Here is a 72089-nt window from a genome sequence, read left to right on the forward strand (position 1 = left end):
CATTGGCCCTTCTACAGCTCGACATGATCAAAATTCGTGGTCTCTGCCTGTTTGTAACCTGTCATCTGGTCGTACGGCTGTTCTCCCTGGGTGCGTAGTGCACGTCCACTGTAACCATAGGGCTTTGAAAGCCCACTACTCAAGCTTCCTTCTCATCAAGGCTTGTGCCAAATGATCACATCCACGAGCTACATGAATTCCCATGTTGGATGGTTGGAGCAACAACAAATCAGCACCGAATTCTCATATTTGAGTAGCAAAAAATTTGATTATGTCAAAAGACACAAGTGCTAAGAGCACTAGATTAGTGTCAATAGACATCGTGTTTGTATCTTCTTCCGTGAGTCTTCCAAATCTTCAAAATCCTTCAAGATATTCTAAAACTGAACCTTCCCCTCCTTGATTTGATGTTGGGAATTTCAATACTCAATAAGATTAGAGTGTTAGTAGGTCCCTTGAGCCAAGAGGAGTGAAGAAATGAAGAGAAGTAAGCTTTATGTTTGAAGGTTATGGCTTCTCTTTAGGGCTTCATGGCATGTGACAATTGAATATTTCTCATATGAGAAGAGAGTAGGGAGATCAAAATATCCTTTCAATCCTTCATCAATTAAGGTTAGGGAACAAAGTATTCCATGATGGAGTGATGTTTTGCTTGTACCTGAGAAGAATCAACATGTTTTGGTATAATGAATTGTATTATGATTTTGGTATGCATGGTGTGATTAGTTGTAAATGTTTTATTATACATGAAGTTTATGAGAACTTTAGAAGAGTTTATGGTACAATGAATTGTATTGAGATATTTTGTTTTTTGGATATGGAATTGACAAAAAAAAGTGCGGTTACAGATATTGCATTCCCACAATATATTAGAAATATTTAATTACTATATTAGATTTGTGCCATGATTTCGTCATTGCTTGCCTTATTAAGTGTTGGATTTCTTTATTTTGCATTGGCTTTATGGAGCAAGATTTCTATATGTTCACCAATATAATTCCTTTAGAATATTAACTTTCTATACTCCATTACATCTTGTATGGTTGAGTAATATAAATGAGCTTGATGTTGAAATGCATGGATTTGAGCATGGCTATGGTGGCTTGAACACATAGAGTGAACTCATGAAGACATAGAGTTGAAGGTAGAATGTCACACAAGTGAATTAGGTTCCAAGATTGAGACTTGGACTCATACACACAGTCTGGCACAAAGCAAGGCTCCCCCCACTAAAATTAGTGGGGTCCACCTCGCATTGTGCTGATGCTCTTAGATTGACATTTTGGGTGGAGAACTTGGTAAAATTAATGGTGCCATTGCATTTCATTATTCAAACCCCTTATCTACATTAAAAAAATGCTTAAAATGGACACAAGGAGGCCAACATATGAAGAAATAGAAGTGTCACCTAAGAGGACCCACACAATTTGAGGGGGTCCCCCTTGCATTGTACTGATTCTCCCAACTCGACTTTTTGGGTGGAGAATTTGGCAAAGTTAATGGTGCCATTACGTTTGTAATGATTGAAAGTCCTTGTCTAGGGTTGAAAATTGCTTAAAATAGATGCTGGGAGGCTAAGATATGAAGAAATGAAAAAGTCACCTAGTGTCTATTTTAAGCATTTTTCAACCCTGGATGAAGATTCTTAGTCATTCTAAATGCATGGAACCATTGGTTTTGCCAAATTCTCCATTGAAAATGTCAACTCAGGAGGATTGCAAGGAGGTTCGCCCACTAATTTTGGTGGGGGATCCCCTCACATTTTGTGGGTCCTCTTGAGTGATACTTCTATTTGTTCATATCTTGGTCTCCTTATTAAGAGCAGATTTTAAAGGCTATTTTTGGCTATTTTTGAAGCGGAAAAGAGCTCGGAAGGCCTTCAAAGACCAAATTTTCATGCAAAATGAAACAATTGTGGATTGATGAGCTAGAGTTTTCCTAGATGGAGTTCCATGCCAAGAACCCAACACAAGTCTCAATTTGTCGATCGGAGTCCGTTTGACCCCCATTGAATCCCTGAAAGGTTTCATGTTATGAAGCAGCTAAATGATCCGAGAGCCAAAAAGTGTGTCACAATGGCCAGGTTGATAAATTTTGATGTCACAAAGCCAGCCGTCTAGACAGATCTGAATTCTGAGCATGGTTGCCCCCCTCAAAATCGAAAAAACCACTTTTCTTGCAATGTAAAGAGTCTAAGGTGAACCGTTTTTTCTCAAAAGCTTTAGTTAAGCTTTAAACAAGCTTAAAACCAAAAGGAATAACTTTTCATGAATCGTTGCCTCCATTTTTGATCAATTTTCAGTCAACAATTTCATCAGAGAAACCCTCTTGGCTATGAGATCCACTATTTTTTCGCTCTTCATCGCTACGAAAATGACCAGATTTGATGCATTAAACAAAGAGATATGATTTCAGTGTTTCTCTCTCCTCTTGTGGAATGTTTCTTATGGATCATTGCAAAAGAGAGGGGGATGCTAGTGTCAATACGTCATCATGGTTTAAATGTTGAGAAGCCTTCCAGTTCTCTGGGACCACCCTGCCATAGGACGAACCCGTCAAGGGTTCCGCCCACCCACTTCCTTTGATAGCTTTAGTTTTCTACTTACCTAAGGACACATTACACATGCAAGCAACTTCCTTAATTAACTCGTTAGTCACATGTTCCTTTACATAATTTTATGCACTGATATGAAAATAGTTCAAACAATTTCTTGAATGTGAATTTTATATTAAAGTTTCAATTGAGATACAAATCCCATCCATAGGATGATTCACACAATCTGTAAGGATGTGTCTTATTATTCTCCAAGTTTCCACCCTTGCATTAGTAACATGGCCTCCAGAATCCATCTCGAGTCACATAGACCATTTTAGTAGGACCTGGAGGCAGGGGATTTATAACCAGAGCCCCCCCTGACATCCAAGCGTCCTCCTATGATCGAACTAATCCATGGAGAGAACTCTCATAGCAGGTTCGGTTCACATTCCCATCATGGTTATTTAGAACCCCTTGGATAGGGTTGGTGGCCCACTAGGGTGGCTTGGCATGCCCCTTAAGGAATTTAACCCGATTCTTTATACAAGATTCTTATAAGAGCTTTAGTCAAACAATCCTTTCACAAACAATGATTCTAAAGTTACAAGTACAAACAACAATGTGGGCGAGTGCTTAAAACACTTACTAAGGTGGAGTTCCTTTTTGAACGCATAGCATTCAGCCTTTGGATTTTACTTGCCTTGGTGTCAACTGCAATGCCCACTATGGGGGTAGGGAATACCCTTGTTTATCCCTCATTCTTATGCAATAAGAACGACAATTTACGCAATTGGTCTTACATCCAATTAGCAGCATCCATTAGTTTCTGGATGGTAAATTTTTCCTAGGTCCTATAGCTCGTGGGTTGTGTTTTTGGAAGATCTTAGATAATCCAATCTAACATCTTTGAGGACCATTTGAGGGTGGTTCCACCCTCTTGATAATTCATTATGAATTTCAGTTCCCCTCCAGCCTCCACTATAATGCTTTCCGATCTATCTTGTGGTTGAATTCTTGGTTTGTTGTTGTCAAAAGGATGACGTAACAAATTTTCCTCTTACAAGCTAGCTTTAGTACAAGTTATGATGAAGACCACATCCTATGTGCGTTACAATCAAAATTAAATCTATGATATCAAGAGAATTAGGATGCAAGATTTAACACCCTTGAGAGAAAATTCTTTCTATGTAATGTGCAATCCTTCATGCTTAATATGGAGATGCAAGCTTCCTTTTCTAAACACACCTTGAGATGCCATTCCTACAATAAATCAATTCTAGAATTTTTCTAAGGATGTATCTTACAACCACAAGGTATTGGCACATACACCTAAGAGTGCGACTTTATGAGTTCAAAGACGAAGATTTTTATCTCTTCCTATGAGTTACTTAGCACATATATCTACCCTTCATGTGCGAATTTATGCAAGCGTTGTTAGTTGCGTGGTTTTATGAGTGTGAATGACCTATGGATTACATGTAGCTCTTTTGCAGAAGTGACTCTAATTTCATGCACCCATTTACTCAATTCCATGCAATAAAACATGATCATGTCAATACAAGGAAGTGTGATCTTTCATAAGTCAAATATTTTTTTTCCCCTTTACCTACTATTTGTTATATAGGAAAGATTATTGATAGCACCTGGTTATTCAGGGACATATTATCTACACCTGAGTTGTTATTTTTTGTACTGCGTGTTTGTGGGATTTCCATCGGCACGAACCAAATCTTTATTTCGGGGCTATCCCAGGATACCTTCCTGCTAAGGATGAAGACTCGAACAACCACTGATCAAGGTAAATTGAATCCACTCCTTGCGCATGTGTCCTTGGTAGATGGCTTGCTCCTTACGAAAGATAGTGCGTGGGAACCCCTCTGAAGGGGGGGAAGCTTGGAAACTTCTAGAAGTTTCTTCTCTCTCTCTCTCTCTCTCTCTCTCTCTCTCTCTCTCTACCCAGTTTGGTAGGGGGCAGAAGGGTATCGCCTTCATCCCAGGGGGGAGTCTTTATAGGGAGGAGGAGGAGTGGTATGGGGGTGACGGTGCCCCTCTCCTCACCCTCCACTCGGGTGGTTCAAAATGGCCGCCGCCATGTAGGCCATTGCTGCAAATTGGGGGAGGGAGGGAGGTGGCACATGTGTGCCCCTCCTCCTCATTGTCTTCATTGTCATCGTCATCGTCTTCATCGCCAACTTCTGCTTCCCCTCCCTCCCGCTAGTTGGCGATGTCGACAGGGGGAGAATAATTTTTTTTTGAAATAATTTTCATGAAAAATTATATTGGGGGGTCCTATGGGACATGTAAAAACGGGGGGGTTTATTATATCCTTCCCCCCTTAAGGGATCGAGATGTCCTCATCTTGAAAGGAATTGGGGGTATTGTTGGTTGAGAGTACTCTCATCAATCCATGTGGCATCTTCTTCTGGATAGTCCTTCCACTGGGTGAGGTACTCCCTGAGAGTTCTACTCCTCAATCGCTTCTCCTGAATATCTAGGATTCTATATGGCCAAAGCTCAAGGACTCCTTGGCTCGACATTACAACTTGTTGACCATTGAGTACATGGCTAGGATTAGATACATATTTCTTTAGGAGGCTAACATGAAATACATTGTGAACCTTTACATTCTCGGGGAGTTGGAGTTTGTAGGCATTGGGCCCTAGGCACTTGAGGATCTTGTAGGCCAACAATACCTTGGACTTAGCTTTTTAAAATCTCCCAATGATAAGGAGCTCTTCTGGGGTCGTACAGGAATAAAAACCATATCTCCTTCTTTGAAGAGCCACTCTTTCCTATTTAGGTCTGCATAGGCTTTCTGCCTATCCTTGGTAGCTCTAATGTCTTGTTTGATGGCATTGACATGCTCATCCATTTCCTCTAGCATTTTCTTGGAAGCCTCTATCCTTAAGGTAGGATCTGAAAAATTCAATGGAGTATGATAGTCATGCCCATACAATGCTTGAAAAGGTGTCATTGGAATGCTTTGCTAGTAAGAAGCATTATAGGCGAATTCTACCAATGGTAGATATTGGATCCATTTCTTGGGTTCACGACATCAATATGCTCTAAGAATATCTTCAATGACTTGGTTGACTCTCTCCGTTTGGCCATCGGTTTGCGGGTGATAGGCTGTATTGAAATAGAGTTGAGTCCCAATGGCCCCAAATATCCCTATCTAGAAGTGAGATGTTAAGAGGGAGTCACAGTCACTAATGATCCTTTTGGGCAACCCATGGAGTTTGAATATCTCCTTAATGAATAATCTGGCAATATCTGAAGCTTTATAGTTTATCTTGACTGGAATGAGATGTGCAACCTTGGTGAGCATATCTACTATAACCATAATTGAATTGTATCCTCCTTGAATTGAAGGTAACCCAATAACAAAGTCCATGCTAATAAATTCCCACTTCATTTGAGGAATGTCAAGAGGTTGCAACTTCCCAAGCATCTTGACATGCTTTGCCTTAATGCACTGGCAAGAAAAACATTCTATGATATATTTGAGTACATCTCCCTTAAGTCTTTCCCAATGATAGCTCTTTTTGATCATGTTGAGGGTCTTAACATATTCGAGATGGCCTGAAAAGGGGGAGTCATGTGCTTCCCAGAGTATTCTCAATTTGAGTTTTTTGCTTGAGGGAATGCATAATCTTGTCCCTAAAATAAACAAGTCCCCCATTGACAGAGAATTCTTGATACTTAACCTTAAGTTTGGGGTTTTGGACCTTTTCCAAAATCTCATTTATCATCTTCAAATATTCTGGGTCATGGCTAGCTTCCTCATTAGCTAATTCAAGGATAGGTAGGCATTGACACCATAGTTGCTAATGATTCTGCCATTAAAGGTTCCTCCATAATAAGAGAATCGAGGAACGCCTCTTGCAACTTAAGGCATCAGCCACCACATTCTCCTTACTAGGTCTATACCTGATCTCAAAGTCATATTCTTGCAGAACCTCAATCCAATGACGATGCCTCATGTTGAGGTCAGCCTGGGTGAAGATCCATTTGAGGCTCTTGTGGTCCGTGACCAAAGAGAACTTGTTATCAAGCAAATAGTGTCGCCAAAGTTAGAGAGCATGAATAATTGCTAGCAACTCCAGGCCATGAGTAGCATAATTCTTTTCATGGGTTTTTAGCTTCCTCGAAGAATATGCTATAGGATGACCTTCTTGCATTAGTACATAGCCTAGTGCAAGTGAGCTAGCATCCGTGACAACCTCAAATTACTTGCTCAAGTCAAGGAGTTTCAGAATTGGTGCTGTCACTAAGCTGCACTTGAGTTGATCAAAACTTGATTGTTCAGTGGGCGCCCACACTATGGCAACCTGATTTTTTAGTAGATTTGTGAGGGGTGCTGCAAGTAAGGTATAGTCCTTAATGAAGACCATGTACCATCCTATTAGGCCAAGAAAACAATGCACTTCTTTGATAGTGGTTGGTGGGGGCCACTCTTGGACATCCTTAACCTTTGTAGGGTCTATAGAGACTCCCTCTTCTGACATAATAAACCCAAGATATTCGATCTGTCTCTTGAGGAAGGCACACTTTTTCTTCTTAGCATAGAGCTTGTGTGTCCTCATGGTCTCAAGGACGATGCAAACTTGGGGCTCATGATCCTCCTCTTCCTTGGAATAAACCAAGGTGTCATCAAAGAAGACAAGTACAAAATCATCAAGATATGGTCTAAAAATGTATTGCATTAGCCTATTAAATGTGGCAGGGGAATTAGTCAATCCAAAGGATATTATTGTAAATTCAAAATGACCATATCTAGTATTGAATGCCATCTTAGGAATATCCTCATCCTTGATGCGCATCTGGTAGTATCCTGATCTCAAATTAATTTTGGAGAAGATTTTTGCACCCTGCAATCGATCAAGTAACTCGTCTATCCTTGGGATAGGATATTTATTCTTGATGGTTACTTGATTTAGGCCTCTATAATCGATGCAAAGGCCAAGTGTGCCATCCTTGGAGCCCCCCAAGGAGAATTACTGGGATGTATGTACCCTTGGTCCAATAGCTGTTTGAGTTGTTATTTTAACTCAATAGCTTTAGGAATGGACATCTTGTGGGGTCTTTTTGCAACTAGTGCAACACCTGGCATCAGCTTAATCTCATGGTCAACTTCTTTAGGCAGTGGTAATTCTGTCAATTCTTTCAGGAATACATCCATATATTCTTTTAACCATGATGGTTCTTCGTTGGAGTCCTCTACTTGTTCCGGCTTATTTAGCTTGATCAGATAGACGGATAATCCTTTCCTTATCCCTTGAGCTATTCGTGTTGCCTTGGCTAGTTGGATCTTTATTTTACCAACTTCTCCCTGAGTTGTAACTAACTCACCTTTAGGATTCTAAAAGGAAACTTGGCCCTTTCCACAATGGATGTGAGCATCGTTGGGGACTAGCCAATCCATCCTGAGTAGGCACTCATGCACCCCTAGATTCATTACTCTGAACTTAACAGATGTGGGCTCTTCTCTAAGTAGAAATTCCACCTTAGCAATTTGTCTAGTGCAAGTAATTTCTCACCTGTTTGCTAATTCAACAAGAAAAGTAGGTGCAACTATAGTGGCTATTCCTAACCTTCTTGCACAAGCAGGTGAAATGAAAGAATGAGTATTGCCACAATCAATCAGGGTTTTGAATTTCTTACCTTGGTAATCTGATGGAGCTTGGATCACCAAAAATTGGCGATTCGGCTCCTTTTTATGGAGAGTGGCATGAACTGATGCCCTCTCAATCTCAGCTTCCATGGATGGGTCTTCTTCTTCATTGATTTTCTTAATGGAGACATTGGAAGTTTTTACCCTTTCCATTGTTGTGCGACCGCAACCATGGGTAGCCCTGGCTTGCCCACTGAATTTTCCCTAATGATGATCTTCGCCAAGTTTGAGACACTCTCTTTTGAAGTGCCTAGGTTCCTTGCAGTAAAAACATCACAGATTCTGGTCATTTCTTTGAGTGGGGATAAAGTCACTAACTGCATTTGCCTTTGGCTTCTTCCATTGGCCTTGACACTATCCTTGTGCCCTTTTGAATTGAGCTTTCGATGTCCCTAGACTTTGGTCTTTGTAAGACTAGGGTCTGTTATTCCTAGATTTTGGATGGACTTCTTGGGTAATGGGTCTCGCTCTTATCAATGCATCTTGTAAATATGAAGGACACATTGATTCCAATCAAGTGTTCATTGGTAGATTCAACCCATCACAAAACTTAGAGACTTGTTGGGAAATACTAATTGTCGGGGCATATTTTAACAAGGAGACAAATTTTGAGTAGTATGCCTCTGGAGACAGACCCAACTGTTTCAACTTAAAGAACTTGTTTATCTTCTGAGTTCTATATGCAGGTGGCATGCACCTTCCTTGCATTGCTTTTTTTAGCTTATCCCAAGTTACTGTGTTTTTTGTGAGGACTGCTTGGTCTTTACACCACTGCTTCCACCAGAGCCTGGCTTCGCCGCTGAGTTTGAGCTTGGCAATCACTGAAGTAATCCTCCATGAATTCAATCTATACTTCAACATCTGCTTCAACCATCTTCCCTTTCCTATCAAATTCTGGGGGTTTGATTTGTTTGAGAAGAAACTTCTTCTCTTGTGCCTCTGTCGTCGGGCTTAGTGCGGGAATAGGGTTTTGATTCTGTGTTTGGGGTTATATCTGGTTCAATTTAAACTTTCACGTTAAGATTGCATTTACACATCTCTTCACAACTTATCTCAATGCACATATTATTTTTCATCAATACTATGTAACAAGTCAGATAATCATAAAATTCTCATTTATCCATAAAGAGGCATAAGCCTCAAGTACAATTATTTGGGGGGATAGATAGAGATAGGCTGGGATGAATTTTTTCCTTTCAAGAGATACATTAGTGCCAGGTTAATAATTCCTTATTGGATTCAGCTACAGGGATAGAATAGTAATATGGGTTTGGGGAATGGATTCTTAGTGAGTGGTAAGTCATGGAAAGTTTAGGAAATTCTTGTTTTTGATAGCCATGACATTTGTTTTATCCCATTACTTTAATTCTATATGCTGGCAAGACTTTGACCATCTTCTCATAGATGTAGCGAGTTTGTTCTACCTGCCAACGTCCGATGTGTAGGATCGAGTTCACACGTTCCTCATGGAAGATGAATAACTTGATAATATTCAAGTCCTCCAACCATTTTAGCCTCTTCAGATTGTTTTGAAGATAGGCAAGCTGGTTGGCATCTATGTAGTAGTAACCTACACTCCAAGTCCAACGCCTTTCCCCATATAGTGGTGAAGGGTTGTAGAGGCGATCCAAGATCCCCATCATGTCAGTTCTTCTGCAATAACTTAAAGAATTCATAGCAGTCCCGAACATGATATGAAGTATGAGGAAGTTGCTCCATGCCTCGTAGGTTTGGAAGTAACAACAATCCAGAAGTGAGTAAAAGAAAAATGTTTTCTAGTGAAAACATCACTTTACTCTTCCTGATTTATTCTTATCTTGAATAAGTTATTTGTTAGTTCGCTCTGATACCAACTATAATGTGTTTGGAACTTGACACATTTTAGTAGTCTGATCTAAAGACGCTACCTAGCACTTCCACAAAATGTCATAGGATTTGTCGGTTAGCGACTCTCGAGTCTTGATGCCAGGAGGCATATTCCACGGTGGATTCCGTAAACTTTGATGACCGGGGCTCATACACAAGGTGGATTCTTTGTGCGAGAAGTTGATGGGGACGCCTGTCCTTTTCGGGCGTTTCATTAATTTAGTGTGTACATGGGTGATTCCATAGCGGGTGATTCCGCAAAATGCATATTAAATTAATAAACGTTTATGAGTTTTGAGTACGCACTCGTAATAAATTAAGGTTAGGATTTATTTCTAACCAGTTGATTTATTTATGTAGCTGAAGACTGCTAGGTATTCACTTTTGTCGGTTTAATTGTATTATTTTACTAACGATTGTGAATGCTTCAGTTGATGTGTAGAGATAGCAGCAGTGGGGGTGGAAAGCATTGGGGTCTAGCGAGTATTCGATCTATGGATTATATTTTGATAGGCGCCACGCCTATATTTTGCCATGTCTATTGAGGCATCGATTATTTATTATTATTTTGTATGCGCCCATGGGCACGGTTATGTTATTTCTATTTGGACATTGTATTGGGCGTGCCAGACTCTATGGGCACCGTCCATTAGCTTTATTTCTATTTTTGTAAAAGCAAACTCAAAAGCTAAAAGCTTGATATATTTTTGTAAATAGGGCTATTATTGAGCATGAAGAAGAAATATACATAAAATACATGCTTTGTGAAGCGCTCACACAAGGCATGGGGGGAGATTACACCCAATTGGTCTCTTGCTCTTTTCGTTAATGCTTTTTACCTTGTAACTTGTGCAAAAAGTAGAGTTCATTGTTCTTGGGGACCTTCCGGCATTCACTACGTGAGCATACAACGTCCGATCTGCGCACCAGTGGTATCAGAGCGAAATTGAGATCAAGAGCTTCCAATCGCTACCCATCTCGTGCGAAGGCGGAGCTCTTGGAACGATCGGGCTCTATGGTCAATCTCGTCGCGAACCGTCGATACATGCAGACTTTTGGCGATCAAGAACCCCTGTTTCTGTCATTAGATTGCGAAGGACCAGGCTATACAGGCAGAGGACCACTTCCAACTTCCCTTCATCAAGTCGTGGATAACCAGAGAGAAAAGTCATCAAATCTACATTTTTAAGCTTTAACCTTTAAAGCTTAGAGACTTAGAAGAAGCTTTAAGCTTCAATTTCTCATCGCGAGGTCTCAGAGGACCTCCGTTTTTTTCGCAACGGCTGGAAAACGGCCCCCCCCCACGAAATTCACCGTTTACTGGTCAATCAAGCTTAGTCTTCTAAGCAAGTCAACTCTGCAAGTCACAATTACTCCAGGACACACCACAGAAGTCAAGTTCTGCAAGTAATTTCTGATCAAGTTCTGGAAGTCCTGTAAATCGAATAAGTCAGCAACTCTGCAAGTCACATAAGTCTGCAACTCTGCAAGTCAGACAAGTCAACTGGAGTCAGAACTGACTTGTGCTCAAAACTCCTAGAAGGACTGTTCCTACGCAGAAACTCTGAACTGCAAAGTTGTTCATTGGAAGGTACTCTACCCATACGCAGGTTTGCTAAAGCATTTTCAGCATACGAAGAAGGATAAATTGCAGAATTTTTGAAGATTGAGAAAGATATACCCAAAAACACATAAGCCTTGTAACCCCGAACTTGAGCTATGCTCATCCCGCTAACTTGATTTTGAGTGAGAAAGGTCTTTTTAGTTTTACAGGATGACGGAACCACATATGGATGATCTTAGGCTGAAGACGACCTACATGAGCCTACAATGGAGCAAAAGCTGGACTTAATCATGATGCAATTGGAAGAAGAATGAAGGGCTAGGCAAGCATTGCAAGCGCAATTGGCAAATTTACAAAGAGCGTCTACCGACAAAGAAGAACCTCAAGCTGAAGATCTGATTCGACGTACCATCGACGCAACTCTTGAAGCTCAAACCATCCGCAAGGAATCAAAGATAAGTAAAAGAAGTTTCAAATTTTGTACTTTCAATGGCATACAAGAAGGAAAAACTGTTCTAGCATTCATTAGTTAGTTTGACGACTATTTCCATGAGGAAACCTATGCAAAAAAAGATAAAATCAAGTGTGTTACTAATCATTTAGTAGACAGAGCATCTCTTTGGTGGACTCTAGTACGCAAGAGCATAGATTGTCCTGCTACTTGGGAAGATTTCAAGAAGAAGTTCATGAAGAATTTCCTTCCACCACAATTTCATGAGAAAGCTATTAAGCAATGGGATCTTCTCCAGCAACGGGATCGTGAGCCTATATCTCAGTATATACAGAGCGTTTTTGGAATGCACTCCTCCAGCTACGCATGCTTGAAGACATACCAGAGGCGACACATAAGCGCAAGTATATGTCTGGACTCCTTGGGCATTACTACGTTGAAGTTAACATGTTCAAGCCTGCTACCCTTGAAGACGCCATTTCACTAGCTCACGACACTGAAGATAAGCTACGAGGTAGAGACAGACGACCACAGCAATTCCAAGCCAATGGTAATTATGGATCTAAACAATTCAATTCCAATTTTAGAAGATTTAATCCAGGTCGTTTCTCTTCATCATCTTTCCGCAAGAATTGGGCAAAACCACCTGCATTACCATCCAATCTCAATCAAAACCCTAAGCCTATTCCACAGCCAAATCCAAATGTACCTAGACTTCCCGCCATTGCAAATAATGTAACCAAAGCCAAGCCAATAGTATGCTATAAATGCCACTAGCCTGGACATCTAGCAGCAAATTGTCATTCAAAGAAGCCACTAGCCCATATCAACTACCTTGGAGCCATGGACGAAGATGAAAATGAAGATATGCCTGATTTCACTGAAGATGAGGACGACACTACTACTACTTTTGATACTTTACCTAGTATGCCTACTCCACATTCTTTATTGACTATGAAATGTTTGGTGCATGGAAAGGAAAAGACTATTTTGCATGATGACGGTAGTACTCATGATTTTATTTCAGCAAAATTGGTAAAAGAATTGAAATTACAGACTGTACTTACGCATTATGGCATAAAAGCTGCATTCTTAGGCACTAGGTATAATGGTACACAGGAAGTGCAAGACTTAGAGATTCAAATTGGTCAATACACTGAAAGAAGAAATTTCTTAGTTGTTCCATTACAGTCGAGTGACATTAGTTTAGGTATGCCTTGGCGTCACCAGCATAACCCAGATATAGATTATTCCACACACACAATGAATATTAATTTTCAAGGAAAATCTATTACATTATATGGTATACATGCATCTAATGTTTTTCCACTGCTTTGGCATACTCAAGCTAAAAGTGCATTACGCAAAAGTAGTAAATCCTATCTTATTTGGGTGAATGAACTGCAAGTAAAGGAAAATCATATGCACCCTAGGCATAAAGAATTTCTTGCATATTTTAAGGACTGTTTTGCAGAAGACCTACCACTTGGTTTACCTCCTTCACGTCCAGAAGACCATAAGATAGATTTGATCCCTGGCACACAACCACTTTGCAAAGCACCATATAGGCATAACCAGATAGAGCAAAAAGAAATCCAGAGTCAAGTTGAGGAATTACTAAATAGAGGATTGATTCGACCTAGTAGTTCTCCATTCGGTGCGCCTGTTCTGTTAGTCAAGAAAAAGAATAATACCTATCGTATGTGCATTGACTGTCGAGCTTTAAATAAGATCACTGTAAAGAATAGGTATCCTATTCCTAGAGTTGATGACCTTATGGACAAACTGTAAGGATCTGCTATATTTAGTAAAATCGACCTTAAGTCTGGTTATCATCAGGTGAGACTAGATAAGTCTGACATATTCAAGACTGCATTTAGGACACAGTTTGGTCATTACAAATTTTTAGTCATGCCATTTGGATTGACTAATGCACATGCTACGTTTAGTAAAATGATGAACCGTATATTTCTGAAATATCAGTATTGTGTAATTGTCTTCTTTGATGATATTTTGGTGTTTAGTCAAAATGAGAAAGAACATTATGAGCATTTGTCATTGGTTTTTCAGTTATTGAAAGAAAATCAATTGTATGCAAATCCTGAAAAGAGTGAATTCTTTAAAACAAAAATTGAGTATTTAGGTCATATTGTATCATCTGATGGAATTAAAGTTGATCCTAAGAAAATTGATGCAATATTGAATTGGCCTGTACCTAAAAACGTGCATGAGTTACGCTCATTCCTTGGTCTTGCTAGTTTTTATAGGAAGTTTGTACGTAATTTTTCATTACTTGCTTTACCATTAACCAAACTTCTCAAGAAAGGAATTGTTTATCATTGGACCAAAAATCAACAGAAATCCTTTGACTTACTGAAACATGCATTAACCAATGCCCCTGTTCTATAGTTGCCTGACTTTAATAGACCATTCTTTCTAGTAGTGACCGATGCTAGTGGATCAGGAATAGGAGCTGTACTTATGCAAGACAATCATCCCATAGCCTATTCTAGTTGTAAGTTGAAACCCTCTGAGCTGAAATATTCCACATATGACAAAGAACTATTAGCAGTTGTACAAGCATTAAGACAGTGGACACACTACTTAATGGGTTTAGAATTTATGATTAAGACCGATCAGCAAAGTATTAGACATTTACTTAGCCAACCTCAAATCTCTGACCGACATATCAAATGGGCCTCCTTTATTCAAAGTTTTCATCCTATCATTCAATACCAACCCGGAAAAGAAAATGTAGTGGCTGATGCATTGAGTAGAAGACCTGCCATTCATAATATTTCTGTCATATCTTTTGATTCTTTGATTGCTATGAAAGATACATATCACTAGGATATTACTTTTCATGCTGATTGGAATAAATTAGTTCAAAATAATTTCATTCCTGTTGATTCATTGTCATATAATGATGGATTTATGTTTTATGAAAAGAGATTGTGTGTTACAATTCCATTCCGATCTTTTGTTTTGAATGAAATTCATTGTCCCCCATATCAAGGTCATAGAGGTATCATATCTACCTTACGTATGTTAACTGAAGATTTTTATTAGCCGCATATGGATGCTGATGTATCTAACTTTGTTTCTGAATGTTTGATTTGTCAAAGAGTTAAGAGACATCATGGTAAACAGTATGGATTACTTATGCCTTTGTCTATTCCATCTAAACCTTGGGAACAAATTTCTATGGATTTCATTACTGGTTTACCTAATACTAAATCTAACCATGATATGATTTGGACAGTTGTAGATAGATTTAGTAAACAAGCATATTTCATTCCATGTAAGAAAACTTTAACAGCATCACAAGCAACACAATTGTTTTTGAAAACTGTTTTTACTAACCATGGATTGCCAAAAGTTATTATTTCAGATCGTGATTCTAGATTTTGTAACAACTTTTGGATTACTCTGTTTGCTAACCTAGGCACAAAGATTGATTTCTCATCTGCATTTCATCCAGAAACTAATGGACAAACAGAAGCCACTAACAGCACAATTCTAGATCTTTTACGTGCATATACTATCTCTAAACCACAAACATGGGACACACATTTGCATTTATTACAGTTTGTATATAGCAATACACCACACACATCTACAAAGAAAGCACTGTTTGAAGTGATTTATGGATATAGATTATCTACACCTGTTGCATCTTTGTCTAATAGAATTCAAAGTGCTGATGATATTGCTAGTATGCATAACACTATTTTTGATGAGGTTAAAGATATGATTGCTAAAGCCCAGCAATCATATACTAAACAAGCCAACAAGAAAAGACAAGCAATGAATTTCAAAGTTGATGATTATGTTTGGCTGAGAATAGAAAAACGTAGACTGCAAAGTGTAGATAGACATCCAGTTGTCAAATTAGCCCCTAGATTCTATGGACCATTTAGGATCATTCATAAAATTAATGATAATGCATTCAAGTTAGAATTACCACCTCATTGGAAAATTCACAACACATTTCACATTAGTTTATTGAGACCATTCACAGGCCAATTACCTGTATACCCTGTTTATGAAAACCCACCTTTATTAGAGGAAGAGACTGAAATACTTGAACCAGAAGCTATCATAGACACTGACTTTATGACCACTAGAACTGGCCGCAGGTATTCTAGATATCTAGTTAAATTTAAGAACCATCCTGTAGAGGAAGCACAATGGATGCACGCTAGAGACTTAAATGCTTTCCCCACTCTGTTAGCTCCACATTGAGCTAATAGCAATTGAGGTCAATTGCTATCCCACCCCGGGGGTATGATGCCAGGAGGCATATTCCATGGTGGATTCCGTGAGGTTTTACGGTGGATTCCGTAAACTTTGATGACCGGGGCTCATACACAAAGTGGATTCTTTGTGCGAGAAGTTGATGGGGACGCCTGTCCTTTTCGGGCGTTTCATTAATTTAGTGTGTACATGGGTGATTCCATAGCGGGTGATTCCTCAAAATGCATATTAAATTAATAAACGTTTATGAGTTTTGAGTGCACACTCGTAATAAATTAAGGTTAGGATTTATTTCTGACCAGTTGATTTATTTATGTAGCTGAAGACTGCTAGGTATTCACTTTTGTCAGTTTAATTGTATTATTTTACTAACGATTGTGAATGCTTCAGTTGATGTGTAGAGATAGCAGCAGTGGCAGAGGAAAGCATTGGGGTCTAGCGAGTATTCGATCTATGGATTATATTTTGATAAGCGCCACACCTATATTTTGCCATGTCTATTGAGGCATCGATTATTTATTATTATTTTGTATGCGCCCATGCGCACGGTTATGTTATTTCTATTTGGACATTGTATTGGGCATGCCAGACTCTATGGGCACCGTCCATTAGCTTTATTTCTATTTTTGTAAAAGCAAACTCAAAAGCTAAAAGCTTGATATATTTTTGTAAATAGGGCTATTATTGAGCATGAAGAAGAAATATACATAAAATACATGCTTTGTGAAGCGCTCACACAAGGCATGGGGGGAGATTGCACCCAATTGGTCTCTTGCTCTTGTCGTTCATGCTTTTTACCTTGTAACTTGTGCAAAAAGTAGAGTTCATTGTTCTTGGGGACCTTCTGGCATTCACTACGCGAGCATACAGCGTCCAATCTGCGCACCAAGCCTACTCCACAACAAAATGTATAAACCAACTTTGTTAGGATCGACCTGAATCATCTTATTGGGTTTCTAATGGTCAAGTCCTTCCACAACCTTCTAGCATTAGTCTTCAGATGATCTCCTTTGCGCAGATCATGTGAACCGAGACGGACTCATATCACACTTGGTTTAAAGAGAATGGGAAACAAGAGGGATGCATCGCTCGACCTCTCTACCCGTAGGGTAAAGTCCCATTCCGGTCCCCTAAAACGATATGAGCCAATGTTCTATCCTATGTTAACTAAGGTCAATACATCATCATGGTTTGCATGTTGAGAAGCCTCCCAATTCTTTGGGACCGCCCTGTTGTAGGACAAACCCGTCGGGGGTTCCGCCCACCCAGTTCCCTTGATAGCTTTAGTTTTCTACTTACCTAAGGACACATTAGTGGTAACACATGCAAGCAGCTTGCTTAATTAACTCGTTAGTTACATGTTCCTTTATGTAATTTTATGCACTGACATGAAAATAGTTTAGACAATTTCTTGAGATACAAATTCCGTCCATAGGATGATTCCCACAATCCGTAAGGATGCGTCTTATTATCCTCCAAGTTTCCGCCCCTTGCATTAGTAACAGGGCCTTGAGAATCCATCTTGAGTCATGTAGACTATTTGAGTAGGACCCAAAGGCAGGGGATTTACAACTAGAGCCCCTTGGCATCCAAGCGTCCTCCTATGATCAAACTAATCCATGGAGAGACCTCTCATGGCGGGTTCAGTCCACATTCCCATCACGGTTATTTAGAATCCCTTGGATAGGGTTGGCGGCCTGCTGGGGATGGCTTGGCACGCCCTTCAAGGAATTTAATCGGATTCTTTATATAAGAATCTTATGAAAGATTTAGTCAAACAATCCTTTCACAAACAGTGCTCCTAAAGTTACAAGCACAAACAACAATGTGGGTGAGTGCTCAGAACACCTGCAAAGGTGGAGTTTCTTTTTGAACACTTAGAATTCAGCCTTCGGATTTTACTTGCCTTGTCAACTGCAATGGCCACTGTGGGGGTAGGAAATACCCTCGTTTCATCCCTCATTCTTACGTGATAAGAACGAAAATTTACGCAATTGGTCTTACATCCAATTAGTAGCACCCATTAGTTTTCGGATGGTAAATTTTTCCTAGGTTCTATAGCTCGTGGGTTGGGTTTTCGGCAAGATCTTAGATAATCCAATCTAAGCTCTTCAAGGATCATTTGAGGGTGGCTCCACTCTCTTGAGAATTCGTTACGAGTTCAATTCCCATGCAGCCTCCATTGTAATGCTTTCCGATCTATCTTGTGGTTGAATTCTTGGTTTGTTATCGAAAGGATGACCTAACAAATTTTCCTCTTACAAGCTGGCTTTAGTACAAGTTACGATGAAGACCACATCCTATGTACATTACAATCAAAATTATATCTATGATATCAAGAGATTTAACAACCTTGAGAGCAAATGCTTTCTATGTAATGTGCGATCCTTTATGCTTAATATGGAGATGCAAGCTTCCTTTTCTAAACATGCCTTGAGATGCCATTCCTACAATAAATCAATTCTAGAATTTTTCTAGGGATGCATCTTACAACCACAAGGTATTGGCACATACACCTAAGAGTGCGAGAGTGGGACTTTATGAGTTCAAAGACAAAGATTTTTATCTCTTCCTATGCGTTATTTAGACATATATCCTAGGGAGGTAGCTGGTTGATAAAGCCCGTCGAGGTAGGTATCGTTGACAAAGGATAGTCACTCAACTCACGGGCACTCAAAAGGATGATAAAATAGTCACTAACCCCATGACGCACATTACTCAATGAATAAGCATGAAATCCCATAACTCACGACCGGTGTAGAACTGAACAAGGGAAAACTGATTTGGAGGGAGTATGCCAGTGTGCGCAATTGATGGTGCATTCATGCGTTCCACCTATCTGGCATAGGTGCAAGGAGGAAGGCCAGGGAGCCATGTAGTGCAGTGCACAGAACAGAGTGGCGTGTCCTGTGACGATGGCAAAGACCCATCCCATGGGTACATAGGGAAACAGAAATGTACCTGATGCCAATGGTCGTAACATCCCTCAATCCTCACCTCTCAATAATTGATTGAAGAAACACCAGTCACACTCAATCCACCCTCTGTCTCACTCTCTATTGAAAGATCTAGGAGGGCAACCCGTTCCTGAAACCCATTGATGTAATCCTCACTATCACTTGTGCAGAGGTTGTATGTCTTGTGCACATTTGATGGTGCAATTGTGCATCCCGCCCTGTGTCGACATACAGTGCAAGAAGGAAGGTCAGGGAACCGTACGGTGCAGTGCATAGGAATAGATCGTGCATCGTGCATTGAGAGGCCCATCCCGTGCATGTAACACTCAAGTCACACATCTCACCTCTCTCGTGATTTGAAGGGAAATAATATAAAAATGATGTTGAGTGTTCTTGTTCGGTGAGAACTCATAATTCTGAAATATCACATTTTTATGAAGAAATAAATGAGGAAAAATTAGATTTCTCATCTAAAAAATTAGAAAAAATACATTTTACGTCTATAAGTGTATGACAAGGATGGAGCATAAGGATCAAGCCTTAGTGAAGCCTTGTTTCCATGTTATAGTGTGTTTTCATCAAATTTTACATGAAAAACTACAAAAAATAAACCCTACACCTACCCAATGAATGCAAAACCTAACCGGTAGGAGGGAAGAGGGATTATGAAAGTGAGTAGTTGTTGTTGAAAATGTTTTAAATTTTGATTTTTTTGATTATGCATAGCATACAAGCTGATCACTATTTAAATTTAAGAGAGACTAGTAGCACAAGGAAACTCGGTGCTAGTCTCTAGCAGCGCCACAATTATGAGTAGCTTGGAAATCATTAAAGGATTGGTTTTGCACCTCACATGGCTGGTTTTTTTATCATTAAATGCTTGAGAACGAGGTGTGTTGTCCACAATTGCATTATGCATTTTACATGGTAACTCTTGGATGCATTGCAATTGCTTGCCAATTACATGAACTACATCGAGTTGTGAGGAAACCTAAGCTATTGGGGGCAAGCTTGCTAAGGAAAGATCAAATCTCTTGGATCATTCAAAGTATATAGGAGTGGAGACTATTTTTATGTGCTTTATATTAGAGCAATGCATTGAGGGGCCAATCCTCTCAGTGTAAGAGAGATGCAGTGGGGCCACGGCATTCAGCTAGAGGGGTGCCTCCTTTATGTTTGGGTTACGTGGTATATTATACCAAGATGTATGGGATCTCCCTCTAAGGAGTTAGAAAGGGGAATCATTGGACTACGTTCTATTACAAACCCAATATGTACATTAGCGAGGGCAGTGTGGCCCTTAGACACTCCTGGCTGCGAGGCCATGTGGGTTTGTCTTGTGAGTGTTATAGAGGCCCAACTAGTGCCTATAGCTAGTGTCGGGCCCGTTTTAGGTTTCGACAGTGACTTGGAATAAAACAAGTCCATTGAACAATCCAAGGAAATAAAAAAATAACATTGTACTTGCTTTCTCTTCTCCACTTGTTTTGTCTGGAAGTTTCTTATGGATCAGTGTTGTGTACACTATATAGAAAACAGCTGATACAAGGCAGAGTAAGTCACCCCACGCTAGATTAGTAGCTATGCTGCTACTTGCCTCTAAATCTAATAGGCTCACAACTATTGTCCCTACCATACAAAGAAGCACACTCCATAGCTTTACCCATGTGAACTTCACTTGCATAAATTTCAGGGATATGAGGAATGTGAACAGACTGGAAGTTGAACTTAAGATTGTATTGGAGGTTATTGTTGTGTACTTGAGAGATAAAATTGAATGTGAACTGTGCAAGGAACCAAAAGGGGCATATAAACAAGCTAGCGCAGGCGATTTCTTTCCTTGTTCACATTCGCGGGGATGCATAAGGCTATGAGGCCTCTTCTGTGACAGTCAATTTTTCGTAACCAGCATCAACATGTTCTGCCATGCTGACCATATTATCAACTGAATTAGACTTCTCAACATCCCCATCTTTTGCCCTTGTTAAAACACCTTGCTCTTTTTCAATCCCATCCTCTAGAAGGTTTCGGTTTTTGATCCCACACCTTCCGGTGTATAGACTGGCATGCTGAGATCAGTGTAATGGTGTTGCCATAGCCGACCAAATAGCGGCTACAAGATTTGGCTTGCTAAAACAATAGGTAAGTATACAAGAAAGAGCATGTTACTGATGTAGGTGACTAGAAAGGGAGAGACTTTGCTATCAATGACCAATTGGAAAATGAAGCTAGCCACAATCTAGATGACATGGATCTAGAAGCTCCATCTGAGGTATGTCCTGTTGCCTATGGATCTAGAAGCTCCAACTAAGGTATGTCTTGATGGCTATGGCTGCCATGGAAGCTAGCCACAATCTAGATGACATAGATTTAGAAGTTCCAACTGAGATATGTCCTGCTGGCTATGGCTGCTATGGAAGCTAGCCACAATCTAGATGACATAGATCTAGAAGCTCCAACTAAGGTATGTCCTGCTAGCTATGGCTGCCATGGAAGGTCAAGTGGGAATAGAGGTGGAAACTAAGGTCATGAGCTAACAATGAGCTGACCAAAAGTAAAGAGGAGCTAGGAGAGTAGAGAAGGGAGGTAAGCCATGCCCAGCATGGCTCTGATACCATGTTGAAATGCATGGATCTAGAGTATAGCTATGGTGGATGGAACACAAAGACAATGTTCATAATGACATAGATTAGAGAGACCAACTGTTACTCAAGTGAATTAGGTCACAAGATGGAAGCTTGGACTCCCTTCCCTCATTCTTGTCTTGTACCAATCTTTTCACTACACAAAGGAAAGGACAACTGGATCCACAGATTCCTTCTTCCTTGCAAATAGTACTTTCTGGATCTATGCTTCCACATCTAGTTTCTATTGTTTAGAATGCTTTGGAGACTTCCACGGCTTCATGTCTTCAAACCATTTATACGGGAGTGTATACTCCATTGCAAGACAAGGTGGATTATTTGACTAGTCAACTTAGCAAAGCTCTTGTAGATTAAGCTTCTGAAAAGACTGCTTTGAGTGATATCCATGCACAAATGACTGTAGCTATAGTTTTTATGGATTCATGGTAGGCCATGATTAGAGAGTTAGAAGCTAAGGTTGCCACTTTAGAGGAAGCAAATGTGTCGTTAACCAAAGAGAAGAATGCCACCCTTGAGGAAATGATTGAATCAACTCACAAGCTTGGTATTCTCAAGAGACTGTAGAGTCGCAAAAGAATTTATTGATGAACTTAATTAGAAAATTGCCTCTCTTTTTGTTCCTCCTCTAGCCACCATGATGTCTTCTTTGTTGTCTAAGGAAGAATTAGATCATTTGCAACAAAAGGTTAAACTATGTGATAGATTTTTTGCCAAAGTCGAGTGCCTTCAGCAGTGTATGAATTGTGTCCAACAAGATTTTGTCCATTATGCTAAATTGGTGTCACCCCCATCATCCTTTTGGATTCAATATCAATAGCAACACTTTGCTTTGTATATCTCCTTGACTAATTTGTATTTAGAACCTCTAGAGGATGGGTGGCATAATATGTGGTCAGCAAATTTACTCAAAGCAATATTTGACAGATTTGTTGATGACTTGATCTTTCATGAAGATCAACTATTCTCTTTTATGTATCTCCAAGGAGATCTACATATCCGTGAATGAGGAGGATATAAAATTTATGAAGGAGATGTGATTTTGCAAGTATTCATGTATGTCCATTTAGCTAAAATGATTTTGTTTGATGACCTAAAGGCTTATCATCAACATACATTATGGTGTAAAGGCTATACTTAGCATCCACCTTTGAAGGATGATGTTTTGGAACCTTGCTAGCTTTAGTTTTGTATGAACTTCATTAACTTCATTGTAGCTAGGAGAAAGTTGCGTGTTGCATAGTCGTCATGCAAAAATTTCATTCATCAGGAGCCGTATTTAGGAAAGGTTGCATGGTTTATCAAAGCATGAGATTCTAAAGTGTAGATAACAAGGTAGTAGGCATGATTATTTGATGTAAGTCCTAGTAGGTCCTAGGAAAGTTAGTATCCAGATTATAATGTATTTTTACTTTACCAAGGAAAGATAGAGTTATTGTGAACTATGTGATGCGTAGAAGCAATGAATCACATGTTTACATGTATTGTGGTAGTTGCAACTATTTTTCTCCTTTAGATCTAGCTTATTATCTCTAGGAAAGGTTCATCCTTGTCGCAAGACAAGTATATTGAATTGTCTAAATCACCTAACCCACAAGGGATTCATATAGGCATGATTCAGTCGACATGATAAATATCCCAAGTGCTAACTAGGGTTTAGCGCATTAAGGATTCAACCTAGTTTTGCACTTGTTGCCAAGTCAAAACCCTCAAACCCAAAGATCATACCCACATTCACGAACTGTTGAGTCAATTGGACGGGCTTGCAAGAAACGATCTAGGGTTTCTACCCTAAGGATCACTCGTTCAAATGATGAAACTCGAATTGAGTTGGAACCCCTAGGACCAAACGTTGTCGGTCTAGTGTAATTAGGAATGGGTTGGGTAAAAAGACACCCTAAACCCTGCTTCTCGTCTGAAGATAATTCCGATACCAGAAAACGCCGTTCAATGGGTGAAATGATCCCATGAAATAGATGCGACACTTGTGCAATAAGTTGCAACGTTGCATAGACTTGTTGTTTGTTCACAAGAGAGTTTTTCCATTTCTTGAAATAAGGTTGGTAAGTTCTTACGCAAGTTTAACTTGCAAGAGAATGAGTAGTCATCCTGTTACATCACCTGTCTTGGGGAAAAATTGCCAAGTAAAGGGAAGTTAGGTATTTGCTTGGAAGCAAATGATCAATCAATAAATTAAAGCGACATGGTCGCCAGGATTTACTGTTAATAAAACCTAAGGTATTGGTTAAGTTGGGTTAACAGGGTATGGCCCTAACCCAAGGACAAAAGGGTGAACAAATAAACCCTTGGGGATCTTGCCAAGTCGCAATTAATCCCGGATCGAACGCTGGATGCATTCAGAAAGAAGGATTCACTCCTTGACAGTTGGCCAAATAAACGACCACTGGAATTGATTGTGCTTGTAACAGTTTAGAAAGCATTGTTTGCATTGTTTGCTCAAAGAACTAAAGGATGATATTAGTGGACACGTTACAGTTGGTATCAGAGCAGACCAACAACAGAATTGTTTTTATGAGATCTCAATAAAATGAAGTAAAGAAATTGTTGCTGTCCAAACATTTCCTCATCTTCAATACTGTCTTGCAGAACTATGAAGCGTGGAACAAGTTTTTGGTGTTCCGGGTCATGTTTATGACTGCAATGCATTCTCCGCATTATAGACAAAGAGTTGGAATGATGAACATCCTGGAGCAGATTTATAATCCATCACCTTTATATATAGAACGAAGATGGACTAGGTCTTCAGGAATCTACTACATAGCTGCCCACCGGTTCGCTTATCTACAGACCAACCTGAAGAGGATCAAGTGGTTGGAAGACTTGAAAGTCGTGAAGCTGTTCATTTTTGTGGAAGCTCACGTAAATTTGACTTTGCATATTCAAGGTCGGAGGGTTGAATTGAACTCATATGTATATGAGGAAGTAACCCATGTAATCCCAGCCGACAGGATTAAGGTGTTGGGCCGCCATGAGAAGTATGGATTCCAGCGAAAAGGATATCTTGAACTTCCAATGAATTATCGATTCCTAAAGATCCATGACCCAAAACCCTACTATTACACAGTTCCTGTAGACAAATGCAATAAAACGTTGTTCTCCCCAAACTGAATGTAATGATTGGATTATCATCACACGAGATGTTATATAAGGCTACGCCCATGTAAATATAAATAAGGACTTCATTTATCAATATCCGACTGTGCATCAGAGTTGTTAAAAAGTTAAGTAGCTTCATGATTTACGAGATAGCTGATCTAAAGATAAGCTAACGTCAATTATCATGTAATAACGTTAAGAAAACTTTTATCCAGGCACAACCCCAGGTACAGGTTCCAAATTCGCCCCCTACATCAAGTACTGCTGTGATCCAGGAGAAGAAGTTCCTCCTCAAGCAGATAAAGCCACTCGAGTTTGACGGGAGAGGCAGATTCGTCCAGTCTGATGCTGAAATTTGGATTGAATCTATGGAGGATTACTTTGAAGCAGCTGGTACTGCGCCTACCAATCAGGCCATGCTCGCCAAATTAAAACTCATCGGCGAAGCTAGACTATGGTGGAAACAATGGTGCAGGGATCAAGGGACTTCAGAGGGGTCCGTCACCTGGGAGAAGTTAAAGAAAGCCGTGCAGGGGAGATATTTGCCACCTGCATATCGTACACAAAAAATGAATGAATTCTACGAGCTAAAACAGCTAGGACTCACCCTTGACGCATACTACTCTAAATTTGTCTCACTCTTAAAGTATGCGCCACAGATGGACATGACGCAGCAGGTGTCCAAATTTTGCGCAGGCTTAAATCCACCCGTAAATACCCGTCTCGAATCTATGCGTCCGTTAGATCTTCAGGATGCACTCATTCGAGCGGCACCTATAATTCAGGAAGTGCAAGCTAGACCAAGGGGTAACAAAAATTGGTCCTATAGCGACCCGAACAGAGGAACATTCAGACCCCAAGTGAAGAGAGTCCAAGGTCACAATCAGGGACAAAGGAAGAAAGCAAGGACAAATAACGTCAACAACTTTGTTCCTACTCAAAGTAATGGCCGAAACCTCCGATGTTTCCACTGCAACGAACGCGGTCACTTCAAAAGGCAATGTCCCAAGCTCAGCGAGGGACATCGTCAAGGTGTAGGCCGCGGTCAAGGAGCCGCCACCCGTGGAAGAGGAAGAACTGCCTGCATTACCAATAGGCAAAGATGCGAAGCAGAAGAAGAGGAAGATCCGACTATGGAGGCAGAATTTGAAAGAGCGACAGTCCATGCCGCTTTACACAAGAAGGGGCCGAATCGTCAGTTCTCGGTGATTCAAACACCGTCAGACTATCAAGGTAAAGGTTTCAAAACCTTGATTGATTGTGGCAGTACACATTCCTTTATCTCACCAGCATGTGCAAAAAAAATTAGGAATAGCCACAGTAGAAGCACCTACCTTACTTGTGGAATTGGCAAACGGTCGTGAGGTAACTTGTACCAGGCAAACTGCTAAGGAAGAATTCTTTCTGGGAGGAAAGAAAACCTCAGTCAAATTCAGAGTCATGAATTTAGGTATCCATGAGTGTCTACTCGGGATAGATTGGCTTAAGCCTAATGACGCCCACATCCACTGTGGAAAGGGTCAAGTTTCCTTTCGAAACTCTGAAAGGGAGTTTGTTACAACTCAAGGTGAGGCAGGAGTGCCAAGAATCCAGTTAGCCAAAGTATTGCGGATCATAAAAGGAGTTAGAAAAGGATTACCTGTTTACCTGATCAAACTCAACAAGTTAGATCAAAAGCAAGAGTCTCATGAGGGACCCTCTTGGCTAAAGGAATACGCTGACATATTCCCTGAGGAATTGACCGAACTTCCGCCTCCAAGAGAAGTTGATCATGAAATAAGGCTAGTGCCTGGAGCTGCGCCAATTGCAAAGAGACCTTATAGAATGTCCATACCGGAAGCTATTGAGTTGAAGGAACAACTCAAGCAACTGTTAGATCAGGGTTACATTCCGCCTAGCAACTCACCATGGGGAGCTCCAGTACTATTCCAGAAAAAGAAAGATGGGACACTTCGACTATGTATTGATTACCGTGGTTTGAATCAATCAACAGTCAAGAACAAGTATCCTATTCCTAGAATAGATGAACTTCTGGATCGCCTTCAAGGTGCAAAGATCTTCTCCAAAATTGATCTCAGATCAGGTTACTATCAATAAGGATCAAGGAAGAAGATATTCCAAAAACGGCCTTCAATACAAGATATGGGCACTTTGAGTTCTTGGTTATGTCATTCGGGCTTACAAATGCACCTGCCACCTTCAATAGATTAATGCAGGATATTTTTAGACCATATCTTGATGATTTCGTGCTTGTCTTCTTCGATGACACTTTAGTCTATTCTAAACAGGAAGAAGATCATGAACCTCAACTACGGATTGTTCTTGAGACAATGAGGTCTCATAAGCTGTATGCAAAAATGAAGAAGTGTGCATTCTTCAAGCGTTAGATTGAATATCTAGGATTCATAGTATCATCAGAAGGAATATCAGTAGACCCAGCCAAAGTCAGGGATGTGCTTGAATGGCCAATACCAATATCCATTAAAGAAATACGTAGCTTTCTTGGCTTGACAGGATGGTATAGGGTCTTTATCAAAAACTATGCTTTGATTGCAGCACCTCTTACAGACTTACTAAAGAAGCAGACTTCTATTACATGGTCAACTCCCAAACAAAATAGCTTTGACCAATTGAAGCAATGTTTGGTATCGGCACCTATTCTAAAACTTCCTGACCTCAATAAGGAGTTCGAGGTAGTAACTGATGCCAGCATTCTTGCATTGGGGTGTGTACTTATGCAGGAAGGTCATCCAGTAGCATACTCTTCAAGGAAATTGAAGAGTCATGAAAAGAATTATGCCACGCATGATCTGGAATTATTAGCTGTCATCCATGCTTTAAAGCTTTGGAGACACTACTTGTTGGGTAACAAGTTTACTCTAGTAACCAATCATAAGAGTCTCAAATGGATTTTTACCCAGAACGAGCTCAACATGAGGCAACGGCGGTGGATTGAAGTATTGGAGGAGTATGATTTTGAAATCAAGTACCGACCAGGGAAAGAGAATGTAGTTGCCGATGCACTCAGTCGCAAGGCATTCCTAAATTCCCTAATCTTGCAGAATCCATCAACGGCCAGATCTTTGACTACAAAGGTATCTATGCCAAGCAACCCTATACTCGAACTAGCTAGAGAGGAAGCATGCCATGATTTGGCCTACCAAACAATGATAAAATAAATATCTACCAAGGATCAGAATCTGAAGTTACAGGCCAAGTATCAGGAATTTCCAATTGATAATGGACTTGTCTACTACAGAACAAGGCTGTGTATACCAACAAGCCAGTCACTTAAGCAGAAGATATTATGGGAAGCTCATGATTCCCCTTTCGCAGGACATCCTGGCTATGCAAAAACTCTTAATGCAGTTAGGAAGAGCTACCATTGGGAGAGGCTCAAAGGTGACGTTCTTAAATATGTCACTGAATGTTTGTCTTGCCAATGTATCAAGGCTGAACATGTCATGATGCCAGGAAAATTGCAACCACTTGACATTCCCCAAATGAAATGGGAATTCATCAGTATGGATTTTGTTGTGGGCTTACCCCAAGTCCAAGGAGGATACAATTCCATTATGGTTGTAGTTGACATGCTTACTAAGGTTGCACACCTGATTCCAGTAAAGACAAACTATAAAGCCTCCGACATTGCAAGATTGTTTATCAAGGAGATATTCAAGCTACATGGGTTACCTAGAAGAATCATTAGCGATCGAGATTCTCTCTTCACTTCACACTTCTGGAGAGCTATCTTTGAAGCTATTGGGACTCAACTCTGTTTTAGCACCGCCTACCATCCCCAAATGGATGGACAAACAGAGCGAGCGAATCAAATCATTGAGGATATGCTTAGGGCATACTGCTGTCGAGAGTCGAAGAGGTGGATTCAATACTTGCCGTTAGTAGAATTTGCCTACAATGCTTCTTACCAGCAGAGCATTCAAATGACCCCTTTCCAGGCATTGTATGGTCATGATTGTCGAAGTCCCCTAAACTTTTATGATCCAACCCTAAGAGTTGAAGCTTCAAGACAAATGTTGGAGGACATGGATGACCAAATAAGGTCAATAAGACAAGACATACAAGCAGCCAAGGATAGACAAAAGGCATATGCAGATTTGAAACATCAAGAGAGGGTCTTCGGAGAAGGAGACATGGTCTTCATTCGTGTACGCCCTAAAAGGAGTTCTCTATCTCTAGGAGAATGCAAGAAGCTAAGTCCAAGGTATTGTGGGCCGTATAAAATCCTCAAATGCCTGGGACCCAATGCTTATAAATTGCAACTTCCTGATAACCTAAAAGTTCACAATGTATTCCATATTAGTCTCTTAAAAAAATATGTACCCAACCCTAATCATGTACTTGATGACCAACAAATTGTAATGCCTAGTCAAGGAGTCCTTGAACTAAGACCGGATAAGATTTTAGATGTTAGGGAGAGACAGCTAAGATCTAGAACCTTGAAAGAATGCCTCGTCCAGTGGAAAGATTATCCCGAAGAGGATGCTACCTAGATAGATGAAAGCTCTCTCAACCATCAATATCCCCAGTTTATCTCGAGATGAGGACATCTCGATTCTTCTAAGGGGGAGAGAATGTAATATTCCCACTCGTGAATATTGACTTCCCGCACACTGCGTAAACCTCGTGCAAAGGTTATCTTTCATATTGGAATTGCCACAGTGTAATCTGTGACCTGCACGCGAGAAATTGAGACCTCCGCATTGGCAAAGCAAGCCCGAGGGTTCAAATCCACAAATCACACGTAAACACCCTCTTGGGAGGGGCAAAATGGATATTATTAAAGCAATTTTTTTAAATATTTATCCCTTTCCCCCAGCCGATGCACGGCTGGAGGAGAGGGAGTGTGGGGGGATGGGCTTGGTGGAGGTGGGGCTGCATGAGGAGGGGGGAAGCCATGCAGTGGCCACGTGGTGGAGCTCATCTCTTTCCCCCCCTTGTCCTATAAATACACCCTCTAAGGTGTGAAGGGAGGATGGGGGGACAAACGGCTGCTGCCATTGCCGTGCTGGGAAGGAAAAAAGAAGGTTGCGTGGAGAGTGAGAGGGAAGCTGCTGTCATCGACATCGTGGAGAGAGATCAAAGGACGATGCCGTGCTGAGGGAGAGGAGTGAGAGAGCAAGCTGCCATCGCCCCCATCCTGCTCGGCTTGCTCAGAAGAGGAAGTACGTCCTCCACGACATTCTCCCCGGCCTCCAAGAACTCCCCCATCGCTGGTAGCAACGCACTGACATCGCCTCTATCCTGCTCGGTTGAAGGCACCATCGCATTACTGCTGTCGGCCGTGGCTCCACATGCCCAACAAGTCAATTTCCCCCCCCCCCCCCCCCCCCCCCCATTCGACATCATCCTTCCTTTCCTAATTCCCCTCAATCATTTCCTTTGACCCCACGTGGTTTCGTGGGGAGCAAAAGCTTCCTAGAAGCTTTTGGAAGCTTCTAAAGTACAAGGCCTAAGGCCTTGTGCACACGGGTTCCACCTCGGGGGTTAAAAACCTTCCCTTAAAGCCCATTTCCACAGCTTCTAAGGGATAAGGCTTTGGCCTTGTTCCTGCGGCCTTCTCGGGTTTAAGACCGAGCTCATTAAGCTCTATTCCCATAGCTTCCTTGTAAAACTCCAAGTCTCGTAAGTCCTTGTAAAGCCTCCATTTTCGCAGCTCCATCCATAAGAGCCCCATTTCCGCAAACAAAGCTCAAATCCCATAAGCCCAAATCCCTTAAGCCCAATTCTCACAAGCCCTGGCCTTTTAAAGATCCGAAGTTCGGTGAAGGTATCTCTTGTGTACGAGGGAGAAGGGCAAGATCTTGAGGCTGCTTACCAAGGCTGAGGAGATTCACGGATCACGTAGGGGCAAAGGCTAACCGGAAGTCCATAATTGTGTAAGGGAAAAGGCAAACCGGAAGTCCGTAATCACGCCTACGATGGCCCCCAAGAAGTCGCAAGGCGCGCCTGCGGGAGGTTCTTCTCCTAGCATTCACGTGGACATCTCCTCGAGCCCACAAACCCAGGTTTTTACTATTGTGATTCCATACAAAACTAAGGCATTAAGCATGATAACTTCATGGATTAGGAAGCACCCGTGCATGTTCAAATTCACCTAGCCTAGTTAAATGCAATTGGGAAAATTGATATTTTCAATGCAATAAACGCAAATTGTCTATCCATCTTACGACCTTAATAGTATGTTGCCTTGTCGTACTTTTCAAAGTGACGAGCCTAGAACACCTGTTGCCTATCATTATAAGGTTGGAATTGTTAAAGTGCACCGTTGACTAGACATGGAAAGATTAAGCGTATGTTGCATTTTTAGGCAACATCTTCCTTGTAATGATTCATGAGGGAAAGTTAACACCCATAAGATGTTATCCGAAAAGAAATAGAAGAGCACGAAATTGATCTTATGGACTTGCAAGTGGCATGTAAAATGGAATAAGTTAACACTAGCTTTAGTTTTGTATGAACTTCATTAACTTCATTGTAGCTAGGAGAAAGTTGCGTGTTGCATAGTCGTCATGCAAAAATTTCATTCATCAGGAGCCGTATTTAGGAAAGGTTGCATGGTTTATCAAAGCATGAGATTCTAAAGTGTAGATAACAAGGTAGTAGGCATGATTATTTGATGTAAGTCCTAGTAGGTCCTAGGAAAGTTAGTATCCAGATTATAATGTATTTTTACTTTACCAAGGAAAGATAGAGTTATTGTGAACTATGTGATGCGTAGAAGCAATGAATCGCATGTTTACATGTATTGTGGTAGTTGCAACTATTTTTCTCCTTTAGATCTAGTTTATTATCTCTAGGAAAGGTTCATCCTTGTCGCAAGACAAGTATATTGAATTGTCTAAATCACCTAACCCACAAGGGATTCATATAGGCATGATTCAGTCGATATGATAAATATCCCAAGTGCTAACTAGGGTTTAGCGCGTTAAGGATTCGACCTAGTTTTGCACTTGTTGCCAAGTCAAAACCCTCAAACCCAAAGATCATACCCACATTCACGAAATGTTGAGTCAATTGGACGGGCTTGCAAGAAACGATCTAGGGTTTCTACCCTAAGGATCACTCGTTCAAATGATGAAACTCGAATTGAGTTGGAACCCCTAGGACCAAACGTTGTCGGTCTAGTGTAATTAGGAATGGGTTGGGTAAAAAGACACCCTAAACCCTGCTTCTCGTCTGAAGATAATTCCCATACCAGAAAACGCCGTTCAATGGGTGAAATGATCCCATGAAATAGATGCGACACTTGTGCAATAAGTTGCAACGTTGCATAGACTTGTTGTTTGTTCACAAGAGAGTTTTGCCATTTCTTGAAATAAGGTTGGTAAGTTCTTGCGCAAGTTTAACTTGCAAGAGAATGAGTAGTCATCCTGTTACATCACCTGTCTTGGGGAAAAATTGCCAAGTAAAGGGAAGTTAGGTATTTGCTTGGAAGCAAATGATCAATCAATAAATTAAAGCGACATGGTCGCCAGGATTTACTGTTAATAAAACCTAAGGTATTGGTTAAGTTGGGTTAACAGGGTATGGCCCTAACCCAAGGACAAAAGGGTGAACAAATAAACCCTTGGGGATCTTGCCAAGTCGCAATTAATCCCGGATCGAATGCTGGATGCATTCGGAAAGAAGGATTCACTCCTTGACAGTTGGCCAAATAAACGACCACTGGAATTGATTGTGCTTGTAACAGTTTAGAAAGCACTGTTTGCATTGTTTGCTCAAAGAACTAAAGGATGATTCTAGTGGACACGTTACAGTATACGCACATTGTTTATTAAAATAAACTAAGCAATGGGGGCATTACATTCTTCCCTCCTTAAAGAAATCGAGATGTCCTCATCTCGAGAGAATTTGGGGGTATTCTTTCATAAGGGTTACCTCATTGATCCAAGTGGCATCCTCTTGAGGATAATCCTTCCATTGGATGAGATATTCTCTAAGAGTTCTATTCCTAAGGATTCTTTCTTTTACACCCAAGATTCTATCAAGTTGAAGTTCAAGTAAACGTTGGCTCGGTATTACAACTTGCTGATCATCAAGAATATGATCAAGATTAGGTACATAGGGCTTCAAGAGACTGACATGGAATACATTATGAACTTTTCAGGTTTCAGGGAGTTGCAGCTTATAAGCATTTGGTCCAAGAGCCTTTATGACTTTGTAAGGTCCACAATATCTTGGGCTTAGCTTCTTGAATTTTCCCAAGGATAAGGAACTCCTCTTTGGGCTTACACGGATAAAAACCTTGTCCCCTTCTTGAAAGATTCGCTCTTTTCTCCCTAGGTCAGCATAGGCTTTCTGCCAATCCTTGGCAGCTTGTATGTCTTGTTTGATGGTTTTGACTTGTTCCTCCATTTCTGCAAGCATCTTTTTAGAAGCTTCAACTTTCAAGGTAGGGTCAGAGAAGTTTAGCAAGGTTAGGCATTCTTGCCCATATAGAGCTTGAAATGGGGTCATTTGGATGCTCTGATGATAGGACGCATTGTAAGAAAATTCCACCAAAGGTAGATATTGTATCCACTGTCTAGGTTCTTTGCAACAATATACCCTAAGTATGTCTTCAATGACCTGATTTACACGCTCTATCTGTCCATTAGTTTGAGGGTGATAAGCTGTACTAAAACAAAGCTATGTACCGAGAGCTTCAAATAATCCCTTCCAAAAATGTAAAGTGAATAGAGAATTACAATTACTGATAATTCTCTTTGGTAGTCCATGAAGTCTAAAGATTTCTTTAACAAATAACCTAGTAATTTCTGAGGCTTTGTAGCTAGTTTTGACCAGAATAAGGTGGGTAACCTTAGTCAGCATGTCCACAATTACCATGATCGAGTTGTATCCACCTTGAACTGAGGGTAATCCAACTACAAAGTGCATACTAATGAATTCCCATTTCATCTGAGGAATATCAAGTGGTTGTAGCTTTCCTGGCAGCTTAACTCGTTCGGCTTTTTTTTGTTGACACTATGGTTAGTTACCAGTGAGAATTTTTTCCTGAGTAGACAATGTCTCCATAACTTAAGAGCATGGATAATTGCAAGTAATTCCAAGTCATGAGTAGCATAATTTCTCTGGCGAGTCTTCAATTTTTTGGAGGAATATGCTACTGGATGTCCTTCCTGCATGAGTACACATCCCAAGGCAAGAGAGCTTGCATCGGTCACCACTTTGCATTCTTTGCTAAGATTGGGTAGTTTGAGGATCTGAGCTATGACTAAACTTAGCTTGAGCCTATCAAAGCTAGATGGTTCAACTTGTGTCCATTTAATGGCAATCTACTTCTTGAGTAGGTCGGTGAGGGGTGCAACAATCAAGGCATAATTCTTGATAAAAACCAGATGCCATCCTGTTAAACCCAAAAAGCTATAAACTTTACTTACAGTGGTTGGAGGCGGCCAGTCTTGTACATCCTTGACCTTGGCCGGGACCCACTGAAATTCCCTCTGCTGAAACTATAAACCCTAAATACTCGATTTCCTTTTTGAAGAACGCACACTTCTTCTTCTTAGCATACAACTTGTGAGTCGCCATTGTCTCAAGAACTACCCGTAGTTATGACTCGTGACTTCCTTCATCCTTGGAATATGTTAAGATATTGTCAAAGAATACAAGGACGAAATCATCAAGATAAGGTCTGAATATATCTTGCATTAATTTGTTGAAGGTAGCGGGGGTGTTGGTTAATCCAAATGACATTACGATAAATTCGTAATGACCGTACCTTGTGCTAAAAGCGGTTTTTGGGATATCTTCTTGCTTGATTTTGATTTGATAATACCCTAATTTGAGATCAATCTTGGAGAAAATCTTCGCTCCTTATAGTTGATCAAGTAGTTCGTTGATCCTTGGAATCGGATACTTATTTTTTATTATTACCTGATTTAGCCCTCGATAATCAATGCAAAGATGGAGAGTCCCATCCTTCTTTTTCTTAAATAACACCGGAGCTCCCCAGGGTGAGTTACTGGGTCTAATGTATCCCTGATCTAAGAGATGTTTGAGTTGTTCCTTTAGTTCTATGGCTTCTAGAATGGACATTCGAGATGGTCATTTTGCAACTGGTGTAACTCCTGGTACTAGCTTGATTTTGTGGTCGACTTCTCTTTGTGGTGAAAGTTCAATTAATTCTTCAAGGAATATGTCAACATATTCCTTAAGCCACGACGGTTCATGTTCGACTTCTTTATCTTGTCCAATTTTATTTAATTTGATTAGGTATACAGGTGAGCCTTTTCTTAAACCTTTAGCAATTCGAGAAGCTTTCGCTAATTGAATCTTCGGTTTTCTTGCTTCTCCTTGTGTGGTCACTTGTTTTCCTATAAGATTCAAGAATGTGACTTGGCCCTTTTCAGAATGAATATGAGTGTCATTGGGAATTAACCAGTCCATTCCTAATAGGCACTCATAGGTTTCTAGGTTCATCACTCTGAATTTCATGTTGGTTTGATTGCCACCCAGATTAAACTCCACCTTACTTGTTTTTTTATATTGAGGAAACTTCTTTTCCATTAGCTAACTCAACTATCAGCCCAGGTGCACACATTGTGTCTATGCCTAGTTTTCTAGGACACCTTAGTGATATGAATGAATGTGTGCTTCCACAATCGATCAAAATTTTAAAGGGTTTATTGTTATAGGTTGATGGTGTTTGAATCACTAAGAATTGTCGATTTGGTCTGCGTGAATTCTCGCTCTCTCCATGTCGATTTCCAAGGTGGGACCTTTGCGGTATTCTACTTCCTTGAGGGTTATGCCATAAAATCTTCCTCTAGTTGTGGCTATCCGGCTCTGGTTGTTACAAAACTTGCTTTGGCGTTCATTCTGTCCGAGTTTTGGGCATCGCCTTTGGATGTGGCCAGATTCATTACAATAATAGCACGTGAAAGTGTCTTTATTACCACTAGTAAAGTTCTCCACCACTGACATCTTAGCCTTTTTGCTATTAGTAGATTGGAATTGACCTTGGGCTCTTTTTGCATAGCCCCTAGTTATATTTCTGTTTTGAAACTTAATATTCCAAGGCTTATCATTTCTTGGTTTGGACTGGAGTTCCTGTACAATCGGTCTTGCTCTTATCAATGCATCTTGGAGGTCAAATGGACACATTGATTCAAGCCATGTGTTCAAGGGATCATCTAATCCGTGGGTGGCAAAACTTGGATACTTACTGCGCAATGTCCATAGATGGTGCATACTTGAGAAGTGTTACAAACTTTGAGTAATAGGCTTCCAGTGTCATTCCAAGTTGCTTTAGACCAAAGAATTCATTCATCTTTTGTGTGCGGTATGCTGGCGGAAGATACCTGCCTCGCACTGCATTCTTTAATATGTCCCAATTAACAGATGCTTTGGAGATTCCTTGATTTTTACACCATTTTTTCCACCAAATTCGGGCATATTCTCTTAGCTTTAACTTACCGATCATTGCTTGATTAGCTGAGGTAATTCCAATAGCAATGAAATAATCTTCCATGGGCTCAACCCATATTTATGCTTCAATCTCGATATTTTTGCCTTGGCCAGGAAAAATACTCATATCTCAGGCCACAATACCAAGTTTCTGATTTCTTTTCACTCTGATACCACTTGTAACATACCCGCCTTTGATTACGTGACGAGTAACATTTTAGTAGTCCCCCACAGTTTACCTTCCAGCCCGTCGCCACCCGTACTCTAACCAGAATGATCAGATTTTGTTCGGCTGGTTAACCCTAGGTCTAACCCACAAGGGAAGCGTCCTGCTGTTACCCATGGAGGACCGACCTGAGGTTCCTAATTGATCTAACAGTCACCTATCAACAACTAACTCACATCTGGAGGTGTCCTTCGAGAGGCTTCTTGTCCGGAAGGAGCAACTGCCATTACCCTTGGTTCATTTGGTTCATGGAGTACAACGCTTTTTTCTACTAGCGGACTACGGATTTATGAAATCCCTCACAATGCTCTAGCACATCCGTCGTACCTTTCCCCTAAGACAATTTACAGTTCATGTTTTGAGACTAAACCCTAGGTAAGTCAGCGAATCGGCCCTTCCTAGAGTTTGTTTTTGGGGAAACCTCTCGGCTAACCAAGACCACCATGCCATAGGACTGGACTCGTCGCGAATCCATCCACCCGCTTTGCTCTATAGAAGTTCTTAGTTATCTAATTACCTACCACATTACGTGAAACATATAAAAACAACTTTATTAATTAATATCCTTTTATGCACAGTTGTTCGTTTACATAATTTACTCACGGACATACAATCAGAATAAATCAAATTCATTGATTATATTTCATAATGTGTGTTCTCCTGCCCATACAAGATAAATATTACAATTTCACGTGCTGCCTCATCCGGTGCATCTGCACGTCATGTGCTGCCTCATCCGGCACATCTGCACGTCACCAAGATCAAATCCACCTATAGCTAGCGTTTATAGGTATCCCAAGTAAAACTCGAGCCATACAGGGGACCCAGTAGTTCCTAGGTGCGAAAAAGGATTTACTAGCTAGAGCCCCCCTGGCATCTTTCCACCTCCTACTTAATATGATCCCTGCTGGGAGACCTCTCGCCATCGGAGCCGGTCCATGCTTCCGTGACAGTAAAAACAACCCCTCTTGGTATGGGGATTCAACACCTATCCTTAGGGGAGGTATAGGGCTCCTCAATTCTTATCTCTTCCAATTCTTAATCCAATCAAGATCTAATCTAGAATATCACAAACAAGATTGATGTATACAAGTAGCAAAAGTGAGGATTTTCGTAAATCGTGTTATTTTTGTCCATCTTTTGTCTGGTACGACTTATTCCCTTCAAAATAAGTCACAGTATATATTTGGATTCATCTAAGGTGGGAAATAAGTTATCTAAACATGATATTAGAGCTTTCAAACTATTCTAGTAAACCAGTTCGGCTTCCTATAAATCATATAGAGATTCTGCAGTTTTTTCTTTTCCGTGTGTGGACGTGAAACATAAATCAATTTTCTTTGGAATGTATACACACATTGTTTATTAAAATAAAATAAGTAATGGGGGGCATTACAACAAAGATCTGTGTTTTTTTTTCTCTCACAACATGTTCATTTTTCTTCAATATCAAAAGTTACTACTAGCTCTTTTAGAGGTGCTTTACATTCACATTTATTATCTTCTATCATTGGAGCCATCTTCACCATCACCATTCTGTTATACAAAGGACTATCTTTTGCTCTCTTCACTATTCTCTATCTTCATTTGGTGCCTTCTTTGATATTTCGTTTATGAAGAGGATTGTATTTTACTCCCATGACATAACACACTCCTTCTACAAGAGCTTCCACCTTCATAAGTTAGGATCATGCATTTATCTTGAATCATTTTATCAAATCTAGAATCTATTGGTTCACCCCTTAGCACTAGTCTTTTAGACATGGACACTTCGGGCCTATTGTATTAGTATATACATAATTCATTATTTCACATTCATTTTGTAAGCTTTTAAGTCAATTAAATTTTAGGGTTTTTTGTACACTTTGTTTTCTCCATTGCAAAGGTTATTGCTTCTTTGCAAGCCTCTCCTAAAGGGTTGTTGATTTTGCAAAGGTAGCTAGATAGGAACTCATGAGCAGTTGGGAATAAGGGAGTCTAATGAAATCTTGTAGGTCAAATGTATTGAGCAAGTTAGGAATAAGGGAGTGTAATGAAATCCTGTAAGTCAAATGTATTGAGATAGAATTCATCTTGCATGACTAAATGATGACATAATTCATCCCATTTAATTTGGTGAATGAAGAGATTGGGTAGGATAGGGGCACCTACCCTTGCAATGCAAGAAGAGGGAGATGAGGATGAGATCTCTTAGAAGAGAGGGGAAGGGAACATGCAAAAAGATGGCAAATAGGAGGGATAGTCTAATTATGGTTTACATCTTGAACCGCATAAATCTTGGCATTAGCACTCCTGAACATGACAATATTTGTGATTATCCTCACAATCTTGGTAATCTTCATGGCACTCCTCATGATCTTGATTTAGTTCTTGATCCACAACACGATCCTACCAGCCCTAATGGTCGAATGTATTGAATCCCTTGAAATTGTGAAAATGAAAGCCACAGAATCCTACTAGTCATAATGGTCTAGCATATTGAATCTTTTGATGATAAATTGCTATGAAAGGTCCATCATTTGAATCCTTGACAAAGCTTCCACATGACCAATTAAACATAAGATGAGAAGAGGACTAAATAGAGAGAAAACTTGGCATGTTGCAGAGATGGCAGTATGTTGGAGCGTTTCTATACCACAGCGCACTTTGCAAAATATACTATGTGAGTGTGCAATATGCAAGCAATGAAGGGAAAATAGAGAGAAGAAATAGTATGTGTTGAAGAAAATCAAACTCAAATATAATTGAGATGACTAGGAGAAATGTTGATACAATAACCATGCATGTGCACTTGGCATGTCAAGGCATTAGACTTCAAAAGGCAAGAAACACAAAAATCTCACAAAAGAGAGAGGAGAGAAAATGATGGTTGGAATTGCGACAATAGTAGGAAGAGGCTGGATGTATGCCATGCAGAGGACAAGTAATGATTGCCACATAAGTAGAAAAAAGAAATATATTTGCTAAAAATATTTTGAAATAGGATTATTGACCATAAAATGTGCCAAGTGTTGTAAATAGAATGCCATGTGGATCAAAAAGTGGCAATCTACTGCCGATATACATGGCTTGGAAACTACTAGTAGTGGAAAATGCTACTCGTGCAAGAAATATATCACCTGAGGCTAGAATATTTATGAAAAGTAAAACAAAGATGGCACCTTTTGTAGAAGAGTAAGAAGAAGGGCATGTGACGATGTTAAAGAGGATGCAAGAAGTGAGAACATCATATTAGAGAATTTGGGAATTTTCCAAGTCCCAATTTCAAATAAAGTGATAAATATTTGATCACATGGCTAAATCTTGATCCATATTTGAAAATGGGATTTGGGAAGGTAGCTTATATAGTATTTAGGGTAGACTCCACCTTTAAGTAAGACAACAAGATTTGACCATGTGGTCAAATAATAAAGGTATTGGGGGTTCCCAAAGTGCATGGAAATTTTCAAATTCCCTAATATAGTGTTTGAGGGACATGATAGAGAAACCTTGATGTCAATATGATGTGCCTATAGTGAAGGCAACTATCAAGAGGGAAGGATAGATGGATAAGGATTTTACAAGAGTGGCAATCGGGGATCCTTCAAGGTTGGCTACACACAACAAGAAACTTACATATTATTTTGTTCTTTGGTGATTATCATGCTATGTACAAGTATGCAATAATTGCTATGGTGATTATCATACTATGGAAGAGTACAATAGAAGGACATTGATAAATTATGAGGGGAAGTATGGGAGGAAGCATAGGTTGGTCGCATGCATCGACAAGTTGTTGTCTCGTGGGGATGAGGTATGTGTCAAGATTGTGAGAGAGAAGGAAGGAGTCTCACTTGTAGCTTTCTCACTTACACAATGGGGGAATACACACAAAGCTGGAGTCTGAAAACAAATTTCCTCTTCTTACTTGTGTAAGCCAAAAGAACTCTCATACAAAGAAATAGAAGAACCCTATATATGGGTCTCAAACCAAACTCAACTAACTAAGGTGGCATACTAACTGAACCATGAACTAGAGTAGATAAGGATAGATGTCATCTAGCTATTATTCATGGGCAGTGTACCAATTGCATCTGCAACTAATAAGTCGGTGACATAAATGCACAACTGTCATCCTGGCATATCACGAGTGGAGCTCGATATCTCAACACTCCCCCTCGAGCTCAATCCCAATTCCTGCACACCAAGCAGGTCTTTGAACTTGCGCAGCTTCTCTGTGCACCCAATGCCTTTGTATAAATGTCAGCTACCTGATCCTCTGTGCTGACATAAACTAGATCAATAAGACCTAGTAAAACCCTCTCCTGCACATAGTGATAATGCACCTCAATGTGCTTTGTTCTAGCATGATATACTAGGTTATTTGCCAAGTGTATACTGCTCATGTTGTCACAATAAATGACAGCTGGCCCATCTGTAAGCTGATGCATATCATAAAGTAGCTTATGCAACCAAGCTACCTCACATGCAGCCATTGCTGCACCCCTGTACTCAGCCTCTGTGCTCGACAAGGCAATTGTAGGCTATTTCTTGCTGCTCCAAGTGACTGCAGCACTCCTAAAAGAGAACACATATCCACTGGTAGATCCTCTATCAAAAATACTACCAACCCAATCAGCATCAGTGTATCCGTGCAACTGTATTTGAACCCCAGTCTCATAAAATAGTTCATACTACAATGTGGACTTCACATACCTGAGTATGCGTCTAGCCACATCCAAATGCGGTTTCCTTGGAGCCTACATAAACTGACTTACCAATCCAACAACATAGCTCAAATCTGGCCTGGTAATAGTCATATAAATCAAACTTCCTACTATGCGTCTGTACATAGTAGGGTCTTCGAGAAGCTCACCTGCATCTACGCTCAACTTCACATTCTGCTCCAAAGCAACTGAAATAGGCTTACAGCCTGTCATCCCATATTTGGACAGCATGTCCAATCCATACTGCCTCTGTAAGAGCCATATCCCACTTGATGATCTTATCACCTCAATGCCCAAGAAATAACGCAGCTCTCCCAAATCCTTCATCTCAAACTTCTGCTTTAGTAGCATTTTCACATGAAGGATATCTTCATCACTATCACCTGTGATAATCAAAACATCAACATAAATGACAAGCAGCATAATACATTTCTCTATTTTTCTCACATAAAGTGAGAAATCTACCTTGGAAATCTGAAAGCCAATAGTGACAAGATACTATCCTATCTTGTCAGACCATGCTCTAGGTGCTAGCTTCAAGCCATACAAGGCTTTCTTCAATCTACAAACAAACTCAGGATGAATAGCATGCACATAACCTGGTGGCTGCTCCATATAGACCTCTTCTTGCAAATCACCATACAAAAAGGCATTCTTTACATCCATCTGATGTAAAGACCATCCCTTTGATGCAGCCATAGCAATGACTGCTCTTACGGTTGCCATCCTTGCAACCGGACTGAATGTTTCTTCATAATCAATTCCATATGTTTGTGCATACCCCTTGACTACTAATCTTGCCTTGTATCTGTTCACAGAACCATCTGCATTGTGCTTCACCTTATAAACCCACTTACAACCAATTACATTCTTATCTTTAGGCAAAGGTACCGATTCCCATGTAGCATTTTCTTCCAAGGCATCCATTTCTTCATCCATGGCTTTCTCCCATTTTTCTTTTCCCATGACTTGCTCAAAAGAAGTGGGTTCTGGTTCCTGTATCACTTTGACTATATAGGCATAGTGAATGGCTTTAAATCCATCATATTGCAGCCTATCCACAGGATACCTAGCTCTAGTAGACCTGCGCAAAGTAGGCTCACTTCTAGGTGCTCTCAAAACATCCCTGGTCTTCCTTACTCCATGTGTAACAACAGAAGGAATACCCAACTCATCATCAATGCTCTGTTCTGAGCCACTGGATTCACCATCCACATAAGAGTAACCTACATCCACATCAAACATGGGCTGATCTATCTTCTCTTTTCCTTTTCGTGATACCTGCATACCACTATCTACATTGCTTTGAGAAGATTCCCCTGATCTCAATCTGCCTGTCCATGGCAAAGAATGTGAACCACTACTAGAGAACACTCCAGGTCCACTAATATCTTGTGACTGCTGCTGTGAATTCTGTGCAGCATTACCATTTTGTGCATCTACATTATCAATCACATTTACTGGTTTATACTAGCTACTCATCTCATAAAAAACAACATCTCTGCTCATTGTAAACTTACGAGTAGAAGGGTTATAGCATCTATACCCTTTCTGCTCTACAGAGAGTAACCAATAAAGATGCAATTCTCAGCTTTTGGATCCAACTTGGATCTCAACTCATCTGGCACATGAACATAGGCAATACAACAAAAAATTTTCAAATGAGAAATATCTGGTTTCCTACCTGTATACCTCTTCTCTGGAGTCATGCCATGTATTGCTGCAGTGGGAGTCCTGTTCATTATGTAGACTGATGTAGCAACTGCCTCAGCCCAGTAAAAATCTGGCAGGTCTTTTTCATTGAGCATGGTACGAGATATCTCTCCAATATGCCTGTTTTTTCTTTCTGCAATTTCATTTTGCTGTGGGGTATGACTACATGAATATTGCTGCTTTATGCCATGCTCCTGCAAGAACTTTGCAAAATCATTTGAGAGGTACTCTCCCCCTCCATCTGACCTTAGGCATTTTATTTGCAAGCCTGTTTCTTTTTCAACCATAGCTTTAAGAGTTTTGAAATACCCAAAAACTTCACTTTTCTTTTTCATAAAATACACCCAAACTTTTCTGCTATAGTCATCAATAAAAGTGACAAAATAATAACAGCCTCCAATAGATGCAGCTTTAGTAGTCCACACATCAGAGTGGATTAATTCCAATGGCTTCTTACTCTCTTGAACATGTCTAGGAAATGGTTTCCTTGCCTATTTTCAAAATTGACAGGCTTCACATACCTTATGCATTTTTGCAACCTTGAATTTAGGCAATCTTGCAACAATATTTTGGGCCTGCATTGATTTAAGTCGTTGTACATTAACATGACCAATGCGTTTATGCTAGATATCAATATCTGCAACTACACCGGTCCCATGTGCAAACATTGCTGCACTCAATTCAAACATGTCTACATCCAACGTAAACATTCTGCCCTTCTTCTTTCCTTTTGCTATCAAGCGACCTTTATTTTTCATATCCTCAACAAAGCATCCATGAGGACTAAATCTGACCTGCAAGCCCTGCTCAACCATTTGACCAACAGAAACCAGATTCTTGGTGATATTCGGGACATGAAATACATCTGACAGGTATTTCTTTTTCTCATCTTGCATAGACAAAGGAAAATTTTCAATCTGCACAATAGGATGTGTAGTATCATCACCAGTCTCCACAAATCTTGGTTTTTCCATTTTCCTTACATCCTGCATCCATTCTGCATGACCTGTCATGTGGTTTGATGCACCTGAGTCAACATACCACACATGGCGACCCAATGGAAGCAAGTGCATCTGCAATCTTCTTCACCTTCATGTGGTAGTCATTGATGCTCATACTTTCTCTTTGCACATTGTGCAACTCTTGCTTGAGTTGCATTTTCCTGGCTTGTGTATTTGTGCTATACATTTTTGACAAAGTATCCCATGCCTCCTTTGGCGTACTTGCATCCTGAATATGCACAATCATAGAGTCTGAAATATTGATAGACAGCCAGTACATAACTTTTTTGGCTCTCTCATGCCATCCTTTAAATGCCTGCATTTGCTATTGATTGGGAACATCAGGATGAACTTCATTTCCTGCAACAAATTCCCAATATCCTTTTCCCATAAGGAAATTCGTCATTCTAAACTTCCATGCTTGGAAGTTGTTCTTGTCAAGCTTTTCAGTGACAATCTGTGAAAGAGAATCAGACGCCATTATAGAACACTGCAAAAAATTCTGTCACTGTAAAAAACACAACTTCAGCCTCACAAGGGCAAATATGCAAAACTGACGAAAGTGGTATTTGACCACACAGTCACTTCCTAGTGACGATTTTGCACCAACAGGTAACAAGGATGATTCGGTAACTCCCAATGTCTCTGCGCACAGACATACGATGCAATTTCTACGGTAACTTTTCACCAACCTGTAGAACAGTGGTCTCACAGCATAAATAGGGCCTTTTCCTAAGTGCGTGCGGAAAACTTCAGCCTCCAAAACAGGCCCCGAAATGACCTCGAATCAAAAAAATAGGGCAACCAAGGGCTAAAGCCCTTGCTCGCAGCATATACTGCCCTCTTGCTACACCACGAAGGGCGTCTCAATCTGAGACAATGCACTCTTGCACTTTTCGGCTGTGCTACCTGCAGAGACTTGCTCCCAAAACTCGAAAAATGAAAGCAACACTGGTCCACTTACCAGAACACCGCGAACTTGGTTTGCTTTCTTGAGCTCCTTACCACAAACAAGGCTCTGATACCATGTCAAGATTGTGAGAGAGAAGGAAGGAGTCTCACTTGTAGCTTTCTCACTTACACAATGGGGAAGTACACACAAAGGTGGAGGCTGAAAACAATTTTCCTCTTCTTAGTTGTGTAAGCCAAAAGAACTCTCATACAAAGAAATAGAAGAACCCTATATATGGGTCTCAAACCAAACTCAACTAACTAAGGTGGCATACTAACTGAACCAGAACTAGAGTAGATAAGGATAGATATCATCTAGCTATTATTCATGGGCGGTGGACTAACCGCATCTGCAACTAACAAGTCGGTGACATAAATGCACAACGATCACCCTGGCATATCACGAGTGGAGCTCGATATCTCAACAGTACGTAAGTTAATATATGTCACATCGAGAAGCTGTGGTCTCATGGGTATGAGGTATGCATGTTATCAGGCTAAGGGGGCTCGAACTTGTAGAAACCTACTAACTCGCATATGTATACACAACCTCAATGGCACCTTGCTTTGCACACTTTCGCACAAAGCACATGGGCTAGCGACGTACACTTAGCAAATGAAAATGCATTGCGTTTGGACTAATAGAGGTGTATGCTAGCTAGCTGAACATTCATGGTCGAATTCGAGGGGCATGCACACAGGTTGAGATATAGACGATTGACAACCACAAATGTGTAGCTTGCCACCTACTCGCATATGATGTCCGAAGAGGGGTTCTCGAGCCTCACTTGGTGCAACTCATGTTGCTTGCGCAAGTCTTGTTCACCCCGTAATGCGCATTGTAGGAACCCTTTTACCGAAAGAAAGAAGCACTAAGGCGCTAGCCCAAAATTAAAGAGGAAGGGGGAAACGAAGTGTGTGAAAATGTGTGTTGGTATATTAAGGTGGAAAAGCGATACAAAATGTGGGGGCTGTTGTCCCCTTTGTTGGGATGGGACTACAAAGAAGTTTCGGGACTGCATTGCACGTGTTGTTAGCGTTACAGCATGGAAAACGGTGTTTTATTTGCAACCAGTATGGGATGGGTCGTAGAGAATAGGCTTCAGCCGGAGATGGGCACGTTAGTGATGGCGGGCTGGTTGGGCTGCTGAGTCTGGCGCTTGGGCACGGTGATGGTGAGCACCCCATTCTCCACGCGGGCGCTCAGCTCCTCGGGCTTGGCGTTGTCGGGCAGGCGGAAGCGCCTCAGGAAGCTGCCGTGTGCCCGCTCCACGCGGTGCCACTTGTCGCCCTCCTGCTTCTCCTCCTTCCTGCTACGCTCGCCGCTGATGCACAGCACGCGCCCGTCCTCCACCTGCACCTTCATCTCCTCTTTCTTCAGCCCCGGCAGGTCGGCCTGGAAGATGTGGGCCTCGGGCGTCTCCTTCCAATCCACCTGAGTGTTGGCCATGGCCGATGCCTCGCGGGCCAGCTGCCGCGACGGCTCGCTGTCCAGGAGGCGGAAGGGCCAGTCGGCAAAAGTCCTGCTGAAGAGGGCGGAGCTGCTGGCCGGGAAGGGATCCCAGGAGAAGGGGTCGAAGATGGCGCCGCTCTGGCCGAAGAATGGGCTTAGTGCCATATTCTAATCGCTCTGCTGGCTTAGCCTGAATTGCTTGCGCGTCTGAGAGAGGGAGTGGAAATAGAGATAAAACATCGTATAATGGCGTAGGCTATATATAGCCTGTGAGAGCGTGGACGCTGATGTGAGATAAAGGCGGCTGGATTAGCTGCTCCGATTCGTCTCTGATGACCCCCTTCGCGGCTCGGGCTTCCTTTTAAAGAGGCAGGAGCCCTGCGATGTGTTTCCCCGAGAACTCCAGAACGGCCCAGAGGGTTCGGTTCGGGAACCCTCTAGGCAGAAAGCTCCCTTTCTTTTGAACTTGCCGAATCCTAAAGGCACGGTCATGTCAAGGTAACTAACCTCTTACCGACTCCCTTCCAAGCGGCTGCCGAACATCCATTTGGGAGAGGCAACATCTAGTAATGAATGTGTCGATTCTCAAACACATATGGAAGAAGAAAAGGAAGTGCAAGAAAGTCGGGGGGGAGCCAAATATGACAAAATCAAAGGTAATGGACACCAAGAAATCTAATGTCTTCTAGAAACTTCTAAAAGACTCGAGAAAGTGCTAGAAGATTCTAGAACATTACTTGGAGGTTTTAGGAGACTGCTTATATCGAGACTTACATAAGCATGGCTCATATCACTGGTTATGTTAGTATTGCCTATGTCATCGATGATATCATCATCCTTTTACTAGCGCTTATATCATCTCATATCTAGAAGCTTCCCCTCAACCTTCTTAACTCTAGTATGAATAGGGGTCTTGGGCTACCTGCCTTTCAATCTTGCCAAACTGATATGAGAGGAACAAGAACTTGGCAAAGGGCATCACAATGAAGATGTGCTAGTGATTCTTCATCGTCATAGATACACTTTGTTACCCCTACACCATTTTTAGTCATACCTCTCATACAGTAAATCATTATTAAGTATGTGACACCATAGCATAGATGAAAGAAAACTTTACAAATGTTATCAACGTCTACCAATATGCCATTGAGCTCACCTGCTTTCATCTTGTGCAAAAAACTGTGAAGACTTGGCTATAGAGCTTGCATTTTCTTGCAACGGTACTAGGGAGGATTAAGTTCCAAGAGGGGTACTTGGGAGACTCAAGGAGCAATGTAAATAAGCAAGGAAGAACCCAACAAAGAAGGATGAAAATTTCTAGGTAGGAGTACACTCTATTTTCTTCATTGTCATCCAATCACCTTTGGAAAAGGTAAACGAGTGAAAGGACTATCTTTAAATGGAGTACCTTCATTGCAAGAAAAGTTGGCATTAAGGTGATGAAATTAGCATCATAGTTGCTCTCGAATAATATTTTTGTAATGTGAGATCCCTTTTTGCCTTGTAAATGAGAAAAGTAAAAACTTAGGCATCTCTTACTTTGGTCGTGTGAGTTATTTTTGATTGATTAACTCAGAGTTTTTATGGTGGAGGCGAGGCCTTTGGTAGAGGCCACATCTAATAATGAATGTTTTGATTCTCAAAACACATATGGAAGAAGAAAAGGAATTGCAAGAAAGTAGGGGGAGCCAAAGATGTCAACAGGATATAATCAAAGCTAATGTTCTCATTTTCAACTCCCTTTTTGCCTTGTAAAATGAGAACAATCAATTTTTAGGCATCTCTTGTTTTGGTCGTATGAGTTATTTTTGATTGATTAACTCGGAGTGTTCATGGTGGATGCGAGTCGTTTGGTAGAGGCCATGGTGTAGGTCGTCCATTTGAAGGCAACATCTAATAATGAATGTTTTGATTCTCAAACACATGTTGGAGAAGAAAAGGAAGTGCAAGAAAGGAGGGGGAGCCGAAGATGTCAAGAGGATATAATCAAAGCTAGTGGATACCAAGAGATCTAATATCTTCTAGAAAACTTCTAAAAGATTTGAGAAAGTGCTAAAAGATTCTAAGAAGTTCTAGAACATCACCGAGAGTTTCTAAGAAAGTAGTCATATCAAGACTTACATAAGCATTGCTTATGTCATCGGTTATATTAGTAATGCTTATGTCACCGATGATATCATCATCCTTCTGCCAATGCTTATATCATCTCACATCGAGAAACCTCTCCTTAACCTTCTTAACTCTAGTATAGATAGGGGTATTGGGCTACTTGCCTTTTAGCCTTGCCAAACTAATATGGGAGCAACAAGAACTTGGCAAAGACAAGGATTGTCACCTCACAACTTATAAGGGATTGACTTCAAGAAGAAGAAGAACTTAATTTTTTATTTAAGAAGACAAAGTACAAGAGTATATTTCTCTATACAAGATTCTCTACAATGATGCTTACAATAAGATTGGGTTCATGATACAAGACAAGGCAAGATCTTGATGCAAGGCTAGATTGAATACACAAGACAAGACAAGAATCGAAGATACAAGGCTTGAACAAGGACTCGAGAGGACTTATGTTGCATGATCCTTACAACCAAAATTTCATTTTCTTATACCAAAACAAAGCTCTAGCTGCACATTTAAATATCCCTGTGTAGATGCCCATGCAAGAAAGTTTTCTTGACATCCATTTATATAAGATCCATATTATCCTCCTTGGCAACCAAGGCAAGCCCTATATGAAGGGTAGTCATATTGACTATTGGAACGAAGATGTCATCAAGGTCTATCCCCTTCTTGTGCTTGAAATCCTTGGCTACCAATATTGCATTATACTTTAATAGGCAATGCATCAAATGGAGACATTTTTAGCTTGTAGATCCATTTACATGGTGGTACATGCTTATGCTTAGGGAAAGAAAACCAACTCCCAAAAGTACCATGTTCTAACGTGGTTGACGACCACAAGGGCAAGCTTGAAGCCCTTAGATTCTTGATCGAGGTCCTAACTCATAAGCCAAGGCATTCAATATCTTGAGAAAAGTAGTTGCTCTTTTCTTCTTCCCCCTTGATACTTCTATTGCTTGGGTGCATGTGCTTCTAGATTGTCCCTTTATCGAGGTGAAGCACTTATCTCGTAGGGACTCCACTGTCAAAACCATCAAGGTGATGTGTTGCCAACACTTCACCCTTGTCTTTCCTCCACCCGCCCTTGTTGACCCGACCCACTAGCTTTCCTCAATAATAGTGGTAGATACCTTTCAGCCTCATCCTAAGACACAAGTAGCAACATGACCGAGCCCACCACCAACCCTTCCAAGGATGCCATGGAGAGAACCGAGGTGCTCAATGTTAAGAATCGCGTGGTGGGGGGACTTGCTCAAGATGCTGCGCCGAAAACACACAAAATGCACAAGGAGAAGCTCACTCAAGAGACAAGAAGAGAGATGGAGGCCAAAACGTTTTCTTGCTGGTTTCTTCTTCTTCTTCCACATACTTTACAATGTACACAAAGTATAGATAATATACAACATAAAGGAAAGTGGCCTACTAAGTTAAACAATGCATAACCGACTACACTAGCCAACTGCTGGCGTTATAACTATGCCAGCTGTAAATAGGTGTAACAACCTATAATAAGTAATGAGTCAGTGGCCATGTGAGAGCCATAATGACCACCGACGTGCTAAGTGTAGACGTGTGGACCCATCTAACTAGGCGGTCCATCATTCATGTCCGCATGTGTTGAGCTTGTCATCTCAACACTCCCCCTCAAGCTCAGCTGCATCTCTGCAACTCCAAGTAAGCTTTGAAACTTTTGAAGCTTCTCTGTACCCAATGCCTTCATGAAGATGTCAGCTATCTGATCCTGTGTGTTGACATACACCAAGTCAATCTCACCTGCTAGTACCTTCTCTCTCACAAAGTGGTAGTGTACCTTAATATGTTTTTTCCTGGCATGGAACACAGGGTTCCTAGCCAACTGTATACTGCTCATGTTGTCACAATAAATGACAACTGGACCTTCCACTTGCACATCTAAATTGGACAATAACTTTCGCAGCCATACTACCTCACATGCTGTAATAGCAGCACCTCTATACTCAGCCTCTGTACTCGGCAAAGCAACTGTAGATTGCTTTTTGCTGCTCCAAGTAACTACTGCACTACCAAGAGAGAACATGTATATGCTAGTAGATCTTCTATCTGACATACTACCAACCCAATTTACATCTGTGTATCCAAACACCTGTATATCTGTACCTACCTCATAGAAAAGTCCATAATGTAATGCGGACTTCACATATCTCAATATGCATCTGACTGCATCCAAATGTGGCTTTCTAGGTACTTGCATAAACTGACTCACAAGACCAACAGCGTAGCTCAAGTCTGGCCTTGTAATGGTCATGTAGATCAAACTCCCCACTATCCTCCTGAACATAGTAAGGTCTTCTATCTCATCCCCAACATTAGCACTCAACTTTACATTCTGCTCCAACGGGAGTGAAAGTGGTTTGCATGCTGTCATACTATACTTGGACAACATATCCAAGCCATACTGTCTTTGGAATAGCCATATACCATCATTATATTTGATCACCTCAATGCCAAGGAAGTACCTTAGCTCATCTAAATCCTTCATCTCAAACTTCTTTTTCAAAAAGTCCTTAACTTCAGCAATCCCACTATCACTATCACCTGTAATAATCAAGTCATCCACATAGATGACTATGATGACCAAACCTGCATCTCCCTTTCTCACATAAAGTGAGTGATCAACATCAGAAACATAAAAGCCAATATTGACAAGATACTCTCTGATCTTGTCAAACCATGCTCTAGGTGCTTGCTTGGGCCCATAGAGCGCATTCTTCAACCTGCACACATACGTGGAATGCTCTAAATCTTCATAACCTATTGGTTGATCCATATACACTTCTTCTTGCAAATCACCATGCAAGAAGGTATTCTTCACATCCATTTGCTGCAACCTCCAACCTTTGGCTGCTGCCAAAGCAATCACATATCTGATAGTTGCCATCCTAGCAACTGGACCGAAGGTTTCTTCATAATCTATGCCATATGTCTGGGCATAGCCTTTTGCAACCAGCCTAGCTTTGTACCTACTAATAGAACCATCTGCATTGTGCTTAATCTTATAAACCCACTTACATCTAATAGCTTTCTTGCCCTTTGGCAATGATACTAGATCCCAAGTCTTATTGGCCTCTAATGTATCCATCTCCTCATCCATTGCTGCATCCCAATGAGCATGACCAGCAGCCTCCTCAAAACATGTGGGCTCAACATCCTCAATCACTTTCACCATATAAGCATAATGGTGAGTTGCATAACCTTCAAAACCAAATCTTTTAACAGGGTATCTGACCCTACTAGATCTGCATATCACCGGATCACTCAATGGAGCCTTTACATTATTATGAGCTCTCTATACACCTGATGTCATGATGGAAGGAATACCAAGCTCATCATCTAAGCTCTCTGAGCAACTGGAGTCTCCATCAAGAACTGCATCAATGCCATCTGACACTTTATTCTTTCCTTTGTCATTACCTATAGTGCTACTAGATGCACGTGAAGATGTAGAGCTACTCCTTAGTCTCCCAGACCATGGACTACCAGATGACGTCTCTGGTCCATTAAGAGTTCGTGATTCTTACTTTTCAGCCTACACATGAGTATCATGGTCATCATCACCATCCAATGCATCACCACTAGATGCATATCAACTACTCATTTCATCAAAGATGACATCCCTGCTCACTCTGAACTTACATGTGACAGGGTTATAACAGCGATACCCTTTCTGCTATAAAGAGTATCTAATAAAGACACATTTTTTTGCCTTTGGATCAAGCTTCTTCCGTAGCTCATCTGGCACATGAACATATGCAACACAGCCAAATACCTTCAAGTGCGATACATCAAGCTTCTTGCCAGTAAAGCATTCTTCAAGAGTCATCCCATGAACTGTAGCTATGGAAGTTCTATTCATAATGTAGATAGCAGTATGGATAGCCTCAGACCAAAAATGTTTGGGCATATTCTTTTCAGCCATTAATGCCCGTGCAACTTCTACAATATGCTTGTTCTTTCTTTTTGCAACACCATTTTACTGTGGGGTATACCTGCATGTGAATTGTCTCTTTATCCCATGAGACCTCAGAAAATCACTAAACTTATTCGAGAGGTACTCTCCCCCTCCATCTGACCTCAAGCACTTTACTTTCAAACATGTTTCTCTTTCAACTACAGCCTTGAAAGTTCTAAAGTGCTCAAATGCTTCACTCTTTTCCTTCATAAAATATACCCACAACTTTCTAGAACAATTATCAATGAATGTGACAAAGTATAAACTGCCTCTAAGAGATACATTTTGTGTAGGCCCCCAAATATCTGTATGCACAACATCAAGGATATTTTTGCTTACATCTCTATCATGTGAAAAGGGTTGTCTTTCCTGCTTACCAAACTGACATGCTTCACATACCTTATGAAATTCTACAATTCTAAATGTAGGCAAACCTGTAACCAACCCTTTGGACTGCATTAATTTCAGCCTTTGTACATTTGCATGTCCAATGCCTTTGTGCCAAATTTCAATATCTGCAACAACACCTTTTCCTTTAGCATACATAGCAGCATTCATAGTAGGAATTCTAGCATCCAGAGTAAACATACGTCCAACTCTACTTCCCTTTGCAACCAACCTACACTTGTCATTGAAGTCTTCTACAAAGCAACCCTTTGCATTAAATCTGACTTGTAGCCCTTGCTCTACCATCTGACTGACTAACACCAAGTTCTTTGTAATAGATGGCACATGTAATACATCTAAAAGACTCTTTGTCTTACCATCATGCAAGGACAAGGGAACTTTTCCAATGTGTGAGATTGGGTGGCATGAATCATCACCCGTCTACACATAACCTGTATTTTACAAATCCTGCATCTCTCCAAACCATTCTGCATGGCTGGTCATATGATTGGATGCACTTGAATCAACATATCAAACATCATCATGTGTTCCCTTTCCTGTAACAGCATTCAACATATGCTACATAACAAACAGATGTTCATTTTTGTCTTCATTCTGTCATGAAGACGATGCATAGTTTCCTTGCTGCAACTTACCACTGCGAATATCATCTTTCTTAGCATAACATTGGGCTGCAATATGACCTATTTTTCCATAGTAGTGACACACAATACAAGAGTTGTTAGAACCTTTCTTCTGCTATCCACCTCTTCCTCTAAAGCTCCCCTTGCCTCTAAAGTTACCACGACCTCCTGAAACCTGCATATCGCCAAATTGTTGATTCAATTTGTTTTGTTGGTTGTCACTACCACGTCCTGTACCAAGGCCTCTTGAAGAGGACCTGCCACGTCCCCTTCCTGAACTGGAGTAGAAATCTTGGACATGTTCACCACTTTTGTCAGATGTCTCACTTTGCATGTTGATCTCTTCAGTGATCATAAGGGAGACCAACTCATTGAAATCTGGAAATGGCTTTCTGACATATACAGAAGTTACAAAAGACTTCCAAGCCTTTTCATTCTTAAGTCCACCCAAGGTAGACGACACCAAATCATCATCATCGAGCATTGCATCAATCACTGCCAAGGCACTCCTGCAATGCTCCTTACCTTCAGTGCATACTCATTGATAGACATATTCCCTTTCTTCAATGTATTCAACTCTTGCTTGAGTTGAATCTTTCGTGCCTTTGTATTTATGGAAAACATACTTTCAAGTATGGTCCAAGCTGCATATGAATTCTCTGCATTTCTAATATGTCCCAGCACATTATTGTCAATTACTACAAACATCCAATACATAACCTTTTTGTCTTTTGCATTCCATTCCTTCCGTGCCTTTGTCTCTTCTGCAGTTGGAGGATCACTCACCTCCGACTCCTTTTCTTCACTTGAAACAAACTCGTAGAGGCCTTTTTCAATAAGGAAGTTCATGACATGGAACTTCCATGAAGGGTAGTTGTTCTTGTCGAGCTTCTCAATGATGGGATTTCCACTATTCTCTGCCATTATCACAAAACTAATACCAAACAGCAAGAAAATCTTCTGCAACCCTCGACCTGTAGTGCACAGCAATACACTAGACAACCTTTTTCACTGTCTGCTCAACAATACATGCAATCTGCACAACCAGTTTGCAGATAAACCTTGTGTTTATTCGTTGGTAAAAACCTTTGAACTTACAGATCTGAAATCTGTAACCTGTGCACCTATATACGACAGACACACCTGAAATTGTAGGATACCTCGAACTGTTGTCCGCAACCTTGTGAGTCTAAAACAAGGCCTGAAATGACCTCGGATGGCCCAAAAAGCAGTGGGACAGCCCTATAGGGCTAATCAGAAGAATACATAGCGCTCTTCGCACACACCAAATCTCACTGCAATTTGAAATTTTTGCCATGCCTTGCTTTCGGTGCCTCCACAGGCACTGTCCAAGAGAAGAAGTAGAGAATGAAAGAGCTTCTTACCCGTTGCTTGCTTGCTCGAATCCTTGGCTCCTCTCCTTCATTTTAGCCTTCAAAACTAGCCTCAATCAGTGATGCAGCTCTGATACCATGTCAAGAATCGCGTGGTGGGGGGACTTGCTCAAGATGCTGCGCCGAACACACACAGAATGCACAAGGAGAAGCTCACTCAAGAGATAAGAAGAGAGATGGAGGCCAAAACGTTTTCTTGCTGGTTTCTTCTTCTTCTTCTTTCACACACTTTACAATGTACACAAAGTATAGATAAGATACAACATAAAGGAAAGTAGCCTACTAAGTCAAACAATGCATAACCAACTACATTAGTCGACTGGCGCTATAACTATGCCAGCTGTAAATAGGTGTAACAACCTGAATATAATAAGTAATAAGTCAGTGGCCATGTGAGAGTCATAATGACCACAGACATGTTAAGTGTAGATGTGTGAACCCATCTAACCAGGCGGTCCATCATGAATGTCCGCATGTGTTGAGCTTGTCATCTCAATACTCAAATCATAAGAGCAACCGCTCTATAGAGTGGTGAACACCAAGTCCTCAATAAGGATGATTAGTCTCCCAACCCCTCTGCCAAGCAACCTGCTAAACAAGGTCCTACATCACAAGAGCCTCACCACCTCTGGTCCCCCAAGAAATCCAAATCTACCACTAACCTCTTGGCCAAACTCACCCTTCTCAATCGACGGCCCAAAAATGCCCAAGGGAGGAGGAAACTACATATGACACCAAGCTTCTCATTCCTACTTTTTCCCTCACTAGTCCTAACAATACATCTCTTGCAGCCATGACCCTCCTTGCCAACTTGTCCCAATAGCTCATCATCATCCCACCTGAATTCAGTTGGGAGATAGCCTATCAATCATTGAACTTCATCAATGGATTCTTGACCAAGCAATAGCATCAGTAGAGCAAGATTTGGTAGTGTAAGTGGATTGCCTCAAGCAAGCCAATATCACCCTCTTTGAGAAACTCAAGTAAAAAATCTAACTTAGGACTATTTCCCTAGAGAAGCTCACATCAGAGATCATCTACCACAATATTCCATAGCCTCCCCTCTAGACTCACATAGACTTGTGGCTGCAGTAGTACCACCTCCAATACAATCCCCTCCCACCACTTCACCATCCACCTCTTGGCTAAGCAGGACCTCGATCTTGGCTCCACCCAATCCCAACCCACCTCACCCCTACTACCTTCCCTTCCATTGTTGGCCCATCGCGCCCTAGCTCTACCACCAGACAAATTTTAGGCAGACATAGAGGATGCCAGTAACATAAGTGAGTAACTTTGTATGTCCGAGTCTACCATGCATGCCGCTGTTAAAGGCGGGAGCAGTTAGTGGGCTTTGAAGCTAGGAGCTGCCACCGGATGGTGCATTAAAGAGCTGACAGGTACAGAAGCAGTAAAGAGCTGATGGGTACAGAAGTAGTAAAGTAAGGCAGTGAATCACTATTATTGTTGTTCAAGCATACAAATAGTCATAGAGGTCAAGCAACAAAGGATATTGTTGCCCCATGCCATATCCTTCTTGAGTCTTTTATGCTAGTCTTCTTCGATTGGCATCCTGAGTGCTCTCTAATAGTAGAGCTTACATTGTACTTTCCCCAATCATTGCATTCGGCAGTAGTATTACTTTGGTCTTGTATTCTTGCAGTTGTTTAGTACTCTTTTGTTCTCAAGAATCTGTGTTGTGACCGCTCTGGTCCCTAACTGTTGTATTGATTCTTACTTCAAAACTATATTTTGGATCGAGTCTTGAGTACACTTCCGTGTTTGATCTTTGTGCTATGAACATGTAACACTCTACAACCTAGGTGTTGAATGTTAAAAGTGATGTCAGTGTTCGTGTGTGTGTCAGTTGTCATTGATGTGGCAATTGTGCTTGGACACCGATTATAGGAAATTTTGAAACATTTACTCATCTTGCAAATGTTTAGTACTCTTTGGTTCTCAAGAATCTGTGTTGTGACCTTTCCGGTCCGTAATTGTTGTATTGATTCTTACTTCAAATCTATATTTTGGATCGAGTCTTAAGTACACTTCGGTGTTTGATCTCGGTGCTATGAACATGTAACACTCTACAACCTAGGTGCTGAATGTCAAAAGTGATGTCAGTGTCCGTGCGTGTGTCAGTTTTGAGTATGTCGGTTGTCATTGATGTGGCAATTGTGCTTGGACACCGATTACAAGAAATGTTGAAACATTTACTATGCATAAGTTGCAAAAAAAATTCGGGCCCTACTTAACTGAATTCATGAGAATGTTTTTGGATGAATTAAGTGCCTTTGGCATAGCACTCCTACATTTGCATCATCTTTGGCTATGCTTCACTAGATACTGAGAAGTAAGTCTTAGTTTTAACCCATGAAGCATGTTTTTGCTATAAAAGATGGTGTTTTGTTGCGCTATGCCATTTTAGGAGATGGGATTACTATGGACCCTTGCAAGGTGGTTGCTATTGTGCAATCCATGCCTCTAGAATTCCCCATCCGTTGTGTTGCACATTCTTGGGAATGTTTGCCGGCATGGTTCACCGATGTGGCGGTACAATGTATCAAGAAGTGTGCAGCACTTGTGGTTTTTCGTAGACTTCATAATTTTGCTAACGTGGCACACATGCATTGGCCACATTCAAACACCTAAATCTCCATGCATCAATGGCCCTCGAAAGAAACTTGCTTATTATCTTTTGCACTATTCTATCTTCTATTCCTATCATCACCATTTTGTGCTCTTGATGCACTTTGTTTGTTTTCCGTTCTTCTTCATTGATAGCTTCTTGCTACTATCAGCCATGTTTATCTCCTATTTTTGGCTTGATAGGTTAACACCATTACTAACTTAGTGCAATGAGATTGTTAAGCCTTGTGGGCACCACTTGCACCTTGATGCTTCACTAGCTTTGTCCTAGGAGAGCATCCATGTCTATCCCACGGCTCAATCAATCCTTTGGAAATTGTATCATGACTCATAGGTTGAAGTGGTAGGGTATCAATATGACCTCACTCCCCATTGCATGTAGGAGCAGTTACTCCTCCCCATGGATAATGTGTTAGAGGCCCCTTCTCAACTCCCTAGCCCCAACATGGAAGTTATCTTTGGACTTGCCAAAAAAAATGAGAATCACCTTGGTAGCGTAGTGGGCAACCGCAAATCAAAATAAGAGGTATTAAATTTTTTCTTAGAAGCACTGTACTTGTAGGCTATGGCCTTCAATATGTCCCGCAGAGTTGAATATATATTCTTCATGCCCAACACTCCATCCATAGCTTGGGTAGAAGTCTTTCTGAAAAAACTTAATGTGGATGCAAGCAAGTGGTAACCTCTCCTTCAGATGTGAAATCCTTGAGGATCATGTGTGACCATTTTCACTTTCCTTTTTCCCCTTGCTATCCCTATAGATCCTCCATGCCCTAGTCCCATTAATGATTTTAGTATCCTTCACCCTTCTCCTCCACATGTTAGTTCACATGCCCAGCCAAATGGACAACCCAATGCAGTTTAGGCTTGAAGTCATGGCTCAATCTATCGGATGCTCCAAAAATGAAGCCAACAAGGAGTAGCTTGTGGCCGTAGAAGAAACTCTATTTTCCCCTTAGCCCACCTCTATATTAGAAGCCTTTCACTCTAACCAGAGCAAGCTCAACTTCAAGTCCCATTGTGCTCCACTGTTGTAGACCTCTCATGGCCAAAAACATAGCCGAAAGGAAGCTTCATGGATGGCTAGTCAGATTGCCACAATTGTTATTGGGACTACCATTCTCCCTATCTCAACCCCAGCCGAGATTGCACTCTCTACCTATGCTTTCCTCTATTGGTGTTTACATCCTGATAGAATTCTACCCAAAATCTCACAATGTTGCCTCAGGTATGTGGTAGTAGGAATTCCTCAACATCAACAAGTTTAGCAATAAGTTCACACTCTTAGGATAGAAATGGCGCATGTGTGTTAGGAGAATGCAACATCAATAGTATGTGGAACTCCGATAGAAATGATAGAGCCATTTGCCCTATCAAGAGGCTCAACTAAACTTTGTGGATTCCATCTAGGAGTAGCTTTAGCAAGCATAAACACAATCCATCTTCCTACATGGATAGGTGGTAGCAGCCACTAATGAAGGCACATCTATGCCCATCTCTCCCAATACCTTGTAGGAGTTGGAGGAGTCCTTCCAAGCAAAGATGTGTGAAGTTTGGGACAAGGCAGTGTAGCGATTCCAAGCTACACCGGTGGATCCTTATTCCTATTTGTTGCCTCTACTAGCTTATTATGATGATTAGATGTAGATATGTAGTCCCAACCTCTGATATAGCTATCGTTGGTTTTCCCTTCATCACCAACCAACCATTTTTCCTAGGGTAGGTGCTTCCTCTTCTTTGGCCCCTACTACCTCTCCTTCTACAATAGGATCGACAGCCAACCTCGAGTGGGAGCCTAACACTCCCACTAGGCCCTATGTTTCCCAATATATGCCCAGTACACACCAATGAAACAATAGCCCCAACACCCATTTTAGTTGCCAAAAATGTTGTAGCTTGTTGTAGGGTTGGTCTAAAGTCTTTCTCAATCCATAGAGATCAGACTCAAGAGAAGAAAGAGGACACTTTGCTATTATAAGTTTTGGTGACGGCCTTTCTTGCCAAATTCACATTTGCTTCAATCTCATTCTTTGGAAGATTGGAAGGGATCTTTTTGCATGCCATTTCAAAATCAACCTTCCACTTACCCTAAAAATAAGAAAGGAGGAACCAAAATTTACTAGAGGCATAAGTCACAAAACAAAAGTATATCCATATGGCCAAGGATGGATTGGGTAAGAGGATACAACACTATTCTTTCTGTGCTTGCTTCCAAGGCCCATGCTTTTTGAATAGACCTTTTCTCCTTGTCAATGAACCTATCAATAAATTCTTGCTCATCACATGAACACAAGCTACTTATATGGAACAATAGTCCTTGAGGTTTGTGACCATAATCGCATCCTCATTCAGCCTAGAAATTTACAACCACATGTATGTACCCCAATGAGAACTTAAAATTGTTCAGATCCACAACATGAATGGCATATCTTTGCATTAGGGCAAAAAAATCTTCAAAAAAGACACTTGTAAGAAAATGATTAAGTTGCTAATTAGTTGAGATTTTGGAAGAATGAAAATGCCAAATTTGGTTACTCAGATGTGATTAATGAGAGAATATTGAATTCATTAAAGAGATCAACCATTAATTGTCCCTCATCTTTAATTTATGTCAGGGTCACCTTTTTGGCCTTTTTTGCCTTGGAACTTGGGAGAATTTGTATTTTCGAGAAATGTCCACCTATATCGCGCGCGGTTTGTCTACTCTCGCGTATTCTTTTCACACACTCTTTATCCATGCTCTTTCTCCATTCTCTTCTTTGTGCTCACTTTCTTATCATTGTGATCGTTGATTTGCTAAAATCTTTAGCAATACCTCTGCAAGTAATACAGATGCAAGTACAAACTTACAATCCAACTAGATCCAATTTATTCATCTTGGAGAATTATACATCGTCGAGTACTAATAGATGAGATGGAGGCCAATAGATTGCAAACTCAAGGAAAGATACATAAAGATTTGTGGGTGGATGGAAATATTTTTCCCAAGGATCCTTCAAAATGTAAACCTCTTAATTTTTTTAATATTCATGACTACATGAGATATGTTGGGGAAGGTTATAATGGGAAGCTTGGCTATTGTAAAAGGTTATACTCTACATCTTACACATACATGGCTCAAATGAATGAAATGAGAAAAGTATTATTTATTGCACATACAAACATTTTTGAGCTTACAAATAAGATTGAAGTTTTGGAAAATGCTAATAAGTCATTACAAGATAAGCTAGCACACTTAAAGAAAACTCCAATAGGATTCAGAGAGAGAAAGAGACCATTAAAAAATATAACTAGCTTGTGTGAGAGAGTAAAGAAAAGAAGATTGAATCTTGTAAATAAATATGTCTCTAACATGTCAGGTATTAATATTTGAGAGAGTGAGGAGAGAATTAGTTTTTTAAAAGAGACCATGAATAAGAATGATATTTTGAGGATTCTTAGTTCACCTCAGAATATGGATTTGAGAAGCCCAACTCTCAAAGAATTGGTCACGGACTTAAAGGACATATTAAAACCAAACGAGAAAATGAGAGAGGGGGAGGAAGAGAAAAAGAAAGAAGGAATGAGAGAGAGGGAATAAACATACAACATAATTAAGAAAGAGAAAAAGAGAGAGAGATGGAAGGAGAGGATATAATGAATGGATAAAAAACAAAGAGAGAGTGGTGGTGAGGTCCGGTGCAACACCACGAGATGAAAAACACTCCGACATACGTTAATTTGTGGGTGGGTGGGTGCAGACTTTACATACGTTAATTTTTGCTGAGTTACAAGAGAAGAAATCCCTTCTCAAACAATTTAAGAATGAAAAAAAGAATGATAACAAAAACAAATTGTTTGTCGTAACGTAGACAAAATTGAAAACAATGAATGTCTTGATGTTCAAGATCGCGAGGCATATCTTAATCAACGTGTCCCATGTCCTTGCTCTCAACGTAAGCTGGAAATTAGATGAAAACGTCGATTGTCTATAGAACGTATGACGCTTTGGCGAGTTTCAATATGAGATCATTGATCAGGTGATCTTGGATTTTCAGCAAACGGTAAGAAAAGTTAATATCAATCATGCATTGTACTCGCAAGCTAATTGAATACCATATACAAAAAGATTGGGTGTGGCTGGCAAATTTTCTATCCAGGGAGGTGACGTCTCGTCCCAAGGAGGAGCACACCCTTTGCGGCCAATTAGAAGAGTTCGTGGGTGTGCGATGGATGGAGTGTCTGAGCCAATCCACCACTTGGAAGGTACTAGCCAATCTATACCGTCAATACCAAAGGAGACAAACAACCTTCGAGACTTACCTACAATCTTGGAGCTTGAGATGGAGGTAATGATTGATGCATTGATTCCCATGGATGTCGAGACTTCTGATCCACTTAGAGAGGAAGCATCCATACCATTATATGATAGGTGTTGAGAATCTCGCTTGAAGACACTGCTTGCACTCCTAAGTGTACAAGCAAAATACGGGTGGAGCGATGCGAGTGTGATCGAGTTGATTAGGTACCTTGTACGTATGCTTCGTTGATTTCTTTTCGGCACTATCATTAAAAACATTTGTGCTTTTTCAAGGTGTTTTATGATTTTTTTCAGATTACTAAAGTATCATATATTACCACTTGAAAATACCATGCCTGAGTCTCGTCATGATGATGCACGATATGTTTTACAAAAGCTTGGCATGGACTACAACAGCATCCATGCACGTATCAACGATTACATATTGTTTCGAGGAGAATACGAGACTATGGAGACATGTTCAAAGTGTGGTTTTCACAGGTATCGATAGGACTTGCAAGGGCAAACCATCCCTCAAAAAGTTATTAGACACTTTCCGCTTATCTCCCACATAAACCACATGTTTTGTACGTCCAGCATGGCGAGCTTGACAACGTGGCATGCGTGGAATAGGTCCACACATGGAGCTCAACGAATATCAGTGGATTCATGTACATGGAGCCACATTGACTCTACCTTCCTAGGCTTTGCCGGAGAGCCAAGGAATCTTCGGCTCGGTCTTGCAATGGATGGCGTGAATCCATTTGGTCTGCGCTCAACTTCTTACAGTGTGTGGCCTATAGTCCTTGTCAACTACAATATCCCTCCATGGCTTTCTACAAAGAAAGGACATCTCATCCTTAGCTTACTCGTCCCCAGCCACTACAAAGTCAAAAATATGGACGTGTATCTTCGTCCATTAGTCGATGAGCTTAAGATTTTGTGGGAGGAGGGGGTCACCGTGCAAGATATGAGCAAGCACGATAGTCGACGGTCTGCCAATATTCGAGCCATTCTCATGTGGACGATGCATGACTTTTCGGGACTCGAAGAGTGCTTAGGTAAATAGGCTTCCATTCTTGTTGGTAATATCTATCATAGCTCGTTCAAGTTTGTATTCAGTGTTGGACAGAAGTGTTGGGATAGGTCTGGTTACCTTAGGTTATCATGCATGTCCATTGTGCGGGCCACAGTTAGACTCTCGAAGGTCATGAACCATGAAGAAGATGATATATCAAGGACACGCCACTTTCTTGCAAGAGGGTCATGAACTCAGGGAAGGTTTTCTTGGATGACCTCCAACACATATGAATACCCAAAGCTGGTACGAGCTGAAAATGGTCCATGAGGAGTCACATCCAAATGGAATGCGACGGTTCTCAGTTTTCTACGAGTTGCCATATTGGACCCACTTACAGATCAACCACTTGTTGTATCCCATGCATATTTTCAAGAATGTGGGTAGCTTGCTATGGGACCACATCGCAGGAAAGAGAGACACTATAGGGGCACGAATGGATTTGAAGAAGGTAGGCAAGTTGGATGCGCCTTGGCTGCAGTTGAGTGCTGATGCTCACATATAGCTACCTCGTGCTCCTTGGGTTTTGTCCACTAAAGAAGAGCGCATTGTGAAGCAAATAGTCAAGTCTATCCGCACTCTGACGGGTATGATGCATTCTCTCAGGTCTGCATTTTCTAAAGACGACCAATTATCAGGGCTAAAATCCCATGATTGGCATAAGATATGTTAGGTTTGTACTACAAATGGATTGTAAGTGGCCTGCGCATTTTGCTATTTGGAGTGTAGTCATTGTTCATAATGCTTTCTCATTTGTGGCAGTTTGTACTACCGATCACGATCGTAGGATGCCTTACTCCAGAAATACGCGGGGCCATTTACAGGTTGTCGACTTTAGTGCAATGGATCTCACAGAAGGAGATTAAGACATTCTCTATTGAATCCACGAGGCGGGGAGCAGTGGAGACGGTCTATCTCTTTGAGAAATACCTGCCTACCAACATGCTCATGATACAAATCCACCTTCTTATGCATCTTGTAGATGAAGTGGAGATTGCTAGACTTATACAAAATTTACTAGAGGCATAAGTCACAAAACAAAAGTATATCCATATGGCCAAGGATGGATTGGGTAAGAGGATACGACACTATTCTTTCTGTGCTTGCTTCCAAGGCCCATGCTTTTTGAATAGACCTTTTCTCCTTGTCAATGAACCTATCAATAAATTCTTGCTCATCACATGAACACAAGCTACTTATATGGAACAAATAGTCCTTGAGGTTTGTGACCATAATCGCATCCTCATTCAGCCTAGAAATTTACAACCACATGTATGTACCCCAATGAGAACTTAAAATTGTTCAGATCCACAACATAAATGGCATATCTTTGCATTAGGGCAAAAAAATCTTCAAAAAAGACACTTGTAAGAAAATGATTAAGTTGCTAATTAGTTGAGATTTTGGAAGAATGAAAATGCCAAATTTGGTTACTCAGATGTGATTAATGAGAGAATATTGAATTCATTAAAGAGATCAACCATTAATTGTCCCTCATCTTTAATTTATGTCACGGTTACCTTTTTGGCCATTTTTTACCTTGGAACTTGGGAGAATTTGTATTTTCGAGAAATGTCCACCTATATCGCGCTTTGTCTACTCTCGCGTATTCTTTTCACACACGCTTTATCCATGCTCTTTCTTCATTCTCTTCTTTGTGCTCACTTTCTTATCATTGTGATCGTTGATTTGCTAAAATCTTTAGCAATACCTCTGCAAGTAATGCAGATGCAAGGACATGCAAGTACAAACTTACCATCCAACTAGATCCAATTTATTCATCTTGGAGAATTATACATCGTCAAGTACTAATAGATGAGATGGAGAACAATAGATTGCAAACTCAAGGAAAGAAACATAAATATTTGTGGGTGGATGGAAATATTTTTCCCAAGGATCCTTCAAAATGTAAACCTCTTAAATTTTTTAATATTCATGACTACGTGAGATATGTTGGGGAAGGTTATAATGGGAAGCTTGGCTATTATAAAAGGTTATACTCTACATCTTAGACATACATGGCTCAAATGAATGAAATAAGAAAAGTATTATTTATTGTACATACAAACATTTTTGAGCTTACAAATAAGATTGAAGTTTTGGAAAATGCTAATAAGTCATTACAAGATAAGCTATCACACTTAAAGAAAACTCCAATAGGATTCAGAGAGAGAAAGAGACCATTAAAAAATATAACTAGCTTGTGTGAGAGAGTAAAGAAAAGAAGATTGAATCTTGTAAAGAAATATGTCTCTAACATGTCAAGTATTAATATTTGAGAGAGTGAGGAGAGAATTAGTTTTTTAAAAGAGACCATGAATAAGAATGATATTTTGAGGATTCTTAGATCACCTCAGAATATGGATTTGAGAGGCCCAACTCTCAAAGAATTGGTCAAGGACTTAAAGGACATATTAAAACCAAACGAAATTGTAGAGACATGTGATACTATAGGAATTAGTCGAAAAGGTTATCGAGCTATCTCAAGATTATGGTTTAAAAATCTAAAGTGTAATAGAATAACTGCATTTGGGTTACCTCGAGCCCTAAGAGTATCGGTTGCAAGGACTATCGTGAATCATAAGATTCCACAAGTTTTCGAGGAATACATTCATATTGAAGCATCTATGCCATATAAAAAGACAAAAAGAAAATCTTGTTTTGAATACAATGTATTTAACAATATATGGGTTGATCTAAGAAGAGTGTAAATTGCAATGGTTCATATGTATAGACTCACGTTAGAGGAATATCACGGTGTTTTGAAGTTTGCTTGAAGTTAGATGAAGCACAGATTCAAAAAGGAAAAAAGATGGAAAGAGTCAGAATTTGCATCATGAATAGGGTATTGGAATACAACAATGGTGGGGGTCAACCACCAGTGCATAAGTTCCAGTTTGAGATGGAGATTCAGTGGGTTGGTGTAGCTCAGGTACCAATTGAGAATCATCAAACACTGAAATGGTTATTTACTCATACAAATATTTCAAACATTATTAAGTCTCAAAGTGAAGGAGAAATTTTGGTTGTTGATGGGTTTGGTAATTTTAATTTGGAATGGCACATGAGCGCTAACTTGAAAACTATCAAATGTATGCAAATGTAAAAAATCATTGTATTTATTACATGGAAAGTGTTGGGTCTAAATATTGGAGCAACTTGCACCCTGTAAGAAGAGCTCCAACTAGAGACTCTATAGATCTAAGTTTTTTTTTCAAAAAAGGAAGATATATCACTACAAGGATATGGAGGTATAGCAACGGCGCTTTTCGATGCAAAATAGCGGCGTCGCTATTAGAGTCACAAATGCGATGCAAATAGCGACAGTACTCAGACGAAAAAAACACGGGCCGAAACCCGAGCGCATTATTTTGCGCGCATACATGAAAGAGAGAGTGAACATCTTGCTTTTGAGAGGGAGAGGGAGAGAAAGAGAGAAAGAGGGAGAAGGAAAGCTTCTCACCGCCGTCGCCGCCGTTCGCGAAGAAGAGAAGGAAGTGTACAAAGGGCGAAGAGGAGCCGTCGAACCCTTCTTCGAGCCTTTATGGTGAGTGCATTGTTCCTTCTTGCTTTGTTTTTATGTTTTCTCTTTCTCTTTTACTTATTTTTATTAAAATTCATGTGTATTGAGAGAGGGAGAGGAAATAAGAGAGAAAGAGAGGAAGAGGGAGAGAGAGAGAGAGGGAGGGAGAGGAAATGAAAGATGGAGAGGGAGAGGGAGAGGGAGAGGAAAAAGAGGGAGAGAAAGAGAGGGAGAGGGAGAGGGAGGGAGAGGAAATGAGAGAGGGAGAGGAAGAGAGAAAAAACATTAAACATAATAGGGAAAGGGAGAAAGAGAGGAGCAAGAATACAAGACCAAAGCAATACTACTGCTAAATGCAATGATTGGGGAAAGTACAATGCAAGCTCTACTATTAGAGAGCACTTAGGATGCCAATCAAAGAAGACTAACATAAAAGAGTCAAGAAGGATATGGCATGGGGCAACAGGATCCTTTGTTGCTTGACCTCTATGACTATTTGTATGCTTGAACAACAATAATAGTGATTCACTGCCTTACTTTATATAGGCCGTTGCTTATAGAAAGAAATACTCTCCACCCATGTGTCATGCTAAGTAGTCTTTACTGCTTCTGTACCCATCAGCTCTTTAATGCACCATCTGGTGGCTCCTAGCTTTAAAGCCCACTAACTGCTCCCGCCTTTAAAAGTGGCATGCATGGTAGACTCAGACCTACAAAGTTACTCGCTTATGTTATTGTCATCCTCTATGTCCGCCTAAAATTTGTCTGGTGGTAGAGCTAGGGTGCGATGGGCCAACAGTGGAAGGGGAGGTAGTAGGGGGTGAGGTGGGTTGGTATTGGGTGGAGCCAAGATTGAGGTCCTGCTTAGCCAAGAGGTGGATGGCGAAGTGGTGGGAGGGGATTGTATTGGAGGTGGTACTACTGCAACCACAAGTCTATGTGAGTCTAGAGGGGAGGCTATGGAATATTGTGGTAGATGATCTCTGTTGTGAGCTTCTCTAGGGAAATAGTCCTGAGTTAGATTTTTTACTTGAGTTTCTCAAAGAGGGTGATATTGGCTTGCTTGAGGCAATCCACTTACACTACCAAGTCTTGCTATACTAATGTTGTTGCTTGGTCAAGAACCCATTGATGAAGTTCAATGATTGATGGGCCATCTCCCAACTGAATTCAGGTGGGATGATGATGAGCTACACGTTGGCAAGGAGGGGCATGGCTGCAAGAGATGTATTGTCAGGACTGGTAAGGGAAAAAGTGGGGACGAGAAGCTTGGTGTCATATGTAGTTTCCTCCTCCCTTGGGCATTTTTGGGCCGTCAATTGAGGAGGGTGAGTTTGGCCAAGAGGCTAGTGGTAGAGTTGGACTTCTTGGGGGAGCAGAGGTGGTGAGGCTCTTGTGATGTAGGACCTTGTTTAGCAGGTTGCTTGGCAAAGGGGTTGGGTGACTAATCATCCTTATTGAGGACTTGGTGTTCACCACTCTATAGAGCAGTTGCTCCTATGATTTGAGCACATGGACTCTCTCCATGGCATCCTTGGAAGGGTTGGTGGTGGGCTCGGTCGTGTTGCTGCTTGTGTCTTAGGATGAGGCTGAAAGGTATCTACCACTATTATTGAGGAAAGCTAGTGGGTCGGGTCAACAAGGGCGGGTGGAGGAAAGACAAGGGTGAAGTGTTGGCAACACATCACCTTGATGGTTTTGACAGTGGAGTCCCTATGAGATAAGTGCTTCACCTCGATAAAGGGACAATCTAGAAGCACATGCACCCAAGCAATAGAAGTATCAAGGGGGAAGAAGAAAAGAGCAACTACTTTTCTCAAGATGTTGAATGCCTTGGCTTATGAGTTAGGACCTCGAGCAAGAATCTAAGGGCTTCAAGCTTGCCCTTGTGGTCGTCAACCACGTTAGAACATGGTACTTTTGGGAGTTGGTTTTCTTTCCCTAAGCATAAGCATGTACCACCATGTAAATGGATCTACAAGCTAAAAATGTCTCCATTTGATGCATTGCCTATTAAAGTATAATGCAATATTGGTAGCCAAGGATTTCAAGCACAAGAAGGGGATAGACCTTGATGACATCTTCGTTCCAATAGTCAATATGACTACCCTTCATATAGGGCTTGCCTTGGTTGCCAAGGAGGATAATATGGATCTTATAGAAATGGATGTCAAGAAAACTTTCTTGCATGGGCATCTACACAGGGATATTTAAATGTGCAGCTAGAGCTTTGTTTTGGTATAAGAAAATGAAATTTTGGTTGTAAGGATCATGCAACATAAGTCCTCTCGAGTCCTTGTTCAAGCCTTGTATCTTCGATTCTTGTCTTGTCTTGTGTATTCAATCTAGCCTTGCATCAAGATCTTGCCTTGTCTTGTATCATGAACCCAATCTTATTGTAAGCATCATTGTAGAGAATCTTGTATAGAGAAATATACTCTTGTACTTTGTCTTCTTAAATAAAGAATTAAGTTCTTCTTCTTCTTGAAGTCAATCCCTTATAAGTTGTGAGGTGACAATCCTTGTCTTTTCCAAGTTCTTGTTGCTCCCATATTAGTTTGGCAAGGCTAAAAGGCAAGTAGCCCAATACCCCTATCTATACTAGAGTTAAGAAGGTTAAGGAGAGGTTTCTCGATGTGAGATGATATAAGCATTGGCAGAAGGATGATGATATCATCGGTGACATAAGCATTACTAATATAACCGATGACATAAGCAATGCTTATGTAAGTCTTGATATGACTACTTTCTTAGAAACTCTCGGTGATGTTCTAGAACTTCTTAGAATCTTTTAGCACTTTCTCAAATCTTTTAGAAGTTTTCTAGAAGATATTAGATCTCTTGGTATCCACTAGCTTTGATTATATCCTCTTGACATCTTCGGCTCCCCCTCCTTTCTTGCACTTCCTTTTCTTCTCCAACATGTGTTTGAGAATCAAAACATTCATTATTAGATGTTGCCTTCAAATGAAGGATGATGATATCATCGGTGACATAAGCATTACTAATATAACCGATGACATAAGCAATGCTTATGTAAGTCTTGATATGACTACTTTCTTAGAAACTCTCGGTGATGTTCTAGAAATTCTTAGAATCTTTTAGCACTTTCTCAAATCTTTTAGAAGTTTTCTAGAAGATATTAGATCTCTTGGTATCCACTAGCTTTGATTATATCCTCTTGACATCTTCGGCTCCCCCTCCTTTCTTGCACTTCCTTTTCTTCTCCAACATGTGTTTGAGAATCAAAACATTCATTATTAGATGTTGCCTTCAAATGGACGACCTACACCATGGCCTCTACCAAACGACTCGCATCCACCATGAACACTCCGAGTTAATCAATCAAAAATAACTCATACGACCAAAACAAGAGATGCCTAAAAATTGATTGTTCTCATTTTACAAGGCAAAAAGGGAGTTGAAAATGAGAACACTAGCTTTGATTATATCCTGTTGACATCTTTGGCTCCCCCTACTTTCTTGCAATTCCTTTTCTTCTTCCATATGTGTTTTGGGAATCAAAACATTCATTATTAGATGTGGCCTCTACCAAAGGCCTCGCCTCCACCATGAATACTCTGAGTTAATCAATCAAAAATAACTCACACGACCAAAGTAAGAGATGCCTAAGTTTTTATTTTTCTCATTTACAAGGCAAAAAGGGATCTCACATTACAAAAATATTATTCGAGAGCAACTATGATGCTAATTTCAGCACCTTAATGCCAACTTTTCTTGCAATGAAGGGTACTCCATTTAAAGATAGTCCTTTCACTTGTTTACCTTTTCCAAAGGTGATAGGATGACAATGAAGAAAATAGAGTGTACTCCTACCTAGAAATTTTCATCCTTCTTTGTTGGGTTCTTCCTTGCTTATTTACATTGCTCCTTGAGTCTCCCAAGTACCCCTCTTGGAACTTAATCCTCCCTAGTACCGTTGCAAGAAAATGCAAGCTCTATAGCCAAGTCTTCACAGTTTTTTGCACAAGATGAAAGCAGGTGAGCTCAATGGCATATTGGTAGACGTTGATAACATTTGTAAAGTTTTCTTTCATCTATGCTATGGTGTCACATACTTAATAATGATTTACTGTATGAGAGGTATGACTAAAAATGGTGTAGGGGTAACAAAGTGTATCTATGACGATGAAGAATCACTAGCACATCTTCATTGTGATGCCCTTTGCCAAGTTCTTGTTCCTCTCATATCAGTTTGGCAAGATTGAAAGGCAGGTAGCCCAAGACCCCTATTCATACTAGAGTTAAGAAGGTTGAGGGGAAGCTTCTAGATATGAGATGATATAAGCGCTAGTAAAAGGATGATGATATCATCGATGACATAGGCAATACTAACATAACCAGTGATATGAGCCATGCTTATGTAAGTCTCGATATAAGCAGTCTCCTAAAACCTCCAAGTAATGTTCTAGAATCTTCTAGCACTTTCTCGAGTCTTTTAGAAGTTTCTAGAAGACATTAGATTTCTTGGTGTCCATTACCTTTGATTTTGTCATATTTGGCTCCCCCCCCCCCCCCCCCCCCCCCCCCCCGACTTTCTTGCACTTCCTTTTCTTCTTCCATATGTGTTTGAGAATCGACACATTCATTACTAGATGTTGCCTCTCCCAAATGGATGTTCGGCAGCCGCTTGGAAGGGAGTCGGTAAGAGGTTAGTTACCTTGACATGACCGTGCCTTTAGGATTCGGCAAGTTCAAAAGAAAGGGAGCTTTCTGCCTAGAGGGTTCCCGAACCGAACCCTCTGGGCCGTTCTGGAGTTCTCGGGGAAACACATCGCAGGGCTCCTGCCTCTTTAAAAGGAAGCCCGAGCCGCGAAGGGGGTCATCGGAGCAGCTAATCCAGCCGCCTTTATCTCACATCAGTGTCCACGCTCTCGCAGGCTATATATAGCCTACGCCACTATACGACGTTTTATCTCTATTTCCACTCCCTCTCTCAGACGCGCAAGCAGTGCAGGCTAAGCCAGCAGAGCGATTAGAATATGGCACTGAGCCCATTCTTCGGCCAGAGCGGCGCTATCTTCGACCCCTTCTCCTGGGATCCCTTCCCGGCCAGCAGCTCCGCCCTCTTCAGCAGGACTTTTGCCGACTGGCCCTTCCGCCTCCTGGACAGCGAGCCGTCGCGGCAGCTGGCCCGCGAGGCATCGGCCGTGGCCAACACTCAGGTGGATTGGAAGGAGACGCCCGAGGCCCACATCTTCCAGGCCGACCTGCCGGGGCTGAAGAAAGAGGAGATGAAGGTGCAGGTGGAGGACGGGCGCGTGCTGTGCATCAGCGGCGAGCGCAGCAGGAAGGAGGAGAAGCAGGAGGGCGACAAGTGGCACCGCGTGGAGCGGGCACACGGCAGCTTCCTGAGGCGCTTCCGCCTGCCCGACAACGCCAAGCCCGAGGAGCTGAGCGCCCGCGTGGAGAATGGGGTGCTCACCATCACCGTGCCCAAGCGCCATACTCAGCAGCC

The 72089-nt window shown here is 40.9% G+C and overlaps 2 protein-coding genes and 1 pseudogene across 3 annotated transcripts in view; 1 reads left to right on the top strand and 2 right to left on the bottom strand.

The window, feature by feature from the left end:
• Window positions 1–20695: 20695 nt before the first annotated feature.
• Window positions 20696–30350, bottom strand: LOC148037509 (putative vacuolar membrane protein YML018C; annotated as a pseudogene).
• Window positions 30351–46196: 15846 nt separating this feature from the next.
• LOC148037510 (18.1 kDa class I heat shock protein-like) lies at window positions 46197–46712 on the bottom strand. Of its 2 annotated transcripts, XM_087677315.1 has the most exons (2): window positions 46632–46712; window positions 46197–46577 (listed from the first exon to the last, which is right to left on the bottom strand). In XM_087677315.1, exons 1-2 carry the CDS (start codon window positions 46710–46712, stop codon window positions 46197–46199), a joined length of 462 nt encoding a protein of 153 aa, XP_087533441.1. The 2 variants fall into 2 exon arrangements, with proteins under 2 accessions (XP_087533441.1, XP_087533440.1); XM_087677314.1 differs by having other exon boundaries at window positions 46197–46712.
• A 24749-nt stretch (window positions 46713–71461) lies between these two features.
• LOC148037511 (18.1 kDa class I heat shock protein-like) overlaps window positions 71462–72089 on the top strand; it is a 1391-nt gene continuing 763 nt past the window's right edge. The window contains exon 1 of the mRNA XM_087677316.1: window positions 71462–72089. This exon is cut by the window's right edge and continues 763 nt beyond it. Coding sequence (XP_087533442.1) covers window positions 71614–72089 — 476 coding nt within the window. The 5' untranslated portion in view covers window positions 71462–71613.

This window comes from Lygodium microphyllum, chromosome 4 (genome assembly GCF_053477565.2).
Source record: "Lygodium microphyllum isolate KBCC chromosome 4, Lygodium_microphyllum_v1.1.10, whole genome shotgun sequence".
NCBI lineage: Eukaryota > Viridiplantae > Streptophyta > Polypodiopsida > Schizaeales > Lygodiaceae > Lygodium > Lygodium microphyllum.

Excerpts from the sequence above, each read along its gene's own strand:
- LOC148037510 (XM_087677314.1), bottom strand. The coding sequence starts at position 46,712 with ATGGCACTAAGCCCATTCTTCGGCCAGAGCGGCGCCATCTTCGACCCC.